Raw genomic sequence first — 72,089 nt, 5'->3', positions numbered from 1 at the left:
ACGAACTGATCTAAATACTGATGAAAGACTCTGTTCATCAAATTCATAAATACAGTAGGAGCATTTGTCAGTTCGAATGGCATGCCCAAAAATTCATAATGGCCATACCGAACTCGGAACGCTGTCTTAGAGATGTCCTCTGCCTTGACTTTTACCTGATGGTACCTAGAGTGTAGATCAATCTTTGAATAAACCTGTGTACCCTGAAGCTGATCAAATAAATCATCTATACGAGGTAGAGGATACTGATTCTTAACTACACTTTGTTTATCTCCTTGTGATCTATTCACATCCTCATAGTCTCATCTTTCTTTTCCACAAATAAGACTGGAGCTCCCCACGACGATACATTAGGTTTGATAAACCCTTTATTCAATAAATCCTACAACTGATCCTTTAATTCTCTCAATTCTGCTGGAGCCATTTGATAAGGGGCTTTAGAGATCGGTGTTGTCCCTGGAAGTAAATCAATAACAAAATCTACCTCACGTTTGGGAGGCAACCTGGGTAGTTCCTCTAGAAAAACATCTAGAAATTCCTTCACCACTGGTGTACTGACAAGCTTCAATTCATTTTCTGTTACCTCCTTTACATAGACTATAAACCCCTGACATCCATCTAGGAGTAATCTTCGCACTTGAATGGCTGACACTAACAAAGGCAAGGAATACACCCAAGACCCCACAAATCTGAATTCCTGCTTTCTTGGTGGTCTGAATATCACCTCTTTCAGATGACAATTGTTACTAGCATAGTTAGCTTCCTATCAGCCCATACCCAGTATTACATCGAATCCATGCATGTCTAGCACAATTAGGTCAGCTGGTAATATTTTTCCCTGAATATCTACTGGATAGCCTCTGAGCATCCTACGACACCTCACCACTAACCCTGTTAGTGTAGCTACTGACAATTCAACATCTAATATCTATGTCTCAACACCAGACAGTTTAACGTATCCCGCAGACATTAAAGAGTGGGTGGCACCTGAATCAATTAAAATAATAGCTTAACATGATAAAGTAGTAAGGGTACCTGTCACGACGTTGCTTGCGCTCTCACCGTCTCCCAGCGTCAATGTGTAAACCCTCGCTGAGGCTACATTCCTTTGTTGGCCTCCATGGGGCGCTTGATAACCTCCTCGGTAAGGTTTGGGAGCAAGAGCGGTACTAGGTGGTGTAGGGAAATCTCGTGCTAAATGTCCCGGTTAACCACAACAATAGCATATGCCTCTCTCTGCTTGGCACTCTCCTAGATATTTCTTTTCACATGTCTGATAGACTGGGTAGATCTGCATACCCTGAGCCTCACAGCCCCTCATCTCCTGCCTCTCTCCCCTGCCATAATTACCTCTCCTCCACGGGCCACGGCTAGATCCCTACTAAAAACCTGAAGGTGTGGACCTCTTCTTTTGTCCCTGCTCCTCTGCACCCCTCCGCTCACTGGTCTCTGCCACAGCTGCTCTATCTACCAACTCAGCAAAGTCCTGCACTTTCAATACCATTACCTGTTTATATATTTCATGCCTCAAACCTCTTTCAAATTGTCTCGCTTTCTTTACCTCATAGGGAATGATATACGAGGTGAAGTGAGACAACTCTATAAACCTTGTCGTGTACTGCTAGACTGTTTGCTGTTCCTACTTCAAATTCAAGAATTCCTCTACTTTGGCCTCCCTGGTAGGGGTCAGAAAGTATCTGTCAAAGAACAACACTCTAAACCAGCACCAGGTCATAGCTATAGGTAATGCCCTCTGTTCCTCCAATAGTTTTACCACAGTCCACCATTTATCGACCTCTCTTGTCAACTTATAAGTGGAAAATAAGACCCTCTGCTCTTCCGTGCGTTGCAGCACCGCCAATACTTTCTAAATTTCTTGCATCCAGTTTTCAACGACTGCAGGATCAACTCCTCCTAAAAATTTTGGAGGATTCATCTTGGTGAATTTCTTTATCGTACACCCGAGACCTACAAATAGATCTCCCTGTTCCCTCGAATTTCGTGCAATCTCAGCCATGACCTGCTGAGCTACACTGCATAATACTGTATTTGAATCAGCCCCACCTACACCTGAGGGCCCTGCACCCTCACTACCTCTCAAATGAGCATTACCACCAAGGTCCATCCTGAAAAAGACAATAAACATGGCTTAGGGACCCATCCTTAAAATTTACGTATCAATTACTATCTTAACATCCTTAACTTAATTCAAGATTCAGTCCTACACTTTAGAAACACAACCCAACAATAGTTTACTATGGCTTTCCTGAAATTATCACCCTAGGAAAGACACAAAAACCACTATGGAAGTCCTGCCTTCACACTGCAGAACAAAACCTTGAATCGTTTTTTCCTATATTTTGGTATTGTTTCTGCTGCACTCTAAATTCTACAGAACCTAGCAACTAAGGCTTTGATATCAAACTGTAACAACTTGCCTATTTTAGTACATAAATTTTTTTCAATAGAACCACATACATAATAACTCTGATATCCTGCTAAACTGATATAGTCATGATCAACTCGGACCTATGGGTGCTGAGGATATACCTGTCATACATCTCTGATACCTAAGCAGTGGGAAACATAAACTACATATATGTCATACAACATCGGACACAATAGCAAAATTCTACTGAACCTGTCATATATATACAATCATCCACAAAATGACCAAAAAGTACCCTACGGTCACAATCCCCAAAAATCAATCTGACCCTAACTCAACTACTTACCTTTCTGATAGGGTAGTTCCGTCAATCTCTACTGCTACGAAGCTCTAACCGCCCTTCTATCTGGATTTCTTGAAATGTTTGTAATGTTGGGATGAGACACCTCTCACTAAGGGAGATAAACTAATATCAGTGTGTGGCAATATAAGTATTATTGTGCTAAAATATAAACTATACATAATATGCATATCGGATGAAAATTGGTTGTATAAACTTTGAGCAAAACATGATTCATCATCTCATCATAAATTTTATAATAAATATCGTACTAATTTCTGTAATCATGTAAAACATCTTCTATAACTGTACAATACTGAAATAATATCCAGGATGGATAGTTAGCTGGTGTCATGTCTCGCCCCCACATGGTAAGGTTATGCGGCCCAAAGGCGGGACCTAGCAATGGCTGGCCGACCACGCTAAGTCAACATAAGTCTGTAAGTATGATGGGATTGTCCCACCTATTCCAAACTACCAGGGGAACATCTACACTACACTAAAGCCACATTGACTGCCATATCCCACAATCTATATGAGATGTGTGGTAGCACTAACGTAAACTTGAACTTATACGTATAGCTACGGTACCGTGCTCTGAAATCCTAAACTAAATCATCCTGGTTCTGATAACATATAGTACAATTCATATTTCTGATACATAATTGTTTCGTATTTCTGAGTAATATCTGACATGATCATAATTTCATGGATTCTAGCATATCATACATAATTACGACATCTATGCCAACCATATCATAACATATAAATCACGACATCTATGCCGACCATATCATAACTTACTGAACATAAATTTTCTGCTCTATTTAACATAATATTTTAAACCATAATTTCTGAACTGCTTTTATGGTTTTTCTTAAAACTATTATAACATGAAAACTATTATAACATGCTTATTCTAGAAAATCATAATATTCTGGTATAACATAATTTTCATGGAAATCTATACCCATGCCACACAAATATGAATAATATTCTAAACATGAAATCTGATGTGAAACCATATTTTCTGATAAAATGTATTAAATCTATTTTCCTATTCAACAGTAGTATTTTCGAACCCTATACTATACATATATAATTTCTGAAAATAAATGTTGTATGTTCATAAATAATTTCACTAAAAATTCTGATTTAGTTTATCCCCTTACCTAGTTTACTGAGAAGCCCACAAATCTAAATAAACCTACTCCTGTGTGTGTTCCCAGCTCAACACCCTGAATTACACATTTCCCAACAATTCAACATATACTAGTATAACACCTTCCAACACATTCCTGTTAGTCTAGAAATACCCGATAACTTATAAAACTTAAAATAACCAACTTACCCAAATTTTGGGATGGTGCCCAAATACTCCAAATCGAAATTCTAATCCGGCAGTATTGTGGAGAATCTTCCCTAGAGCAATGTGGCGGCTTTTGATCGTCGAACTGGAGAGAATTGAAGCCAGAAACCTACAGAGAAGTCAAAGGGGTGAATTTTAGAGAGATAAAGTAAGGTTGCAAGTGATTTTCTCGTTGAACCCCGATTTTAGGATATTTATAAAGTGCGGCCTTGTCGATGAGACACGTCACGTCATCGACGAATCTAAGAAGGGAGTTCGTCGAAGAACTCGTAACCTTCATCGATGAACTTCAGGATCTGATATAACCCCTCTAGGTTTCTCTTCGTTGATGAGACATGTGTCCTCATTGACGTTCCCAAGAGACCTTCATTGACGAATATTCCGTGCTCGTCGACAAGTCCTTGTTGAGCCCCCTTGGAAAAATTATTTTTCTGTATTTTCCTTTATATTGCTATAATTCTCAAGGTCTCTACACGGGTAATCACTTGAATCCTTAGGAACTCTCTTTTTATTAAAATACACTGCATGTATGTGAGTAGGGATAGAGAATGTTTTCATAACTATGGTATGTGTTGACTTTTTTGTCAGATCCCTATTTTGATTATAACAAACCACAACATCTCATTTTGTGTGCTTTGAGTATTTGAGCAGGTTTATGTTTTAGTTAGCACAAATGATGATGCAATGTGGAAGCCGTAAGAGCACCTGAACGAGCATATCCTGACGTATTCCATGGAATTGCAAAGGAGCCGCACATGAAAATTGATTTATATTTCAAGTTGTATTATATTTTTATATTTATCATTTTGGGTCTATAATCTTACATGGTCGATAATAATTAATGCATTGCATGCATGATAGGACTAATAAGCTCAAATGACCATAGAGATCCGAATGACCTTAGGGCACCCTTTGGTCGGCCGATGCCAAATTTTTGGGATTATCTCTCAAAGACCATAGATTAACTTTAGGACCCCAAAATATCACGTGAAAAGTCCCCTATAACTTAGAAATGAGAATTATGTGAAAAGGGGTGACTTTACATAGAAATCAGAACTTAAATGCACTGTTTTTGTATGTCCGATCGACCGAACCAAAACATACAGAACATCTTCGGTCGACCGAACCTCGCCAGGGTTGACTGTTGACCACTTGGTCGAATGATCCAAAACACGCATAGATCTTCGGTCAACCAAACCTCCCTAGGGTCAACAAGTTGACTCTTCGGTCGACCAACCAGAAATGAGCTACACTCTGGTCGACTGAACCACCTTGGGGGATGTCCCAATGCTCTGGTCGACCGAACCTCTAAGTTCAGAATGACTTGGTCGACCAAAGTAGATCAAGTTCAATCAACTAAGTCTGGTTGACCGAACCTCAGAGGGTTGATAATCATCGACCATCTTCTCAATTCGAAATTGTCCTGGTCGACTGAATTGAGCACCACAGTCTGAACCATGAAATTGGTCGACTGATCCTCTCAGGTTGTCAAAATTTAACGAGGTTAAAAATGCTATTAATATTATTAACCTCACTTAAACTTTTTCAAAAATGACATATATGTCCTGAACGGTTATAATTTTGGGGAATTCTATATATACCCCATCATTTGCAAAAATTAGCATGAGATTAGTAAACATAATTAGCAAATACTCTCTGAATCTCAAAAAGTCTATTTCTCATATTCAAGCTTCCTACACTCATTCTTACTCATTCCCATTGGTTAAAATCATCTAGTAAGAGTGTTCTTGTAACTTTCTCATTAAGCATATGCTCTCACTTGTTCTTGTTGATTGAGATAATTTTTATTTGAGAGCAAGCTTCAAGTTTTTCTAGGAGCCTTTGTTGATAAGTATTCCATAGGAAAACTTCTTAGAGCTCGTGCGTTTTGCATCTTCATTGCAATACTCAAGAGTTTATATTGCATTTTGTTTGTGAAATAATTTTACAAACCAATTCCAAATATCTCTTCTGCCTATTTTTTTGAGAAATATATTTTGAGATGTTTGCTTGTGTGATGAAGATCTTTGTTGTTGTATCTTTTGGTTGTTATTATCATCTTGACACAAAGATTAAATAATTTTTACAAACCGATTTTGAATATATTTTGTGGTTTATTTTGCGAAAAATATTTGTTAAGATATCTAAAGTGTGCTCGAGATCTTTGTTACTGCACTTTGCGGTTGGCATTATTTTTTTTAACGCAAAGATCCTAACTCATATGCTCTCATGTACTAATTGGTATACTTGGATACATTTTTGAGAGTAGATATTATGACAACATTGAGCTTATCATTTCCTGTCATACTATAGTATGTTGATTATAGTCGTACATTCCAACTTGTGTAAGAAGTATTTGTTTGTACAAAAAATTTCATATTTGTTGTATTCCAAGCGTGAGCCTGAAGAGGGAGACTAGCCTTGTTGAATAGTCCCAAATTGGCTTAGACCCGGTTAGAAAAGTTAGGTGCACCATCATGGTAAGATGTAGGTTGAGCTCAGCCCCGCCAATTGACCTGGTTGTAAACAGTGTCGCTCCACCCGTTAAGTGAGCCGTAGTGGAATCCTTGTGTTGGAAAGTCAAGGCAGGGACGTAGGCACTTTGGCCGAACCCCGATAACATTTCTTGTATGTGCTTTTAATTTTCGCATTTCAAATTCTAGCACATGAATGTTTATATTTTACTATTGTGAATGATTGGGTTTATAATTGCATAAACAGACCCTAAGTTGAGTAATACTGCTGTTAGATTATTTAAACTTAGGACAAAATTTTAAATACCTAATTGACCCCCCTCTTGGGAATACATCAATTCCAATAGTATGCTTATAAATGATGATTATATATATTTGTACACAAACCTCATGATAACCACACACTGGTGCTAATCTATTCCAACTTACTAAGAGTGTCTCACCCGAAATGGAATTTTTTTTTTTCAGTACCTTCGCGTGATCAAGCTTAGTGAGCTCAGGGCTGGTGTAGCATTTTTAAAAGAGAGCGAGGGCAAAAAATTTGGTTATAATTTTTAGGGTTATAATATATTTATGTTTTCAAAGTTGTAAATGTTGTGAATACTAGATGTTGGGTTATGTTTTTGAGATATATATATATATATAGATGTAGAAACTCTGGTATATTATTGAAGAGTTGTTAATATTTCCACTGCATAACTGATATAGAGTTAGGTACGGGTAATTGAACACGTGGCACCCGGACCCCACTTGGCAGGTTCAAGGTGTCACAAGGCAGTATCAGAGATTTATTTCAAATAACACTTGGGACCCTAGTTTTGAGTTTGGGGCGTTACAATAAGACTATTACTGACGGTTTTTCTTTTCAAGCATTCTACTTAAGGAAATGCTTTTCTTGTTGTATTTATCTTCAATTCATCCATATTCTCATTTTGTGGTGTCAGGCAGACTTGTTAGGTTAGCTGCAACATTATTTCTATCATGTTTTGCTTCTTGGACAATATCAACAATTGTTTTTATCTGTCAACTGCTACGAAGATAGTCTCCGACTGGCCGACCCTTCTGAATTGTAATCATCTTCACGAGCAACCCACCTATGCATAGATATTTGAACCAAGCTGTGACTTTTGTGCATCCCGACCATTTCTTTTTACTGTGATCAGTAGCTTCAAAAGATCTCTCAAACTCTATTGTATTTAAAAAACCGGTCCAATCATTGCAGAACTTCACCACAGCTTCCCTAATTTGTGCATACGCGGTCATTCCGCCAAAAGGTGTGAACTTCAAGACGTTTAAATTTAGAAAATCTTTTCAACCAATATTCACTATCAATGACAACTCTTCCATCTTTTTTGTCCACAATGTTAAGAACAATCCCAATCCATGGCTAGACATATAGATCATTTTGATCTGGAGTTTAAGAGATGGGTGTTGGTTCAACATGGCGAGGTGTTTGGTCTGATTCATCAATTAGGTCAGTTTGTAGGTATTTTGCGAACGTAAGGTCATTTTTATGTTTGCGTTTGCTCATTGCACTTGATGGCCATTTTCATTGCTCCATTACAAGTCTTTAATTTGTGAATAAGTCTTTGCAAATGGTGGCCATTGCATTTGAAGCACACTATCCAAGTAATTAGAAAACCTTCACTAATAGTTTTGACATTTTTCCCTGTCAACAAATGCATGATTAGTGATGGTTTATGAGAACCGTCACTAGCTAATATAAGACCATTACTGACGATTTTTCTCTTCAAGTATTCTACTTAAGAACATGCTTTTCTCGTTGTATTTTATCTTCAATTCATCCAAATTCTCATTTTTGGTGCAAGACAAACTGGTTAGGTTAGCCACAACATTATTTCTATCATGTTTTGCTTCTTGAACAATATCAACAACTGTTTTTATCTGTCCATAACTACGAAGATAGTCTCGCCGACCCTTCTAAATTGTAATCATCATATCTTCACGAGCAACCCACCCATGCATATATATATTTGAACCAAATTGTTTCTTTTATACATTCCATTCCTTTTTACTATGATTAATAGTTTCAAAAGATCTCTCAAACTCTATTGCATTTAAAATATCACTGAAATTTTAATTACATACTATTAGTGATGGTTCTAAAAAGCGTCACTAATATTCTTGACCTTTTTCCCAATCAATAAATGCATTATTAGTGACGGTTTTTAGAATCGCCATTAATACAATACTATTAGTGACAATTTATGAAAACTATCACTAATATTGTTGACCTTTTTCCCAATTAACAAAAGCATTATTAGTCACGGTTTTATAAACCGTCAATAATACAAGACTATTAGCGATGGTTTTTGAGAATCGTTATTAGTGACGATTTAATAGAACCGTCACTACTATTCTTGTGCATTATTAGTGACGGTTTTAACCGTCACTAATAAATGAAGTGACGCTTTAGAGTCGTCACTAATACCCCAAGAAACGTCACTAATATTTTCTCGCGATAGTTTAAGCACGAAAAGTGGTTTCCGTGATAGTTTGAGCAGGAAAAGTGGTTTTTAGTGATGAAAGTATTAGTAACGTTTTGAATTTCGTCACTAAAAGTGCAATATTAGTGACTGTTTTTAAAATCATCACTAATACTGCACCTTTAGTGACGAAATTCGAAACGTTACCAATAATTTCGTCACTAAAAACTAGTTTTTTTTTTTTTTGCATTGATCTGATATCTACAATAGCAGTTTAGTCTTTTACTAGAAAATGCAGATGCCGAGACGGTAGCATGCTACGCACGAGCCCACTTTTTGCAATTGATACATGAGATGCTATTTGCAACCTGTCGGGCAATTACGCCCATATGATGTTCCTTCCATTGTTAGCTGACCTCGCACAGGTTCGCTCGTTCTCATTCAACATCATTATATGAGTAATCTCCTTGTCCACTTCATATGGATAATGATGATGCAATACCTCAGGGAAGAGATGATAGACATTCAAGATGACAACGGGGCTGGAGACCGGATGAAGATAGCTAGGAAGGAGAGGGCAGACGTAGATGACAGCCAGCCTGAGACCTGAAACCACCTCCATGTGGCACTTGAGTAGCCATTTGATGTATATGTACTTATATTGTGTTGTATAGTAACTGATTCTTTTGATTTCATTTGTTTAGCATCGATTCTTTTGATTTCATTTGTATAGCCTCATTACATTTTTTTTTTTTTTGTATAATTGGGGATGCTAGTTTGTTATTCCCTAATATGTATATGTGAATGAAAGTTATGTATAAAAACATACCGGTATCGATTGTGGATGAAAATTTTTTTCTCTAAACAGGTGCATGAATGGATATACTAGATTCTAAGAGGAGAATCTACCGAAATTTTTATAGTTATTCGATGTACTATGAATATGTATGAAAGTTGCAAAATACTATTATCGTTGTAATGACCCAAAAAATAATGGAATTTAAATATTAAAGGAGAGAGGAAAATGGAAATTTTAAAAGAGGGACAGCAGGCTTCGTCGATGAACGCTTTGCGTTTGTCAACGACGTTGTATATAGGGCTCTTCGACGAGGGTGCATCTCGTCGACAAGAAAATACCGAGAGGCCATTTTGTAAAGCTTTAAATTTCATTGACGAAGGGGAGCACTCGTCGACGAAGTTCCTTCTTGACCTCATCGACGAGGTGACGTGACTCGTTGATGAAGGCCAGTGTATAAATGGGTAAAAACCTCATTTTTGGCCAAATTCTTGCACAAACACTCCTCTCTCTCTCTCTCTCTCTCTCTCTGTCTCTCCCTCCCTCCTACCTTCTCTCTACGATCTCGAGCCAGATTTACGTCAGTTCGACGATCTGAAGCCACTACGACGCTCTTAGAGAAGTTCTCTGCATATCTACCAAAGCGTATCGTTGGTGGGTTTGAGTTGAAGTTCATCTCTAGTTTAAGGTAAGACATTTTATTCAGAATTTGGGTTTTCCAAAGTTATAGGAAATGTTATACATGGAAAAATACTAAATTTTAGTTCTGAGAGTTGTTATTTTCAGGGTGTTGATTGGGGAACCTTGCGGGTGCAGGACGAGCGTATTTAGGGGGTTTCTTTTCAGTATCAGGTAAGGGAATAAACTAAAACAGTTATTTTTCCATTCAAATTAGCATTATTTATCAGCAAATTAATTTTCAGAAAAGCATGTATTATACTTGATTATTATTAAGAAACCGCATATTTGGGAAAATACTGATGTTATACAAGAAATACAATTTTAGAATGAAATGTATGATTTTACTCAACACTGTGTGGCATGAATATTATTTTACCAAATAAGTATTATGATATGACAAATTTATGAATAAAGTATGTTTTTCAGAAGTTATGAAATAATGCAGTATGTTATGATTTTTGAAATACATGATAAATGAATTATTAATTCAGAATGATATTTATGAAATGTTTGACACAAGGTCATGATTGATAGTCGGCGCGAGGCTGTGTACATGTATGATTTTGGCGCAAGGCCACAGATATGAAAGTAAACGGCACAAGGCCATATGTATTTACGTTGTTATAGAAAATACTATCAATCTATTTATGCTAAACTATGTACTATCATGTATTATGTATTATCAGAGCTCGAATGATAGTTTGGTTCAGTTATAGGAGCACGATACCGTAGCTATACATATCAGATTACTATGTTTAGATTTATGCTAACCGCCCCACGAGGGGGTGGGAGATGGATAGTCGATGTGACTTTCAGCGTAGAGTTATAGACGTCCACCTGGCAGTCCGGACCAATGTGTGGCAGGCCTATTGTACTTACCGACATTCTTGACTTGGCAATGGTCGACCAGCCATTGTTGGGTCCCGCCTTCGGGCTGCACAACCTGTCATGGAGGGTAATACATGACCTTAGCTAGCTATACATCCTGGGTGAAATTTTCAGTATTATCAGTTAAATCAGATATTTCATGATCAGTATAAACTATTAGAAATTATGAAAGTTATGTTTATTCAGATATGTTATGATGAATGTTTTCAGGTATATGAAATGTACTGTATATGTATAATTGCATCAAATATTCATGTTGCCACATAGCTGTATTTAGTTTATTTTCCCTTACTGAGAAGTGTCTCACCCCCGAACTTAATAAATTTTCAGGAAACCCAAAAAGACTGGCGGACTAGGACTGTCGTTGAGTCTATTGAGTGAGTTAAGCTACCTTTCTAGGAGGGTAAGTTTGGACTAGGATTAGAGGTTTTTTATGTGGGATCCTAGAGATTATTTTTGTATAATTTTTGTGAGATGTATATAAATACAATGTGTTGGTTTATAGTTAACTCTAATATTATATATATTTTGCGGGTATCAGAATGATGATTTATATTTACTGCTGCTTAGGTTTCCGCTGTGAATGTCATATGTGTCCCCATTACCCACAAGTTTGGGTTGACTTTATTATTATTTATATTTTATTATATGATAAAATAAACAGGTCGTTATAGTTTGGTATCAAAGCCTAGGATACTAGGTTCTGTAGACTCTAGAATGCAGTAATAATTGTAACAACTCGAAGAATAATGGTATTTAAATAATAAAAGAAAGGGGTAATGGAAACACGAACCAAAGGAGGCAGCCAACTTCGTAGACAAACACTTTGCGTTAATCGATGACATTACATTTTGGATAGGATAACCCCAAGAAATTCTTCAGGCTTCGTCGATGAACACAGGGGATTCATCGACGAGGGTATAAAAGGAGCTCGTCGACGTGGACAGAATTCATCAACGATAAAATACCGAGCAAGGGTTTAAGGGATTCTAAATTTCATCAATGAGGAGAGATTTCGTCAATGAGTATTCTTCATGATCTCTTCGACGAGATGACGTGGCTCGTCGACGAAGGCCACAGTATAAATAGGCCTAAAATTCATTTTTGGCCGAAAACCTACTTAAATTTTCCTCCTTCTCTCTCCTCTATGCCCCTCCTACCTTCTCTCTATGATCTCAAGCCGAATTCTCGCCAGTTTGACAATCTAAAGCCACCACGACACTCCTGGGAAAGTTCTCTACAAGTCTGCCGAAGAGGATCGTTGGTGGGGCTGAGTTGGAAAGCGTCCAAAATCCAAGGAAAGACTTTCTACTCAGTAGTTATTTGAAAGTTGTAGAAAGTGTTGTACGCGAAGAAATACTGAACTTTTGTTCTAGGGAATGTTGTTTCCAAGGTGTTGAGTAGGGAACCCTGCAGGTGCGGGACATATTTTCTTAGGGGCTTTTCAGGACTCAGGTAAGGGGATAAACTAAGCTAATATTTTAATAGAAAGTATGTATAATATTATAACAATTGATTTCAGGGAAATAAATATATTTAAATATGATTTATATTTGGAAAATACTGCTGAAATGATGGTATGTTAAATATATGAAAAACCTGTTTAGTGTGGCATGAGTAGAAATTGTTATAAAATACTGTTTTCTGGGAATATGATTATGATACGGATTTTTATAATAAAATCGGCATACGGGCCGAGATTTTTATATATGTTCACTGGCGTACGGGCTGAGCTATGTGTATGATTTGTTGGCATATGTTCCGAACTATGGAAATGATTTGCCAGCGTATAATTCGAGCTATAGATGTTATTTGCTAGCGTACGGGCTAAGCTATGGATATGATTAGCCGGCGTACGGGCCGAGCTATGGTAAAATGTGAAATACCAGCATACGGGCCAATGATTTTCATGATATACGTATATATGCAAAATGATATGATTGATTTGATAATTAATGATATGAGATATCTATGTATCACAGTTTCAGTATATGTTATATGATATCAGAACTTGATTGGCTTGGTCTAGGCTAGCACTTGCACAGTATTGTTGCTATGTGTCCATGGTCATCATGATCATGATATTTGTGTTAACGCTACTATACAGAGTGGTGTGAGATTGGATGGTCGATGTGATTTTTAAGAAGTGTGTGAGCGCCCATGGTGTACGGACCAAGTTTGGCAGACCCATCAGACTTACAGACTGTAATCCTGACTTAGTAATGGTCGGCCAACCATTATTAGGTCCCGCCTTCGAGCCACACAACCCAGTCATATGGGGATAATACATGACAACAACTAGTTAACCTTATTATTTATATGAGATGAATTATGCTATGGAAACCATTATGTTCTACCATGTTTGATTACACATGTTTTCCCAAAAATGATGTATATATAGTTTTACTGGTTATGTTTATGATTATATGTATATCACAGAAATGCTCATGTTGCCACACACTAGTGTTAGTTTATTTCCCTTACTGAGAGGAGTCTCACCCCAAAATTCTATAAACATTTTAGGAGCCCCTGATAGGAGAGCGGGTAAAGCCTCACTGATCTAGTACGATTGATTTGCCCTTCCAGAAGGGTAAGTGTTTTGATAGGGTCGGATATATTTTGTGAGATGGCCCTAATATATCTTTTGGGTTGTGTACTGTGTGTATATAAATACAGTGGTTGTGGTAACTCTAGTATTGTGATATATGATATAATGAGATGTGTATGATTGTATGTTTCCTGCTGCTTAGGCTTCTACATTGTGTTTTTTATGTATCCTCGGTACCCATGAGTCCAGCTGGATTATGATCTACTAAGTTTTGTGATATTTATTTTATTAAAAAAAAATGTGAAAATTAAGCAGGTCGTCATAGTAATAATACCAGAGTATAGGATAAAGGGATTTGAGGTCTGGTTTTGTAGTCTAGATGCAGAACTTCCGTTGTGATTTGTGTGATTTTTCTAGGGTGACGATTTCAGGAAAGTCATGGTAAACTATCATCGGGTTAGGTATCTAGGTTGCAGGATTGAACCTTGAATTAAGATTAGGAGGGATGAATTAGTTAAGAGTAAATATTATATTGGTTGGATGATATGTATAGTGAAGGGGTTCTAAGTTAAGTTATTTGGTTCTCAGGGTGGGCCTTGGTGGTAGTAGTGCCTATGCCAGTGGAAATGAGGGCGCTGGGCCCTTGGGCACTGCGGGTGGTGATTCAAATGCAGTCTTACGCAGCGTGGCATAACAGGTTATGGCAGAAATTGCCAGGGATTCTAGGGAGCTAGGTGGCTTGTCTGTAGGCCACGACAGCTTGATAGAGAAATTCATTAAGATGAATCTTCCAGCTTTCTCGAGAGGAACTGATCCTACAGTCGATGAAAATTGGGTGTAGGAGATAGAGAAAATATTTGCAGTGTTGTAGTGTTTAGAGGAGTAGAGGGTGTTGTTTGCTACCTATATATTGACTGGAGAGGCTGAGAGATGGTGGTCGGCGATGAAACTCTTAGAGTAGCAGAGGACAGTACCTGTGGAGATGACAAGGGAGCGGTTTAAGGAGATATTCTTCAATAGGTATTTTCCAGCCTCGTCTAAGGAAGCTAAGATTGAGGGGTTCTTGAATTTGAAGTAAGGACAGTAGACCGTGCAGTAGTATGCGGTGAAGCTCATTGAACTATCTCGTTTCGCCCCGTACATTATACTAGATGAGATGAAAAAGGTACGACAGTTTGAAAGAGGCTCTATGAGAGAAATACATAAGCAGATGTCAATACTGAAGTTACAAGATTTTACTAAATTGGTGGATAGAGCCACTATAGCAGAGGTTGGGGAGCGGATGGAGGCTGAGGAGAAGAGACAGAAGAAGAGATCCACACCTTCTAGTTCCTAGTAGGGAGTCAGCCGTGGTTCGTGGAAGAGAGGTAGCTATTATAGAGATCAGAGGCAGGAGACCGGGAATCGCGATTTTCAGGGTGTGCAGCCATCTCCAGCTTGCCCGACTTACGGGAAGAGACACTTGGGGGAGTGTCATGTCGGGCGAGGTGTCTGCTATTGGCGTGGGGAGCCAGGGCATATGATGAGGGATTGTTAGACTTAAATTGATGCTGCTCCTACTCCTAGACCTGCTCGAGGAGGCTACTAGGCACCATGTGGAGGCCAGCAGAGGAATATGGCTCCAGCTAGGGTCTTCGCTTTAATGCCGGGTGATGCTGAGACAGCCGGTGACGTGGTGACAGGTATGGTTAATATTTTTTTATTTAAAGTTATTGCACTTTTTGACTTCGGAGCCACACACTCGTTTGTATCTGTGAGATGTGTTATATTGTGTGGGGTTGAAACCTAATCACTAGATGTTGAATTATTAGTGGCTACACCGACCGGGTCAGTAGTGAGATGTAGTAGGATGCTCCGTGGTTGTCCAGTTGATGTTCAGGGGATAATTTTATCTGCTAACTTAGTGGTGCTAGATATGCATGGGTTTGATATCATCTTTGGCATAGATTGGCTAGCATCTAATTTAGCCATTATAGATTGTCACGCGAGAAAAGTGATATTCAGACCTCTAGGAAAATTAAAATTCAAATTTACAGGGTCACGAGTGCAATCTCTACCTCAAATGGTTTCAGCTATTCAGGTGAGAAAACTACTCTTACGTGGTTGTCAGGGATTTGTGGCCTTCATGAAGGAAACGAAAGGGAATGAAGTGAAGCTCACCAGTACGCCAGTAGTAAAAAAGTTTACCCATGTGTTTTCAGATGAATTATCAGGTCTGTCACTTCATCTTAAGGTAGATTTTCCTATTGATCTACTTCTAGGTACAACGCTGATCTCTAAAGCACAGTATTGAATGGTGCCGGCAGAGTTGGCAGAATTAAAAGATTAGTTGCAGGATTTACTTGATAAGTGTTTCATACAACCCAGTGTATCTCCATGGTGAGCTCCAGTACTATTTGTGAGAAGGACGAGTCTATGAGGATGTGCATAGATTACAAGGAGATTAATAAAGTGACAACCAAGAACAAGTATCCTCTACCCCATATAGATGATCTATTTGACCAGCTCCAAGGTACATGAGTATATTCTAAAATTGACCTCAGATCAAGCTACCATCAGGTAAAGGTAAGAGCAGAAGATGTATCGAAGACGACCTTCAGGACCAGGTATGGGCATTACGAGTTCCTTTTTATGCCATTTGGTCTAACGAATGCTCCTGCTATATTTATGGATATGATGAATAGGATTTTTCATCCATATTTTAATCAGTTTGTTGTTGTTTTTATTGATGATGTACTGGTTTATTCGATGAACAATGAGGAGTACGAGATACATTTGAGGCAGGTTTTACAGATGCTCAGAGAGAAGAAGTTGTATGCTAAGTTTAGTAAATGTGATTTTTAGCTCGAGAAAGTTGTATTTTTGGGGCATGTTATCTTAGGAGACGGAATCTCTGTGGATCCCAGTAAGATTGAAGCGATAATGAATTGGGTTAGACTGAGGAACATCCAGGAGATCAAGAGTTTCTTAGGGTTAGCTGGTTATTACCATCGTTTCATTAAGGGATTCTCAACTTTATCAAGGCCTCTGACACAACTGACCAGGAAGAATGCCAGATTTGAATGGGATGACAACTATGAGCAGAGTTTCAAGAATTGAAGCAAAGACTTGTCACAGTGCCAGTATTGATCATTCCATCAGGGGGTGAGGGTAACGTCATTTACAGTGATGCGTCCTTGAAGGGACTTGACTGTGTATTAATGCAGCATGACAAGGTGGTGGCATATGCGTCCTGACAATTGAAAGAATATGAGAAGAACTACCCTACTTATGATCTTGAATTGGTTGCAGTGGTACATGCATTGAATATTTGGAGGCATTACCTGTACGATGAGCAGTGTGAGATTTTCTCTGACCATAAGAGTTTAAAGTATTTCTTCACTCAGAAGGAACTGAATATGAGACAAAGAAGGTGGTTAGAATTAATTAAAGATTTTGACTGTACTATTAGTTACCACCTAGGGAAAACAAATGTGGTAGCTGATGCACTGAGCATGAAGTTTGGGCAATCAGTGTTGATGGCTATGGGGATCCAGCATCCGATTATGATGGATCTAGAGAGACTTGGCATTGAATTGGTCAAGAGTGATCCTCAAGCATGTATCGCTAGTTTAGTAGTGCAGCCTATGCTGCAAGAAAGAATAAAAGTTGCTCAGAAGGTAGATCTAGAATTAGAAGAGGTGATAGATAGAGTACAGACTGGTCAGGGAGAGGAATTCTGCATTTCAGATGATGGAACTTTACGGTTCCGTTCCATATTGTGTGTTCCTGCTAATATTGACATCATAAAGACTATTTTCGAAGAGGCTCACAAATCTCTGTACACAGTTCATCCCGGAAGTATGAAAATGTACAGGGATCTGCGAAAGTTTTACTAGTGGAGTGGCATGAAAAAGGAAATCGCCGAATATGTAGCCCAGTGTTTGACATGCCAACAGGTAAAAGATGAGCACCAAAGGTTGGCAGGTCAGTTGCAGCCGCTATTTATCCCAGAGTGGAAGTGAGACCATATATTTATGGATTTTGTCTCAGGGTTGCCATCGATATCGCATGGCTAGAATGTGATTTGGGAGATTGTAGATCGGTTGACCAAGACCGCCCATTTTCTCCCTATCAAGATCGGCTATTCCCTCAGCCGGTTAGTGGAGATTTACATTTAGGAGATAGTTTGTTCTCACGGAGTGCCTGTGTCCATAGTGTCAGATCGAGTCCCACATTTCACATCATGGTTCTGGAGAAGCTTGCAGGAAACTTTAGGGTCTCAGTTATCGTTTAGCACGACATTCCATTCTCAGTCAAACGGACACACTGAGAGGACGATATAGATACTAGAGGATATGCTCCGAGCATGTGTATTAGATTTTGGGGGTAGTTGGACTCAGTTCATGCCGCTGGTAGAATTTGCATATAATAATAGTTATCAAACTAGCATTGGCATGACACCGTTTTAGGCTTTGTATGGTAGGAGATGTCGATCTCTTTTGTATTGGGACGAGATGGGTGAGTGGCGAGTTGTGGGACCAGAGCTTGTGCAATAGGTGTACGATAAAGTTCGGCTTATTAGGGATAGAATTAGTACAACTCAGAGCCGACAGAAAAATTATATCGATAATCACTGTAGGCATTTATAATTTGATACTGGTGATCATGTATTTTTGAAGATAACTCCATTAAAGGGAGTTATGAGGTTTGGAAGGAAGGGTAAACTTAGCCCTAGGTTCATCGGTCCATTTGAGATTTTAGAGAAGGTGGGACCGGTTGCCTACAGGTTAGCTTTATCACTTATGCTATCCAAGATGCACGAAGTATTCCACGTTTCTATGTTGAGGAAATAAGTCCCAGACCTTTCTCATATTATCAATTATGGTGAGTTAGAGCTTAACAATTCACTGGTTTATGAGGAGATACCAATACAGATACTGGATAGAAGAGAACAGGAATTGTGTAACAAGAAGATTTCTCTGGTAAAAGTTCTATAGAGGAATCATGCAATAGAAGAGGCTTCATGGGAGCTTGAGGAACAAATCAAACAGAAATACTCGGGATTGTTCTAAGAAGTTCAGATGTAATTAGAAGATGTAAGTAAATATGTAGTAATTCTTTTGCAGGTACATGTAATACTTTAGTTAGTAAATGATATTTTAATTTTGGAGGAAATTTTCTTTTGATATATGTAATTTCCTAGGACTTGAAATGTAACTACGCTATTCCTCCGCCATAAGTGAGGGTAAGTAATAAAATAAGTAGACCATTTTGCCTTAAGGGATGATGAATAATATGAATAGTAAATTTCGAGGACGAAATTTTATAAGAAGGGGAGAATGTAATGACTCGAAAAATAATGGTGTTTAAATATTAAAAGAGAGGAAAATTGAAATTTTAAAAGGGGGACAGCAGGCTTCGTTGATGAGAAAATACCGAGAGGCCATTTTGTACAACTTTGAATTTCGTCGACGAAGGGGAGCACTCATCGATGAAGTTCCTTCTTGACCTCGTCGACGTTGTGACGTGACTTGTCGACGAAGGCCAGTGTGTAAATGGGTAAAAACCTCATTTTTGGCCGAATTCTTGCGCAAACACTCCTCTCTCTCTCTCTCTCTCTCTCTCTCTCTCTCTCTCTCTCTCTCTCTCTCCTCTATGTCCCTCCTACCTTCTCTCTACGATTTCGGGCCGAATTTACTCCGTTTCGATGATCTGAAGCCATTACGACTCTCATAGAAAAGTTCTCTGCATATTTGCAGGAGTGGAACGTTGGTGGGTTTGAGTTGAAGTTCATCCCTGGTTTAAGGTAAGGAATTTTATTCAGAATTTGCGTTTTGCCATAGTTATAGGAAATATTATATACGGAAAAATACTGAAGTTTAGTTTTGGGAGTTGTTATATTCAGGGTGTTGAACAGGGAACCCTGCGAGTGTAGGACGAGCGTATTTAGGGGGTTTCTTTTCAGTATCAGGTAAGGGAATAAACTAAAATAGCTATTTTTTCATACAAATTATTATTATTTATCAACAAATTAATTTTCAGAAAAGCATGTATTATATTTTATTATTATTGAGAAAACGCATATTTGGGAAAATATTGATGTTATAAAGGAAATACGATTTTAGAATGAAATGTATGATTTTACTTAGCACTGTGTGGCATGAATATTATTTTACTTCATAAGTATTATGATATGACAAATTTATGAATAAAATATGTTTTTCAGAAGTTATAAAATAATGCAGTATATTATGGTTTTGAAATACATGATAAATGAATTATTTATTTAGAATGATATTTATGAAATGTTCGGCACAAGGCCGTGATTGATAGCCGACGCGAGGCCGTGTATATGTATGATTTTAGCGCAAGGGCACAGATATGAAAGTAAACGGCACAAAGCCGTATGTATTTACGTCATTACAGAAAATGTTATCAATCTATTTATGCTAAACTATGTACTATCATGTATTATGTATTATCAGAGCCCGGATGATAGTTTGATTCAGTTACGAGAGCACAGTACCGTAGCTATGCAGATCAGATTACTATATTCAGATTTGTGCTAACCACCCCACGAGGGGGTGGGAGATAGATAGTCGATGTGGCTTTTAGTGTAGAGTTGTAGACGTCCACCTGATAGTCCGGACCAGGGTGTGGCGTGTCTATCGTACTTACAGACATTTTTGACTCGACAGTGGTCGGCCAACCATTGTCGGGTCCTACCTTCGGGCTGCACAACCCGTCATAGGGGGTAATACTTGACATTAGATAGTTATACATCCTTGGTGAAATTTTCAGTATTATCAGTTATATCAGACATTTCATGATCAGTATAAATTATTAGAAATTATGAAAGTTATGTTTATTCAGATATGTTATGATAAATGTTTTCAGGTATATGAAATGTACTGTATGTGTATAATTGCATCAAATATTCATGTTGTCACACAACTGTATTTAGTTTATTTTCACTTACTGAGAAGTGTCTCACCCCTGAACTTAATAAATTTTCAGGAAACCCAGAAAGACCGGCGGATCGGGACCGTCATTGAGTCTGTTGAGTGAGTTGAGCTACCCTGCTAGGAGGGTAAGTTTGGACTAAGATCAGAGGTTTTTGATGTGGGATCCTAGAGATTACTTTTGTATTATTTTTGGGAGACGTATATAAATACAATGTTTTGGTTTATAGTTAACTCTGATATTATATATATTTTGTGGGTATTAGAATGATGATTTATATTTACTGCTGCTTAGGTTTTTGCTGTAAATGTCAGATGTGTTCCCGTTACCCACGGGTTCGGATTGACTTTATCATTATTTATGTTTTATTATATGATAAGATAAACAGGTTATTACATTCGCTTGTCGGCATTAATACATTAATTGAACGTAGTGTGAATGTCAACATTGGTGTATGAAAATTGTGAACATACTGGTATAGATTGCTGATGAAAAATGTATTCTTTGAACAAGTGCATTGATAGATATACTCAATTTTAAGAGAAGACTCTGCCGAAATTTTTATAATAATTCGATGTATTGTGAATATGTATGAAAGTTGTGAAATAAAAAATAACATTTATTGCAATTATTTAAAGTCCTAATTGAAATACAAAACTTATTCAAGTGCAATACTTTTTAATAATATGTTGGTAAGTAATTATTATTGCATTTTTTTTTATTTTAACATATTAAGGTAAAGGAATATGCACATTCTTAATGAAGTTTTTTTTTTTTTAAAGAACATTTTGATATTTTTTCCAATTTTGTGTAGTAAAAGGGATAATGACAATGGGCAGTAATTTTATTTGTTGAACATAAATTTTTTTTTTAGAAAAAAATTATATTTTGAAGAAGGTAGTGTAAAACTCGTTGGACCATTCAAAGAGTTTTGACTGTCACGCGTCAATTAGCGGCAGCTCTTGTCATGTAAAACTTGTTGGATGGTCCAGCGAGTTTTCCTTAAAAATTTGCGGGACCATCCAGCGAGTTTTGAGACACATAAAATTAGGAAAAAAAGTCCAACAAAATCGTTATTTAATATTTTGTTATAAGAAAAATTAAAAAAGGGGAATCAACTCAAATTTCCCTCCCTATACAGTGTCGGTGCAACACGGGGCAATATTGCACTAAAAGCACAACTTATTTTTGCGGAAGGGTAAACTCGAGTCGGGAAGCGGAAAACTGTCCTTTTCACTTCAACACATACTACAAACATATCATAAAGTAGGGTCCCACACAATCTCATTCCGGCTTCACTCTAGCACGCTCGCTAGATGATCATCCGCATCAAAAACAGAAAAACTAAAATCAAAACTGCTCGTCTCCTTCTACTCCTTCCACCTGTCTCTACCCATTTATGAATATGACCGCCTCCCGATCTGTAAATGAAGAAACCCTCGTCGGGACTGCGACAATTGGCTTTCCAGCGAAGGCGATCATCGGCTACAATGCTTCTCTCCTCCGCTGCTGGTGACCTCGCCGACAACGACATGCTCTCGGAAACTGCCTCCGCGGCCCTTCTCCGCAGGACCCTCGTCGTTGTTCTCTTTTTCACTGTCGCAACTCTCTCTTGCGTCGTCTTATACAGGGCCGTCGACTCACTTCCCTTCTTCATTCGCTCTTCCGCAGACCCTTCCGCCGCTCTGCACTACATTTTCCCCTCCGCCGCCGATGTTTCTCCTTCGGTCAGCTCCAATTTCGACGATTCTCCTTCGGTGAGCTCCTTTTTGTTTGTTCCAGTTCTTGCTCTTCTGCCGCTTTCTCGATTTCAGCATACGTTTGATATGCCAGACACTTGAGTAAGAAGAGAGTGAATTTTAATTAGAATCTTCAAAATGAGGAAAGCAGAGACGTTTCAGTAAAACCGTTGTATGATAGGGTTAGTTGTCTGCTAGGTTTTTAATTTCGGTTTAGACTAATTTTTTTAGGTCTGGAAAATGTAAAAATTTTGATGTCAATTTCCATTTGAATTTTAACTAATGATAGTAATTAGTTGTAAAATATGGACATGCTTTAAAATAAAACGTTAGAAACAGTTAGTAACTATGCACTCAGTGGACAAGGCTCTCATCAGGGGATCAGGGAGGGTAAGATGTATGCGGCCTTCCCACTATGCGTGGTTTGAACTCGTCACTTGAGGTTGGATATAAAACCCTTACCATTGAGTCAAGGTCTGCCCTCTAAGATTTAAACTAAAATATCATAATAAAATGAATATTAATTAATATAACAAGTATATGGTGCTTTCTTTTGTACTAAGATTACTTTAGACACGAGAGGTTGTATAAAATGTAGTTAATAACTAAGTTTAATTTTGCATAAACTCTGTAAAGGTTTAAATCTATCATTCTTATCCTTCTTGTAACAATCTTTGTTTAGAAAAAAGGGAAGAAATTTTATTAAGAAGTCACTTGGTAATAAATTGGAATGTTAGACCATGACAAAATGCTGTACAATAATCTGTCAATATAGCACATCTTTTGTTATTAGTTTATTATTATGATGCAATTTTGTTCTTGAGATAAAAAATGTCGAAATAATATAATAAATCAATATATTTGGTCTAGGATTATAAATTCTTTATAATTATTTTTTTTTGAAAAGAACATGTATAAATACTTAATGATATAAATGTGATAAATGAAAAAAAATTGGTAAAGGAATATATGTATGCACAAATTATTAGTAGAAGATGAAGCTATAACTCAATATTGATTAGGTGTTTGTTTTTTGATCAGCAAAGATTGTTTTCATTAAAGGTCAATAACAATGTCAAAAAGGAAATTACCTGTAATAAAGGGTGTCAAGCAAGTCCAGAATTGTATGGCTTTCTGTTATATACCAGCCAGTATACCAACTAGTTGGGGTGGTAGTCCATCTGTCAAGATAGAGCTGATCCTTTGAAGGCTCTTCTATTTCTTTCCCTCCACAGCTCCACATAATCCAAAAGATGATAAGGGGAATAAGAGTCCAATCTTTCATACTTTCCTTACTTGAGTGAATGCCTTTCAGTGCCCATACCTCTCCCTCCACTGTTATAGTAGTAACCCGCTGCTGTCTCATCAGTGCCATGGCCAAGTCCCAAAGATTTCTCATCCAAGAACAGTGTAAGGGGAGATTGTCAGTTGTCTTGGCATTCTTCATGCACAAAAGCACCTGTTGACAAGAGCTAGTCCCATTTTATGTAGGTTGTCAGTCATGAGAATCTTCCAAGAGTTGCGTCCCATGCAAAAAAAGCAACCTTTGTTAGGGCATGGGTTTTCCAATAGGCTTCCAGGGATCTTTCTGCTGGTTATTATGGGAGAAGTGAGTTTCCTGTAGTATGAGTTGACTGTGCAGCTGCCATTATTGTCCAAGGTCAACTTTGGTTCATTTGAGGATTTTCAAAGGGAACTTTGCATAGGCTGCCAAAGAAGTCCACAAGGTTTTCAACCTCCCAATCATGAGCATTCCTAACAAAGGTAATGCCCTAGGTAATTCCATTGGCTGAAAGTTGGAGGTGACCTCTAATTTGAGCATCTTTATCACAGGCCAAGCTGAAAATATAACCAAATTTCATGCTCAACACTTTAAGATTCTCTACCTTCTTTAGAAGCTTAACAGGTGAGATTAGTGCCATATTTTGAAAAAATGATTTTTATCGAGAAATGGTCTTTCTCCTTTATGAACCTCCAAAGCCATTTCCCAAGGAGGGCTTTGTTGAAAGTAGAAAGGGTCTTTAGCCTACGCTTCTGCTTCGAATTGGTTGCTTAACAGCCCCCCTTTTGACAAGATGCTATTTGAAATGTTCTCCCATGCTTCCCCAAAAGGGATTTTTTTGAATGTCCTCCAAGCTTTTGGATGCTGAGCAAGAAATGGGGAAGAGGGACATATAATAGGCTGGTAGGTTTAAGAGACTGCTGTTTATGAGGGAGCAAGTCTTCCTCATTTTGAAATATGAACTCTTATCCTTCCTGCAAGTTTCTTCTCAAATCTTTTGATAGTAGGATCCCAAACTCCTTTGTCTTTAAGTTTAGCTCCAATAGGGGGATTAAGGTAGGTTCAGGGGAAAGCCCACAATTTTCAGCCTAAAACCTCTACATGGAAAGCCTTCTCAGTGCTGTACCCCATTGGAAAGCTTTTTCCCTATTTAACTTTCAGACCTAAGACTACTCAAAGCAGAGAAGAATGCACCTTAAACTGAGAATATGTTGAGGATCTGCCTCACAGAAAACAATTGGCAAAGAGAAGGTGCGAGACTTCCAGTTCTATACCATGCCTGTTGATGCTAAGACCTTTGAAAACATCTCATTTGGTGATTTCTGCAGCAGGAGACTCAACTTCCATCACCGTGTGAGTTGTGATTTTCCCCTCAGCATTGCCATTCTTTTGAGAATGCAGAGGAGAAAATCACAACTCACGTGGCCAAGAGCTTTTTCCATGTCATGCTTGCAAAGCACCCCATATTTCCTTGCCTTGGAGTGGGCATCTACAACTTCAGATGCAATAAGGGCTGCATCCATGAGCTTTCTACCGGCTATGAAGGCAATTTGGTGCTGTTCGATGACTTCTAATTGCGCTGTTGAGCATTGTGATGAATACCTTGGATAAGATTTTATAGATACTTAGCCCAAGGCTGATAGGTCAGAAATCCTTGGCTAAAGGCCCCTGTTTCAGGGCAACACATGTTGAATCAAGGTTGCCCACTGATCTTATTTTTGTAACAAAAAACCTGATAATGTCCTGCTTGAGGTCCTAGTTTGCTTGAGTGAAAGGCAAAGTGAAGCCATCAAGACTATTACCTTGTCCCCATTGCAATCATTGAAGGCTTGAAGAATTTTCTTCTCATAAAAGGCCTTTCTAGCCACTTGTGGTGCGTGGTTTCAAGATGCTGAAAGTGATACCTTCAAATTTTGGTTGCCAAATGTAGATTCAGAGTAAAGATTCTCATAGAAGTCATGAATGCTATTTTTGATGTTCTCTTAGTCTACCAAAATCTCTCCCTTGATTTCAATATTGGTCAAGGTGTTGAACCTTCAGTGAATAAGTGGGGATTTTTTGGTGGACAAAGCTAGTTTTTATGATCCCCCTCTTTAAGCCATGAGGCTTGGATATTTGTCTCCAAGTTATTCTTCCATGTTAATGACATCAGCCAGCTCTTTTCGGGGCATAAGCCTTCTTGCTTTATTTTAAGCATTGAGGCCTTGAGCTATTTCTTTGTCATCAAGCTTCTTGAGGCTGCTAAGGATGGTATCCTTTTTCAAGTAAATTTTTTTGGAAGTGTTATTTAATATTCCATTTCAACTTCTGTTTCTGTCCCTTAAGTTTTGAGACAGCCACAAAGCTTGCTTTCCCTTCAAAACTAAGTGAAGGCCACTAAACTTAACTTGGTTATAGAAGCCCTCATGTTTGAGCCACACATTTTTAAATCGGAAAGGAGTTGAGGTCCATTTAATTCCTCTTTTATCAAGAACGACAGGGAAGTGATCTGAGTTAGGCCTTGGGAGAGAAGTTTCTGCATTACCTAATTACCTTAGGGAAATCTTCTTCCTAATCTGAATGGATTAGAAGCTTGTCAATCCTCAAGTAGGAGGGGGACACTAGTTAGACCATGTGAAAGAGCTACCAAGGAGGAAAGATCAATGGGGCATTCACATTAATAAATTCTAGGAACTCCTCCACACTTATGATTCCCAAAGTTCCTCCACTTCTTTCATGAGGATACAAAACAGTGTTGACTGCCTCAATGATCCAAGGGGCATCTCATTTGGCTTTGATCTCAAAGAGCTCATTCCACTGAAGCAGCCTGGAGGGTCCTTGACCTGGACTGTAAATGCCAATGAAAATCCATTTGAAGTTATCCTCCAAGTTCTTGAAAAGGCAAGTAACCAAGAGAGAATTTATTATGTGATTCAACATTTCCAGTACATCATCCGTCCATTAAAACAAGAAGACCTCTGGTATTTCTTGTAGCTCCAATGTAGATCCACTTTCAGTTATTGTGCTCCCATAGGCTGTTGATCATAAGCGTATCCACAGTCTCAGTTTTATTTTCCTGTAAGCATTTTATGTCATGTTGCCATTCTTTGAGAAAACATTCAATCAATGCCCCTTTTGATCTGTCATTTTTAAGCCCTAACTTCTTAGATGTCAATTTTATGAACATAATTTCACCAAATATCCCCAGAGGGTGCCACCTGCCTGTCTCCTTTGAGTCCAAAACTCTTCCATTATCATTCAAAATGCCAGTTGTTTAATCTATTAGCATCTTTCTACATGCTGCTGCCCTGTGGTTTTTGATAATAAGCTTTCCTTCTTATTGTCATTTTTTCTCTATTTTTCCAAAGAGGCTCATAGTCCTTTTCTGTGAAGCCTTTGAAAGATGCTCGAAAAGTTTTGCTAACCATCTTCATCCTACAGAGGACCCAATTGAAAGCCTGCTCCTTAAAGCAGACACTGTCAATACCAGTTCTTATAGCCCCTCAATTTGTGGGGAAGAGGACTTTCTTGAGTGTCATCCCAAGCATTCATTAAAGTCTGGGATTAACACCAGGCATCCTTCTCAATACAGGGTCCTTAGAGTTCATCTTGCAAGGTTGCTTTTTGTGGCTGCATGAACTGCCCCTGCATAAGTGGCAGTTTCAAGAGTGAACAAGAGGGATTCTGAAAGGAAATTGAGGCGTTGTGGGCTTGACCAGGGTTTGGGCCCTCTTTGGATCATAAAGGATTGAAGGGGTTGGGCCATTGGGTGGGGGGGTGTTCCATTGGGAATGGCCTGGGAGAGGGTGAACGGGCCAAATAATTGTCCTCTGGTTCTTGAATTTTTAGAACTCAAATCGCGGTTGACCCAAAGCTCAGCAAAGCACTTAAAAGACTTTGTGCCAGTGGGAGCCTGACCCACATATCAGTTCATTAGGGGTAAGCTGTATTACGAAGTCTGATCTCTGCTTCATGATGCATGCGGAAGAGCACATGTCGCCACTTATCTTCTCCAACAGAATGGTTTGGAAGTCCCTTTAGGCGCATGAGTCTTCTATGCATTGCTTAGGGTAAAGTTGATAAAGTGTGTTTTGATGGGTGCAAAAACAGAGCCCAAAAGGGTCAGGGGGAGTTAACCAATTTGAAGTGTGAGGTGAATTATGACGGAAAGGGATTGAAGAGGGAATTTCTTGGTTTATTGTTAATTTTTATTATTTTTACTTTTATTTTGCATTTTTTGGGGGCGGATTCCTTGTCCCCTATCGTTGTATCTTCTCTTTCTCCATCTAATAAACCTTTTTTTAATATGATAAAAAAAAGAGGTCAAGTTGATGGAGTGGCTGCAATGAGTGCAGGGGCACGCTGCCTCTGAAGGATTTGTTCCCTTCGTTCTTCCAAGGGATGGAAATGCTTTGACGTCTCAGGTGGGGTGAGGCAACCTAGAACTCTAATATAAAGTAGGACCTTGGGCTTTTCTCTTAGGGCTATGAAGAATTCTAGCGGCTCAACTGTGGCTTTACAGATCTTGGGTGATCCTGGAGTCAAAACCTTCTTGGAAAGAAATAAACCTCCAAATCCAACCTCCTGCATTAATCTATGTTATGGCTAAAACTGATTCCTATTGAGTTGGTCCATAAGGAGTTGTCTTTCCTTCTCTCATTCTATGAAACCAGGAAGAAGCTTTGCCCCAGACCAAAACTCTTCTTGGATGGTGAGGAGTAAATCAATCTTCTCCACTTCCAAGAAAATATAAACCCTTCTGGCCCTCCGGCATTCCATGATTTTGAGAAAGGCAACATGTTCTCCATTGAGGACCAGGTCAAACAGCATCCTTTCAATAGCCACCTCCTTCTTGCGTTGCCTCACATAGAGAGAGGGCTTTGCGTTTTAGATGGCTTATAATATAGTTGAAGATTTTTCAAAATGATCAATGCTCTCTTTGAACTGTAAACATTTAAAATTATGATTATTTATTATAAAAGAAGAGATTTCGTTAAGAAAGAAGGGAATATACAAAAAGTTGGAGGATGAGATATAGCCTCCCAAGATTGTGCAGATTGGCGGAAAAGGATTCATGTTGCCAGCTGCACTAGTTGCTTAAGGCTTAGTTGTGGTTTTTTGTTTTTGGAGGATAATAATTCTCCTAGGAATAAAATCGAAGGCACAAGGAAAGAAAAAGAAAGAGCTGAATACATCTGTAAAACCTCTAATCGTCCTGGAGATTTGAAAAAACATGCCTTAAAAACATCAAAAGCCCGAGAAGCCATAAACATGATCCTATCCAAAGCAATAATAATATCAATCCCTTTCTTGTGAAAATACAAAAATCCTTTCGAATTGATTCCCCTACTAGTTGCTTAAGGCTTGGTTGTGGTTTTTTGTTTTTGGAGGATAAGAATTCTCCTAGGAATAAAATCGAAGGCACAAGGAAAGAAAAAGAAAGAGCTGAATACATCCGTAAAGCCTTTAATCGTCCTGGAGATTTGAAAACACATGCCTTAAAAACATTAAAAACCTGAGAATCCAAAAACATGATCCTATCCAAAGTAATAATAATATCAATCCCTTTCTCGTGAAAATACAAAAATCCTTTCCAACTGTATTTCCTACAAAATAGCAAAATTTGCACCTCCACAATCCACTAGCATCTTTACTCCTACCAAAGCATCTAAAAGAAGCAGGCAAAAATCTTCTAATGTCTCTAGACAAACCCAATTCTCTCCAAACAAACAATCTAGTTCACGAAGCCCAAGCAAATGTAGTAGAACAGCAATGGGAATTTGTGTCTTAGAATGCCTCCTACTCTGTAGCAAATTGGCAGTTTTGACACAAATTCCCATTGCTGTTGTACTACATTTGCTTGGGCTTCGTCAATTTGCTACATTTGCTTTAGGGATAGTGCCTTGGAACGCCTCCTACTCTATAGCAAATTGTTGGTGTTTACTCTATTAAGAACTACTAACCAAGTGAATGCCTCAATATTAGAGGAAATTTCTGTCTTCCAAATATTGGGGTGAAGAGTAAAAGATAAAGACGAGCAAATTAAATGATCTAAGAACCTCGCTCCTATTAGAAGGGCCGAAGGGCAATGAACTTCAAAGAAAGAAAGCCATGAAGAGTAATCCTCAACCTCATGATCATTAAAATTTGTAGGAAAAAATAGAATTTCCAAGAAATTGTATCACCATCAATTAACATAAAAGAAGAACTAGAGGCATTACAAATTGTTGAAAGGCATGAAACGAGCAAAAATAATAGATCAAGAAATGTCTCCCACCAACATATCATCCCAAAACGAATACAAGAGCCATCACCCAATTTATAAATGATAAAACAAGAAGAAGAAGTCAATTTTCTTTTATAAATGATAAAAGAAAATAACAAAAATATATGTGTGAAATAAACCTTCAAGGTCTGTCAAGAGTACTTTTGATGCCCATGTTAGCATCCCAGCGATTCTAGTGCAAGCCAATTCACTTTGAACTTCTTTGTGCCAACGGGAGTTCACCTCCTAGGGAAACTGTCATAACCGTTTACCCATTGGAAACGTGTGTTTGGATACCAACTTTCCATGACCCAAACACCCCTCAACATTAGACCTAAAAGAACCTCCCAACTAACCCAATGATTTGTCTTCTGTCTGATCACCTAGATCTCATAAAGGCCCTTTCTACGCATTAAGACTAACACTCTAGCCTTCACCATGACCCAAAAAGCTGAATAGCTACAATTAGCGAAGGGAACTCCTAAATAGGTCAAAGGCTAGTCTAAGACACCATAATCATCTAAATATGCGAAATCTAAAGGTCCATCAAAATTAAAATTGATAGCAGCAATACCACTTTTAGGCATATTCATTTTCAAACCAGACATCCTCTAAAAAATTCTGAAATAGTGAAAACATTCATGAGTGACTCTATGATCAGATAAGAAAAGGATATTGTCATCTGCAAACTATAAATAAGAAACAATTACCCTTACTTTTCCCACAGGAATCCCTTTCACTAAACCTCTATCTTAGGAAGCACCAATACCAACTTGAGACATGGATACAGCATGATACCGACGCAGCGATATGAAGATTTTGAAAAAATAAGGCTACAACATGGCAAGGATACAGTAATTAATTAATATAAAAAAACATATATAGGTTTGTTTTTCCTTTTAGATGAAAAATATTGTGGTATTTTTGATTTAGAATGAAAGATAAGCATTATTTATGCAAAATTATCAATTACACATTCACACACTACACCTATACAATCATCAATCTCATTCATATTATAAATTATTGGTCCAACAACAAAAAAGCAACTTAAGGGCATTGCTGGTACTGGGCAATGGGCCTAGCTCATTAAGATTCTTTTTTATTTTTTTATTTTTAAGAAACAGATCAAAGAGTGGCAAACTGGCAATAGTCTTAAAATTTAGAGCTGGGAGGGGGAGGGAGTTTTGGTGGGAGTTCCAATGCTGCTTTATAGGGCTAGTGCAGTGGCACTAGGGCTCCAAAACCCAACAACTCTATTACGAAAGAATCTCTAGACTCGTAGTTTCTCGACTTCTCCTTTTTGTTTTTTTGGTTCTATATACAGAATTAAAGGGAGCAACAAAACTCTGTATTTTGATACAAGAAATATCCTGGAGGTGTTTGCACTGTGTCAGGAAGTGTCATAAAGTGTCTCAGTCGTGTCTAAAAATAAAAAACAAATTAATTATTTTCCGACACATGTTGGGGAGTCTCGAGCAGGTGTCAGTATCCAATACGTGTCAGATGCTGACACTTCAGGCTTCCAAAAGTGTTGGAGTTTCCTAGCCTCTATTCATGGTTTTATCTACCGGCCTATTAAGAAGATCAACAAGTACAAATAAAAAATAAGACACTGGATCCCTGTTTGGCACCCTTCTATGTTGTAATCCATGACTTAGGTTTCCCATTTATAATAATTGAGGAGGCTGCAGAAAACAGCCCCCTTGACCATGACCTCCAGCTATCACTAGATTCCTTAGCTAAAACTGCGTCCAAAAAATTCCAAGTAACCCAATCATAAACCTCCTCAAAACCCTACTAAAAAAAATCCCTTATCTATGAACATCCTCCCCATCATTAGCTTCCAAGATAGCATCCAAAATAAAAGCATTATGTGCGTGAGAGAAATGGTATTACTTAAAACCAAAAACTCAACCCATCCATGAGGTCCTTCGCTATAATCTTCCACACACTAGTTTTCTTATCCAAAAAAGAAAAAAGCTAGTTGCTAAACTCATACATCTTAAATCCAACACTTTAATAGATCTTATTCTCTAAGGCACCAAGGTGATAAACATGGAATCAATACTCTTATCAATAACCCATTCAAATAAAAACTCGTGAAATATCTTTGAACAAATCATCTCTTAACACATCCCAACAATATTGGAAAAAACCATATTAAACAATTTGGACTAGGGGCAAGAGGATGCTGCAGCAAAGGTTTACAATGGTGATGGTGTTTTGGGTAGGATATCTAATGCCTTAGACCTTAAGGCAAAGGGATCCAAGGGTCCCAAGGTTTATACTTGTAGGAAGATTGCACAGATGGGTGCGGATATGGAAAAATTGTTTGAAGGAAAAAGAGAGCACTTTGGTGAGGTAGTGCCAAAGATTTTAAAGAGGAATTTACCTAACTTGAAGATGGTCTCTCCCTCCATTTATAATACAAATCAAATACATTCTAATGACAATAATACCCTTATTAACTCTCTCTAATTAACATACTAACAAACTTAATAATAATATTAAAAGACATAAATAACTTCTAACACTTCCCCTCAAGTTGGAGCATAAATATCATATGCTCCTAGCTTGTTACAAATAAATTTAACATAAGCACCCCCCAAAGCTTTTGTAAACAAATTAGCAAACTGCATATTAGACTTCATATAAGTAGTAGTAATGAGCTTCTGCACAAGTTTCTCTTGAACAAAATGACAATCAACTTCAATGTGTTTCGTCTGCTTATGAAAGACTGGGTTGGAGGCAATATGAAGAGCAACTTGATCATAACACATCAACTTCATAGGCTGAGAATGTGAAAAACCCAATTCTTCCAACATGTTCTTCAACTAGACAAGTTCACAAGTAGTGTGAGCCATAGCTCTATATTTTGATTCAACACTTGCAACCATCGTTTGTTTCTTACTCTTCCATGAAACCAAATTACCACCAACCAAGATATAGTACCCGGTTGTGAATCTTTTGTCGAAAGGCAACCCAACCCAATATCCATGAATATAAGTGTGACCTTGGTCATGATATAAAAGACCTCTCCTAGGTGTACTTTTGAGATATATCAAGATGTGAATTGCTGCATCCCAATGAATTGTCCTCGGAGAATCTAGAAATTGACTCACAACACTTGTTGCAAAAGATATATCCGACTGAGTGATTATGAGATAATTCAACTTTTCAACAAGTGTCCGGTATTGTCTAGGATTAGGCAACAAATCACCCATGTTTGACACTAACTTGTTGTTAGGATCCATGGGTGTATCAACCGGTTTGGGTCCTAACAATCTAGTTTCATCCAACTATGGTCTTAAATTTCCACGAAATTGTCGAAATTTTGTCGAAATTTTTGGTTTCCGTCACTCTCGAAATCAAAATGGGAGTCGATTTTCATTTTACATAATTTCAATCAAAATTTTAACGAATCATTTGACATTTATCAAATTCTCCAAACTTAGCAAAACTTGCCGAAATTTTAATTGTAGAATGAAATTTCCTTGGAATTCAAATGAGAGATTTAGGAGCGAAGTGAAGTTTCTCTCTTATTTTGTTTTATTTTTTTGTTGAAACAAAAAGATTAATTCTAGGGATTTTGAAATTATATGAAAAAATAAACTTACAACAACATTTTTTATTCACGTCTAAATTATCATTATTTGTATAATAAATAATATTTAAATGATTTAGGATTTTCATTTGTATTAATTGAATATTTTTAATGCACATTATCTTATACACAAATTATATTACAACTTTTCCACTTTATGCACAACATAGATGCATTTAATTTGTAATATATTAGTCCTAAACAAGGTCTTAATTTTCGATTTCGACTCAAATTTCGAAGCTCCAAAAGTACGGAAATTTCAATTTCAATTTGGGAAAAAAAAAACGGAAATCAGTATTAAAACATGGAATTCTTTGTGAAACTTTAGAAATGGTTAACAAACATAATAATGTAAGTTTTAAGACTACTATATTGCAAGTTGAATACATCTATGTTGTGTATGAGGTGGAAAAGTTGTAATATAGTATGTGTATCAAACATATTTGTAAGATGATGTACATTAAGCATATTTAGCTAATAGAAATGAAATACATAAACTATTTAAATATTATTTATTATACAAATAATGATAATTTAGACATGAACGGTTAAATAAAATGCTGCTATATAAGTTTATTTTTTCATATAATTTCAAAACATTTGTAATAATCTTTTGTTTCGATAAAAACAAATAAAATAAATTAATAGAGAAATTTCGCTTGACTCCTAAATCTCTTATTTGAATTCGAAGAAATTTCATTGTATAGTTAAAATTTCGACTAGTTTTGCTAAAATTTCGAGATTTTGATAAATTTCGGGATGATTCTTTGAGATTTCGACGGAAATTATGCAAGATGGAAATCGATTGCCATTTTTGATTTCGAGGATGACGGAAACAGGAAATTTCGACGAAAATTTCGACAATTTCGTGGAAATTTAAGACCATGGTCCTAAAACTTATGTTATGCGTCTATTAACCATTTCTAAAATTTCATGAAAGAATTCCATTATTTACTATTGATTTCCATTATTTTTTCAAATCGAAATCAAACTTGACATTGAAATTGAAAATTATATCAAAATTTTCATACTTTTGGAGCTTCGAAATTTGAGTCGAAATTGAAATTTAAGACCTTGCATCCAACATATCAAGAACATACTTTCCCTGTCACAAAACAATTCCCATACGAGATCTAGATACTTCTATACTCAAGAAGTATTTTTCATCTTTGGCCTAAAACTTAGTTTGCAGTAAAAGTTTAGGACTTTGAATACCTTTATCATCATCACTTGTAATAACAGTATCATCCATATACACAACAAGAAGGATCTTACCTAATGAAGTATGACGATAAAACACATAATGATCCACTGCACATAGTCGAAAATCAACCTCAACTACTACAATATTGAAATGACCAAATCATGCTTTAGGAGACTGTTTTAAACCATATAGTGCCTTTTTGAGCCGACACGCTAAGCCCAACTCTGCTTGAGCAACAAATTGAGGTGGTTGCTCCATATAAGACCTCCTCCTCAAGATCACCATGCAAGAAGGCATTCTTCACATCTAATTGATGCAATTGCCAGTGACAGGTGGTAGCCAAGGAGATGAACATATGTATTGATGTAAGTTTGGCAAGTGGAGAAATAGTGTCAAAATAATCCAAACCATACTCTTGAGTATACACCTTAGCAACAAGACGAGCCTTTAGACGAGCCACAAAATCATCTGGGTTGACTTTCGCAGTTTAGACCCGGTGACAACCAACTACAGACTTGTCAGGAGGAGGAGATACCAAGTCCCAAGTGCCTTTGTCTTGTAAAGAATTTATCGCTTCAACCATAGAATTCCTTCACCCAGGGTGGGCTAGGGCTTTCGAATTAGGGAGGATAGTATATGACAGAGCAGTAACAAAACAATAATAGGAGGGTGATAAGAAGTCATAGCAAACATAGTTGGAAATGGCATGTTGGGTGCATGTGCATTTACCTTTCTGAACAGTAATGGGAGGATCAACATCATGGGAAATATGATCATCACATGAGGAAACCAATGGTGCGATTGTAGAATCTAGAGGGGACTCTCTTCCTTGGAGCTGCTGTCGTGAATACACTTGCAAATTAGGATGATCGAGGCGATGAGAAGGGCTCGAAGTACATGGAGACTCAAATGATTGATTGGCCAAGGACAATAAAATAGAATTTGGAAAATTAGGCAGAGGAAGAGACTCATTGTGCTTAGAAGCACTCACGGACTGAGTATAGTAAGGTGTAGGCTCAAAGAAGGTAACATTTGCAGAAACAAAGAAGTGATGCGGCACAGGACTAACAACAATATTCCTTTTGAGTATATGAGTAGCCCAAGAACACATATTTTATAGCACGAGGATCTAACTTATCCGCCCCAGGAGTTAGTTGATGAGCAAACGACACACACCCGAACATATAGGGGAGAGAGAATAAAGGTGAATTAGTAGGGAATTCTACAACTAAGAACAAAGGATGACCAGATAGCAAGTAGTAAGTACACCATCACTCTGAAACACTTTAGGTACATGCATTTGATAAAGTAAAGTGTGAGTGATTTCAAGGATATGTCTATTTTTCCTCTTTGCGACCCCATTTTGTTGAGGAGTGTGGGCACATGATGATAGATGGATAATAAGTAGTGAATTGTGAACTAAAATGCTCTTTTGCATTATCAATTCAAAGTATTCAAACTAGCAAACCAAGTTGAGTTTTTATTTTAGAATAAAAGGCACAAAATATATGAAATAACTCGGAATGATCTTTTATTAAATATAGCCAAGTCATTCTTGAAAAATCATTACAAAGATTACAAAGTAAACTTGGACACAAATCTACTAGGACCCCAAACATCAGAATGGACTAACATGAGAAGGCTTGCAACCTGTTTATTGACTTGGGAAGCGAAAGGGACACGATGCTTTCCCAATTTGCAAGACTCACAATCAAGACTAAACACAAAACTTTAATTAGGGACAAGACATTTCAACTTTTCCAGTGAAGGATGACCGAGGGGGACAATGAATTTGGAGAGGAGTGGCAGCAGCAATGCAGGCGGTAGAAGGAGATAGTGGCTCAAAGTGATACAGTCCACCAGCTTCACACCCTCTGCCAATTGTGTTCCTTGTCTTCAAATCATGAATGACCACAAAATCAGGGAAGAATGTTACTGAATAATTCATGGATTTAGTAATCTTGCTAACAAACATGAGATTGAAAGGAAACTTGGGAATATACAAAACCGAAGGAAGAGAAATAGAAGAAGCAGGGTTTAAAATCCTACTTCCCTTGATGGCAGTGGTAGATCCATTAGCAAGAGTAACACGAGGTAAATTTGTAGGATATTGAAAAATAGAGAAGAAATTAGGTATACCTGCGATATTATCAGTGGCAGCGGAGTCTATGGCCCAAGGACTAGGATGAGAAGTACTGGATGACAGGCATACTATGGGATTACTTGTTTGGGCAAGAGATGCAATGGGAAGAGAAGCTTGTTGTGACGCTTGATACTGCTAAAACTTGGAACACTCTTCCGTTGACATGGATACAGTATGTTGCCCGCCACTTGGCCCTAAAGGTGTGGAGTCGGTGGTGGCTGCATTGGCTGCCCCCAAAGGTGTGAAGTCGGTGGTGGCTGCATTGGCAACACGTGAAGGTCTATTGTGGAGATCCCAACACTAGTCAATAGATTGACTACCTTGACCACAATGAGTGCACTTGTGAGGAGTGCCTCTACCTTGCCCATCTCTACCACCATGACCACTTGAACCACCTCGATAACTTTTGCAGTTGTTTGGTGGAGTACTAGAATCACGCTGTGTAGCAAAGGCTGTCTTCTTAGAGCCAGATACGAGAGTAGGAGAATGTGTGTTAAAGGAAGCACGAGGACATGAGAATAAACATCGACAAATGAAGGCAACTCTACACTACTAAGTGTCTGGGACTGGACTGCCTCAAACTCAGGTCTCAAGCCCGCTAGAACCCGAAGAATTGTCATCTCTCCCTCTGCTTTCGCATCTCACAAACGTCGGAGGTTGTAGGTTGCATGACATTAAGTTTTTCATGAATATGTTTTATCTCTCCAAAATAATCTGCAATGCTCCTATCTCCTTGTTGTAACTGTAAGTACTCTTGGGATGAATTATATACACGTGTAATGTTACTAGAGTATAGAAGCTTGGCATAATCCCAAATCTCCTTGCACGTATCTAGATGCATGCACATCCGTGCAATTTGTGGCTCCATCGAATTCCACGAGAGAGAAACAATCAAGGCATCTTCTTGAATCCACACTTTTTTTCTCTTCTCATTAGAAAAGGATCAGATTGGGGCAAGTGGTCAAATTTTCCTAATCTTGCTCAATAAACCCAAACAACTTTATACCATTGAACATAATTCTTTCCATCCAACTTTTGAGTTGTTGTCTGTGGTAGCGATGAAGGAAACACGTTTTTGGGATTCATAGGCTCCATCCCACATCCCAACACTCACAAACTAGCAGCCACACCAATGTCAAACAAAAAGAACAATCAAAACTAATTGGGACAATCACAAACGATGTGAATCACTGACACAACCACGGATGAGGTAAATGACTTACCAACTGATATAGCACTGCCACAGCCTCACAACTTAACTTACGAACACTGCCATTGCTCCAAGAAATTCATAAAAAAGCCTTTACGAACATTGAAAAAAACTAGAAATTCATAAAGAAGCCTTTACGAAAAAAGAAAAAAACTAACACGAACATCGAAAAAAACTAATGGATTAACATGTGTGCATGGTCGAAAAAGGTTGGATTTTGAGAAAAAAACATGACCAACAAGTTGATAATTTGGTATAGAGAATGAATCAGAACATTGCAGAGGGGGAAAAAAAAGGAAAAGAAAGAGGTGGTTCGATACTCTCTCATGCGCTGACGTGTGGGGTTGGCACTGTCGGTAGTTGGCCGGCGCGGGGTGACTCATGGGGCTGTTGCTGGAAATGGGGTTTTGGGGACTTATCATATGTACACCCTTCCCCTTTGGAAGGATTGGAAGAGGTCTCTATATTTGAAAATGATGATTTGGTTAATGAGGTACAACTTAAGGATGGTATTTTACCAACACCACTGGAGGAGATTTTGGAAGGATTTTGAAGTTCAAGATCTCATGGATAAATTGGATTTAAAGTTTTGTGATCCTGGGGGAAATGAAGTGCTCCTTAATGGATGTAAAAACAGTGCTAAAAAGGGTCAAAGGGAGTTAGCTAACTTGAATAATTTGGTTAACTATGAAGGAAAAGGATCGAAGATAGGGTTCCTTGTTTAATTTTTATTTTTCCTTTTTATTTTTTATTTTATTTTATTTTATTTTTATTTTTGTGGTGTGGACTTCTCGTCCTCTTTCATTGTAATTTCTCTTTCTCTATATAATATACCTTTTATTATAAAAAAATAAAACAACAATTTGGACTGGGGGCCTTATCCCTCTTCAACCCAAACATATTTGCCTTCACTTCCTATCAAAAGGCCATTCAAACCATAGTTACCTGGGTCGCTGCCCACTCCTTGGAATTGCGATCCGGTTCGCACGTACTGATTTGCAGGTCAATAGCATCCTAAATTGATAGGGTTGAGATCCAATTCCCCAAAAGCAGAGACCCAGATATGTTAACCATTTTCAAATAAAAAAAATATATGAAAATTTTAAAAAATTTCAAAAATCATGCAAAAATATTCACCACTGCTGCAAAGCTTGCTAGGGAGAGAGAGAGAAGCCTGCGCCGAGAGAGAGAAAGGGCTTCTCGCTGCTGTAAGGCCTTCTACGAGAGAGAAGAGGGCTTCCTGCTGCATGAAGCCTGTGACGGAGAGAGCTGGTAATTATTCCATCCAAAGTAAGTAATTCAAAACAAACTGCGATCCAACATAGCATATTGACTAATTGACCCAAATAAGTGGTTCATGTGTACCATGATCTGAAATGGCGTATCCCAAGATTGCGTAGCTGTTTAGTATTTTACCCCATTCCCTTACCCGTGTGTCAAGGGCTGAACACTTCACACCTTGTGAAGGGCTGTGCACCACTAGCTAAAATACTCTTGCTTAACTAGTCAACCGATCTGAAAGTATAGTGTAGTTTACCACAAGAACACATTCACAACCATTGAATGCAAAGTAGGCGAAAGCATTTTGTAAATTTTTTTTTTGATAATAAAAGAAGTTATTAATAGAATAAGAATGTAAAGCTAGGAGAATAAGACATCTTCTTAACAAAGTCTGGAAAATCCAAATGAAAAAACACAAAGAAACAACCTACAGATTATTAAAAAACAAAAGAGAAAAACTAGCATCAACTAACACTCCAACACATAATGCCAATTGCGCTGAATATCAGAAAAGCTCACCCCCTTAAAATTTCCTAGTCCCACACACCAAAGAGAAGCCAAATAATGTATCTTTTCCCAAACCATCAACTAAGACAACTTATTCCCTAGAAAAATTCGCGCATTACGCTCCATCCGCAACCCCCAAGAGACTGCCAAAAAAAAGCACATTTGTAAAGCGCTGCCCTTTCCTTTTTCCTGCCAAATCCAGCAAAAGACACTGCCAAAAAGTCCTCCACTGTCTTAGAACTCACCCAATATTCGCCTAAAAGTGCCAGTAACTTAATCCAAACACTCCAAACATAGTCACAATGAATGAATGAGTGAGATGATGATTCTGAACAATCAAAGCAGAGAATTCATGTCTGGAGATATAGCCTTCAAATGTCTCCTGACCTGCAGCAAGTTATTGGTATCAAGGTCTTAAATTTCGATTTTGACTTAGATTTCGAAGCTCCAAAAGTACTGAAATTTCGATCTTGATTTGAAAAAAATAATGGAAATTAGTAGTAAATCATAAAATTCTTTTATGAAACTTTAGAAATGGTTAATAGACGTAATTACATAAGTTTTAGGACTAATATATTACAAATTAAATACATCTATGCTGTGTATGAGGTGGAAAAGTTTTAATATAATTTGTGTATAAGATAATGTGCATTATAATTATTCTGTTAATACAAATGAAATTTCTAAATCATTTAAATATTATTTATTATACAATTAATGATAATTTAGACATGAATGCTTAGATATAAAATGTTGTTGCGAGTTTATTTTTTCATATAATTTCAAAATCCCTTGTAACAATCTTTTTATTTCAATAAAAAAATAACATAAATTAAGAGAGAAATTTCACTTTGCTCCTAAATATCTCATTTGAATTTTGAGGAAATTTTGTTCTATAGTTAAAATTTCGACAAGTTTTGCAAAAAAAAAATTGAGATTTCAATCAATTTCGAATGATTTATTGAAATTTCAACAGAAATTATGTAAAATAGAAATCGACTATCATTTCGATTTCGAGGGTGATGGAAATTGGAAATTTCAGCGAAAATTTTGACCTATTCGTGGAAATTTAAGACCATGATTGGTATTAATTCTATGAAGTGCAACCAACTAGATAAAAGCCTTAATTTTAAAAGGACTTTGGCCTTCCAAATAGAGAGGAAAAGATAAATTAGACCTATTAAAAAATCACAAAAAAATTTCATGAATAAACCCTTGAAGGATCTAGAGACCAAGACCGCTTATCTTCCTCCAAAGAAAAATGATAGTTATTCAACAAGACTAGCAAAGAGAACAGCTCTACCATCTCCTTATCATTTAACGATCTATGAAAGTGGAAGTTCCAAGAAGGCAAAGTACCACCTGGGTCAACAACAAAAGAAGAAATTGACCCATCTTGTGTTGAGCTTAGGCGAAAAAGGCGTGGAAAAGAGGTGGACAAGCATTTCACAATTGTATAAGCAAATGAGAATCACCTGGTATATTGTAAAGCAATGTAGTTCATTACTAACACCTCCATAGGTAATGTGTGTTTAGTGAGGGAGGAAAGTAGGCTAAACATGTTTACAAAATCTGGTAAGTTTTACAATGATTGATAAACATTCACCCTCCCCTAAAGAGCTTTCTATGCTAATCTAGCTTAGACACTAGAAAACACAAAACTGACCGAGGAGTCATACTCTTATTATACACCAATGCATGAACACAATCAATGAATAAAACTTATATTATTATTTACATGATTGTTACCCATCTCATGTACACAAGACAAGCAGTCACATGCAATCATAATGCCTTGAACAAGTTGGGCTTGTGACACCGTGCCATGACCCAAAACGCACTGTGCTCCAGGTAACTATGATTCAAACCGAGACACTTGATGATTAGAAATATCAACTCCAAACCATTAAGACCTTAATCATATCTCCAAAGCAATTTTAGAATACAAATAGAAAAGAAAAAAAGGTCGCTTCAATAGTTGAGCATTTCTAATAACCTCACACCACTCTGTCCCCCACACCCCCCCTTGCGGGGAAAAAAGGAAAAATAAAAAAAACTAGACTCGAATTACCTAATTGAAGAGAATTATTTAACGAAATTATTTTCAAATTTTATATGTTAAAAATATTCATGCAAATTTTACAAAAATGGGACCATATTGAGTTTTAATATTGAAGTGCTTTAAATCTCAAATATCAATTTGAAGGTAATTTTGTATCATAGCTATGAAAAAATTTGTTAGAATTCAATATTTTGATTAATTTAATATGATTTGTGGAAATTTTGGTAAGTTTGGAATTTATCGTTTCAATTTTAAAGGTGGTGGAAAGTGGTATTTGATGTAAAGTTCGACAATCTTGTTGAAATTTAAGAAATATCTGTATGTTTTTGTTTTCGTTTATATTCCCATAGGGTAAAAGTTTAGGGCAAAAGAACAGAGCAAATTCGTGATTAAGATTGTGCTTTTTGCTGTTGAGATAAGCTATTGGAACAATTAGGTTATATTTGATTCACAAAATGTCTATTTCTAATAATAGACCTGTCATAATATAAAGATTTGTTAACTTACAAAGGAAGATGTGTTGTCATCATAAAGCAAACGGCAATAACCTAAGCTTGGAGTGACTTTTTTATTACATAATTTATATTCCCGATTTATTCCATTCTATTGCTAATAAGATATTCCATGAATCAAACCTAAGCTTGGAGTGTGCACGTTTTCATTTCTTTATTTCTACCTTTTGGCTTTTGTAGAAGAGAGGAAAGTCTTTGTGTAATATCTTATATACTATTATTATAATCTAACTGCTGAATGTGTTAATCTTGTGAATTTCCAAGAATACAAGCATCAATAAAATGGAAGATTTTTTACAAACAAAAATTTCTACAAGAGTTCATGTAGAGTGATTTGGAGCCTGTTCTAGCCCAAGGCCTTTTTGTTGTTTGTAAGAATAGGGTCATTTGCAATGGCAGCTGTTGCATCTCTTTACTTATTAAACCTATGGAACTAGGCCTTTTGAACTTGTTGCTCTGGTGACGATCAATGATTTTCTTTTTTTTTTTCTTGGATAAAGAAGATTCTTTTTTGTTCACGTTGATGGTAGTCTCCCCCATAAGCAATTTGGTTGAGTTAGAAAACTAAGAAGAAATAAATAAGCCCTCACAAAGGGTGTTTCATACTTTGAAAATGGAAATCCAAGATCATGTTTAGATCAATCCATTTTTTTTTTATATAGAAAAAGAAGAAGATTTATTGAAGAAGAAAGAATATACAAACAAAGGAGCATAAGTGATCCTCCTTATAAGACAACAAAATTAGAAAGAAAAAAAAAATATCAAAACAAAACTGCCATGTTGAAGATCTGAAAAAGATATCCCTTTAAAGCAACCAGTTATAGTAACCCACAAAGTACCATATTCTGAATCTTATCCCAGAGCTAGAGCATGACATCTTCCCTGTGAAGTTATGAGCATCAAGCATAGATCACTAAATGTTGTAAAAGTATTTAATTGCTTTTGTTTGGTTTGATTGTTTGTGTCATTTACTACGTCTATAGATCACTACATGTTGTAAAAGTATTTGATTGCTTTTGTTTGGTTTGATTGTTTGTGTCATTTACTACGCCTACCCATCCCCCCCACCACTAAAATCAACTAAAAAATTAAAAAAAAAATAGAAAGGAAAACCTGAAAGGAAAGAAAACACCATTTGCATTACATAAGAAAATAAATGAGACATTCGAAATTGTAATAACTATTGTGAAATTAAACTTATGAGTCATATAATGAAACTGTGGAAAGGGTAGTTCAACAAAGACTAAGATTAGAAACGGGGCTCTTTAAAAATCAATTTTGTTTTATGCTTGGGAGATCTATTACGGAAGCTATATATCTTTGAGAAGATTGATGGAAAAGTTTAGGAAAAAGAAGAGATACTTGTATATGGTTTTCATTGACACAGAGAAAGCGTATGATAGGATACCTAGGGAAATTCCATGGTGGGTTGTAGAAGAAAAGGGCACATGTAGTCGGTATATTTGATGTCATTAAGGATATGTATGAGGTAGTAGTGACTAGCATTAGGACTACGTGTGGAGAGGCTAGGAAATTTTTATTGACAATAGGTATACATCAAGGATGTGCTTAGGGCCCTGATCTCTTTTGCTCTGTTGATGGATGATCTTACTAGGAGTATCCAAAATGAGGCTCCATGGTCTATGTTGTTTGCAGATAATATTGTCTTGATCAATGAAACTATGGGTGGAGTAAAATCTAAGTTACAACTATTGAAAGAAGCTTTAGAATCTTGATGTTTTAGGATAAGAAGATACAAGATAGAATACAACAAACAAACAAACAAAATCAAGCCTTAGTCCCACTATGTGGGGTCAGCTATATGAATCTTTTTCCGCTAATTTATGCGATCATGGACCGTTTCTTTTGATAGATTCAAGGATATTAAATCCTTACTCACTATCTCCTCCTAAGTTATTTTAGGTCTACCACTACCCCTTCTACTGCTCCCCACAGTAATTAAGTCACTCTTCTTCAGGTGCACTATAAGACCTACGTCGCAAGTGTCCATACCATCTGAGTCGTCCCTCCCTTATCTTATCTTCTATAAGAGTTACACCTAACTTACCACGAATATGTTCATTCCTTAATTTATCTTTCAATGTTATACTACTCATTCATCTAAGCATTCTCATCTTGGCAACTTTTACTTTTTGGATATTATGTTTCTTCGTCGCCCAACATTCTGATCCATATAGCATAGTTGGTCTTATAGCTGTCCTATAAAACTTTCCTTTCAATTTTAAGGATATTCTACGATCACATAGCACACTTGAAGCACTTCTCCATTTTACCCAACCTACTTTAACTCTATGCATTACATCATCTTCAATTTCTCCTTCAGCTTGCATAATAGATCCAAGGTATTGAAATCTACAAATGCTATTTATTTCTTCATCATCAATTTTAACTTTGTCTCCAATATTCCTCCTATCATTACTAAAATTACATTTTATATATTATATTTTATTTCTATTTATCTTAAAGCCTCTAGATTCCAAAGTTTCTCTCCATAATTCTAACTCAGCCTCTATTCCGTCCCTAGTTTCGTCAATTAATACAATATCATCTGCAAACAACATACACCTTGGAACCTCCTTTCAAATACTCTTAGTCAATTTGGTCCATCACTAAAGCAAAAAGATGGACTCAAAGCAAATCCTTGATGTACACCTATGGTAATTGGAAATTCTCTAGTTTCTCCATCTATACTCCTTACACTAGTCATTATTCCATCGTACACATGGTCTTTAATTTCCATGAAACTATCGAAATTTCTGTCAAAATTTTCGATTTCCGTCACCTTCAAAATCGAAATTGCGGTTGATTTCCGTCTTGCATAATTTATGTAGAAATCTCAACGAATCATCCTAAATTTATCGAAATCTCAAAATTTTAGCGAAATTTGTCAAAATTTATCGAAACCTCGAGAGTGAAGTGAAATTTCTCTTTTAATTTATTTTATTGAAACAAAAGGTTATCACAAGTGCTTTTGAAATTATATGAAAAAATAAACTTATAGTAATATTTTATTTAACCATTCATGTCTAAATTATCAATATTTGTATAATAAATAATATTTAAATGATTTATGAATTTCATTTGCATTAACTGAATAAGTTTAATGTATATTATCTTACAAACATGTTTGATACACATACTATTTTACAACTTTTCCACCTCATACAAAATATAGATGTATTTAATTTGTAATATATTAGTCTTAAAACTTATATTTTTATGTTTGTTAACTATTTCTAAAGTTTCATAAAGAATTCCATGCTTTACTACTAGTTTCCGTTATTTTTTCAAATCGACATCGAAATCGAAATTTCCGTCGAAATTTCCATACTTTTGGAGCTTTGAAATTTGAGTTGAAATCGAAATTTCAGACCTTGATCATACATATCCTTAATTACATTGGTATACCTACAATATACACCCTTTTTTTCTAAAACCTACCATAGAACTTCCCTAGGTATCCTATCATATGCTTTCTCAAGGTCAATAAATATCATATGCAAGTCTCTCTTCTTTTCCCTAAACTTTTCCATTAATCTTTTTAAAAGATAAATAGCTTCTGTTGTAGATCTCCCAGGCAAAAAACCAAATTGATTTTCTGAGATCTTCGTTTCTAACCTTAATCTTTGTTCAACTACCCTTTCCCATAGTTTCATCGTATGACTCATAAGTTTAATTCCACGATAGTTATTACAATTTTGAATATCTCCTTTATTTTTGTATATAGGTATTAAAGTGCTTTTCCTCCATTTATCTGCCATTTTCTTAGTTTTTACAATTATATTAAATAAATTAGTTAACCATATAATTCTGTTATCACCCAAGCATTTCTAAACTTCAATTGGGATGTTATCTGGTCCCATAGCATTCCCATTATTCATCTTTTTTAGTGCCAACTTAACTTCGTTAACTCTAATTTTGTGAATAAATCTTATATTTTTAGTCTTTTCCTCATTTGACAATTCTAAGTTTAAGCCTCCTATTTGGTTTTCGTTTAACAACTTACTAAAGTAACTTCGCCATCTTTCTTTAATATCTTCGTCCTTAACCAAGACAATATCATCCTCACTTTTTATACATTTTACATTTCTTAAGTCCTTGCTCTTCCTTTCTTTAGCTTTAGCAAGTTTAAATATATCTCTTTTCCCTTCTTTTGTACCTAATCTATCATACAAACTATTAAATGATCTATATTTAGCTTCACTAACGGCCCTTTTTGCATCTTTTCTTGTCTCCTTATATTTTTCAAAGTTATCTCTGTTTCTACATTTTTGCCACGTTTTATACCAAATTATTTTTGCCTTTATGATTTTTCGTACATCTTTATCCCACTACCAACTCTCTTTGCTATTCGAGAATCTTTCCCTTGATTCACCTAAAATCTCTTTTGCTATCTTTTTAATAGAGCTAGTTAATCTATTCCAAAGAGTATTTGTATCTATCCCATCCTCTAAGGTCCAGTCCCCATCTTTGATCATTTTATTTTTAAATTTTATTATAAGATAGAATATATGAAATGTAATCTTAGTTATAATAGGACTATTGGTGAAAAGGTTAAAATTGATGGTCAAGAAATCAATAGCACTGCTAGATTTCGATACCTTGGATCTATTATGCAAGTTGGAGGAGAAATTGAAGAAGATGTAATGCATATAGTTAGAGTAGGTTGGGTAAAATGGAGAAGTCCTTCGAGCATGCTGTGTGATTTTAGAATACCCTTAAAATTAAAGGGGAAGTTTTATAGGACGACCATATGACCAAGTATGTTATATGTATTAGAATGTTGGGCAACTAAGGAACAATATCCACAAAGTAAAAGTTGTTGAGATGAGAATGCTAAGGTGGATGAGTGGTATAACGTTAAATATAAATTAAGGAATAAACATATTCGTGGTAAGTTGGTGTAGTTCCTGTAGAAGATAAGATAAAGGAGGGGAAACTCAAATGGTATGGACATTTGTAATGTAGGTCAAATAGTGCGCTAGTGAGGAGTAGTGAGCTAGTTACTATGAGGGCCAGTAGAAAGGGTAAGGGTAGACCTAAAATAACTTCGAATGGGATAGTGAGTAAAGATTTTAATAGCCCTGAATTTGTTAGAGGAAATTGCCCACGATCGTGTAAATTGGCAGAAAAGGATACATGTGGCCAACCCCAGCTAGTGGGACTTAAGGCTTGTTTTGTTGTTGTATTTTCAGATAGAGAATAAGAAAGTTATTGCTGCCGTCTTTATCAAATTTTAATATGTATCCTTGCACAAGTTCTTCTTTGGTGGAAAAGTAAAATCAAAATGACTCCATCGTAATTGGAAACTTTTTGTTTTAATTTGGTATGGTGCAATAATGAATTTCTTATTTTATTTTCTGCTTGTTTAAAACATTTGCTGCTATTGTAGGATTGTGAGGAGTTTAGGCTTGAAAGAGTTTTGAAGGATGCTGCCATGGAAGACAAAACTGTTATTTTAACAACTTTAAATGAAGCATGGGCAGCTCCAAATTCAGTAATTGATCTTTTCCTTGAGAGCTTCAGGATTGGAGATCACACGCGCAAACTTTTAAGCCATCTGGTGATTATTGCTTTGGATCAGAAGGCATTTTCTCGTTGTTTGGTCTTACACAACCATTGCTTTGCTTTAGTCACTGAAGGAGTGGATTTCTCCAGGGAAGCGTATTTTATGAGCCCTGATTACTTGAAGATGATGTGGAGAAGGATTGATTTCTTACGTTCTGTGCTTGAGATGGGGTACAACTTTGTTTTCACGGTACTCTCTCTCTCTCCCCCCCCCCCCCCAATTACTTTTGTGCATGCACATAAGCGCTCTTTGTGAACGTTGCTTATTTTGTTTATTTATTTTCTGTCAATATGAAAATTCCTTTTCTAATACATCTAAATCTTGACCAGTAAGCATTGACTCACATAATTGGTATTGGCATTTGAATAGATAACCTTAGTAGTAGTGTTCAATATACGAACAATAAACCAACTTTCGAGTTTAGATATGGTATGGTAGCTTAATGGCATTTCAAAATGATATCTAGATTGATTAAGAAAATGTAGAGATACATATTGTACTCTATTCTACTTAGCAAAGCCTTATTTGCAGCAAGTCTGCTTCAGGACTCCTTTTTGTTGATTTTGTGTAAGTTATATTATGGGCCTTGTCTGTTAAATTGTCATCATTTGTACATTTGCTCAAGCCCATCATTCTACTACTTTAAAAGGCATGGCATGTTATTGGAGGGTGATTATGTGGATTATAAGGATGACAATTTAATGAGTCATATCCCATCAGTTACTAATGTTGGTAGATATTTTGGTGTCAGTTCAGCCATAGTGTGTATTTTTTTGATTGAAGAAGATATTTTATTATGGAGAGCAAAAAGTACAACTACTCTTCTAAGTTGTATTTTTTCTCTTCTCCTTAATAAATTTCCTCTAAGAAAGGAAATCGCCCTTAAAAGATATAATAACAAAAAAACATAAAAGGAAAAAGAAAAGTACAGCCTGCCAATCACACCCGTAAATCAGAACAAGAAAGCCCTTTGAAACATGTTTCTGCAAAAGCCCAACAAGGAGGCCAGATGCTGAATTCTATCTCAAAGCATAATCAAAGGCATCCTCTTTGCCATAAAAATTGAGCATTCCACTCCAACCAGATCCCCAACAAAAACTGCAAAAATCCCACATTCTCACAGTGCCAATCTTTACACCTCCCAAAACCTGAAAATGATATAGCCAGAAACATCCTCCATTGGCTGTGGGTAAATCCAACTCTCTCCAAAATAAGTCAAGAACGTTATTCCACACCCTCCATGAAAAGGAGCAATGAAGGAACAGGTGAGAAACACATGGGGGCTTGAGAAAATAAGCTAAAAAAAGAGAAAACAATTGTTGATGGGTTTGCATTTTCCCTTCATCCATTTCACCTTAATGTCATCAAAGTAGGTTTTAAAGTGGGAAGAAGACACATGTTCAGATATTTAAATAATTCAATTACCAAACAATTGGGAACAATTTTGTGTTTATATTCGGATTCTGTTTTTTTTATTTTTATTTTAAAATCTGGTTCATTAGTTCAGAACTTGGTTCACTATTTCAAAATTAAAACTTATTTTTATCAAATGACCCATGACCATTCTAGTCAATGATTCAATTTACGGGGACAACCTTTCTGAATGTGGAGTTAAGGCTGTGCATATTATGCCCATTCCCAATATAATGTGGGAGCCTTGTGCACTGGGTGTTACATTTGGCCCCTGACCCTTAATGAGAGACTCTAATAGCTCTCCAAATCTAGCTAGATAAATGGTTTCCAAACTATTTAAATGTTTGATGCTGATAATATAGAATTGGGTGTTATTAATGCTTTGATTGGTAGAGCTATAAATCAAGGACTGGTATATGGAGTTTGGTGATTATCTAGTTGAATCCATCATTTCAGGGTTTGAGGAGTTGTGGAATCATTATGAAAATGATCCATTAATTTTACCTTAATTGTTGCTGAATAATGTGGGGCATAACTTGCATGATGATTGTTAATTTAAAGGTATTGAAGAGTTCAATTGATAATTTTTGGAAGTTTTGGGATATTGCGGTATCTGGGTTTTGGAGGACATTCTTCTCTTTTTGTCTTGGCCAATGTTTTAAAAGATATCAATTCTGGAATGACCAGCAGACTCTTCTGATTAATTTCTTTTTGCTTTCGTTTTCTTCTGTTTTCTGTTTCTGTTTCTGTTTCTATTGAGATATATATCCATTTGGGTTACTGTCTGGAGGATTCTGGTTCTGTTATATTAGGTACAAGAGTGACTCTAGACAGTGAATAACTTCCTGAAACCTGTTTTCATGGCTCAATCTAATTGATTGCTTAGATCTCATCTTCCTTGTGTGACCGCTCATTCCTTCTCTTGTTCAAGTGTTTGTGTGGATGCAACTATATTGGTTGCATGCTATGTACTGTTTCAAGTACTGTTTCAGAAGTGTTGCCCTTCTTGTCATCATGTAAGAACAAGTGCTGTACGGTACGGTGCTTGATAGTAACTGGAGCACCGTGTAGTGATTTCTTCATGCAGTTTTTCTGCAAGTTGACTCTGGATTTGACTCATAATGCTCACATCTGAACTCCTTTTTAGCATGACAGGCTGCTGCTGACAGTTGTTCTTCTCTGTCTTTATTATAAAGTGACATATGCTGCTCCTTCTGGTGATCTATAATTTTGAAGTCACCCTTTGTGCTGTTGCTCATGTTCTCTTTTAGCTTTGTGAAGGGCTGTTGTAATTGTTTCTTCCCTTGGCTTCTTAGTGGAAAAGGTTGAAGTACTGTTACATGTTACATGGATGTGGGATAGATATCGGGTTAGATCATTTAATCTCCAAATCTTAGGATATGAGAATATAAACTGAACTTTTCATGGTGTCAATTATTTGTCTAGTGGTGAATGGCTTATGGATAATTTTAGGCAATCATATCCTGCTCAAATATTTAGAAACTAGGGATTTTGGTTTAATTTGGGAAATATGGATGTTTTATGATTATTATTATTTTTTTAAATTTTAGGTGTTATTCTGGATATTTTAAGTTACTTTGGGATTATTTCGCAATGTTTTTGATTGTTTATGTTTAGATTTTTTTAGTTTCCTATAAATATTGGCTTATGGATATAATGGATTATTGGAGTGTTTTAAAAGATGGTGTAACTGTGTAAGGCAAGGCTTCTTAACAAGTGAGGCATAAGCCTTCGGGCTTTGAGGTGCAAGCCTCAAGGCTTTGAGGCATTAGCTTTTTGAGAATTTTATTTCCAGGTAAAAATATATAAAGAAATTACTTTAAAAAATAAAGAAAAAAAGAAATTACAAATAAAATATAAAAAAGAAAAAGTCATGTTAGTTGTGAACTACTTGTTGGCCATTTAAAAAAAAGAAAAACTAGAATTCATTAATAAATCTTACCAAAAGATAGGTATAAGTATAACATTACAAAGGTCAATTTTTTTCAAGATCTAAGATGCAACTCTCAATTATTTTGGAGAGGTTGAGGTTCAAGTGTTTTAGAGACAACTCATATTATATATTACTACATTCCTTTCGTATAAACACAATTAAAGTTTTCTAGTTAATTCTAATTTGAGTTCATGGCCCCCAAAATGCATAAGCCTCAACTGAAAAGGTGAAAAAGGCATGCCTCAGTTTTTAGTTGTTGACTTTTTTGAGATTTGATCATCGGACTAAGCCTCAAGCATTTTAGGCATGCCTTGTCTTGAGGTAAGCTTCAAGGTGAGCCTCGATTGAGCCTTTTAAAGCCTTGGATTATTTAATTGGATGTAGTTGGAACTTCTGCCTAAGCTTTTATCTGTGTCTAAGATTCTAATTCTCTTCCTCTATGTCAACTCCATCTCTGTCTCTTGGCATCACTGTCTTTCTTTCATCCTTCTTTCTATTTTACCTCTCAATCCTCCTCCTCCTCTCTCTCTCCCTCTCTCTCTCCTTTGTCCACTATCCATACACCCTGCCATCAACTTTACCTTAGCTGTTCAGTCGCTGCCTTCCATTCCAGCCATCACTATTGCACCAAAATCCATTCAATTCAAACACAGGCCACAATCCAATGTTCAGGTCAGAGACACCAAAAACAAGAAAACAAGTGGATTTGTTGCTGCAACGAGGAAGAACATCAGATGCGCTGAACCAGAAAAGAAAATTCATTGTTGCTATGACAGAGAAGACAGCAGCACGTGCATGCTTATTAAAAACCCAAGGAAAAAGAAAAAGAAAGATAAAATCCTGCTGCCAGTGAAGAAAGAGCCACAAAAAGAAGGGTTGCTGCTTTGAAGTTTATAGCTGGAAAGGAGCTTCTGCTCTGCTAGAACTTTGCCAGGAAGCTTTGTCAAAATCAATCCTCAGTTTTTCACCATGACGAATCTATCATTGAAGGCCTTCGACTTTGAAGCCTTCTGATCATCACAGCTTTTGCACTGTCCTCTGCCATCTCCATCATCAAGTCTGTTTGCATCATCGCCACTGCTCCCACTCCACCCAGCCCTGTGCCTCCACAACTCGGTCCATATGAATATCCCATTCAGTTCCCTAATTTTTCAATCCTTATTTATTCCATGAAAAAAGTGGGATACTTCAAAGCATTTGGTTATTAAGAAGTTGGCAATTCTCAATGAGGAACTGAACCTATTCGTCCCTTGGATTTGATGGTTGTTTAGACCCTTAATTTTTCTTAGATTGGCTAATCAACATAAGGAGCTATTTTGAAAGGAATTTCTGATTGACAAATCATCCAATTTGATTGATCAAGACTATTTGGAATGGAAAATGATAAAGGAGGAAACTTTTTCGGCTTTGTGATGATCACCAAGACTGGCGAAACACTTAATGGGCAGTCTGAATGGAGATGACGACTTAATGGGTCTGCTCGAAAAAATAATTTTGTGAGGACAATGAAAAGGAAATGCGAGGGAATTCACTTTGTTTGGTTAGCAACTATTAGAGGTTATTTATGTCTTTTAGTATTATTATTATTATTAAATGTGTTAGTATGTCAATTAGTGAGAGTTAGTAAGGGTATTATTGTCATTAGAATGTATTTAATTTGTATTTTAAATAGAGGGAGATGCCTATCTGCAAGTTAGGTCATTCATTTAGTGAAAATCTCAACATTGTATCAGAGCATGATCCAACCTAAACCCTATCATATTCAACCATTGCTGGAAAAACACATTCCCGTCACTGCCCTTCTCAGATCCACCTCCATCCTTCATTATTTCACAAAACCAACCATATAGCCAAAAACAGAACCCTCCGAACCCTACCCCAGAAAAACCCCATCGCTGGAAACAGCTCCATGCACCCCCATGGGCAGCCAACTGTCGGCAGTGCTGACCCTATGCACTGGCGCATGAGAGAGGCTTCCGGCCACCTTTTTTTTTTTTCCCTCTGCCATGTTCTAATTCCCTCTCTAGACAATATTATCAAGCTGTTAGACATGTTTTTTGTCCAAAGATCCATCCTTTTTCGACCACGCACTTGTGGTAATATGTTAGTTTTTGTTCGGTGCTTGTAAAGGATTCTTTGTTGGTTTCTTGGAGCAATGACAGTGTTTGCAAGTTAAGATTGTGAGGCTGTGGCAGTGCTATCTCAGTTGGTAAGTCATTCACCTTGTCGTGGTTGTGTCGGTGCTTCACATAGTTTGTGATTGCCCCAATTAGTTTTGATTGTTTGACATTGGTGTGGCTGCAAGTTTGTGAGTGTTGGGATGGGGTCTATGAGTCCCAAAAATATGTTTCCTTTCATCACTGCCATAGATAACGACTCAAAAGTTGGATGAAAAGAATCATGTTCAGTGGTCTAAAGCTGTTTGGGTTTATTTAGTAAGATTAGGAAAATCTAACCACTTGCTCCAATCTGATCCTTCTAATGAGAAGAGAAAAGAAGTGTGAATTCAAGAAGATGGCTTGATTGTTTCTCTCTTGTGGAATTTGATGGATCTACAAATTGCACAGATGTGTGTGCATTTAGATACGTGCAAGGAGATTTGGGATTATGCCTAGCTTTCATACTCCAGTAACATTACATGTATTCATGATTTATCTCAAGAGTACTTTTAGTTACAACAAGAAGATAGGAACATTGCAGATTATTTTAGAGTGACGAAGCGTATTCATGTGGAGCTTAATGTCGTGCAACCTATAACCACTGACATTCGTGAGATGCAGAAGCAGAGGGAGCGGATGACAATTCTTCGGGTTTTAGTGGGCTCAAGACCCGAGTTTAAGGCAGTCCAGTCCTAGATAGTAGTGCAAAGTTTTTGTCATTTGTTGATGTTTATTCTCACGTCCTTCGTGCTTTCTTTAGCATGCACTCTCCTGATTTTGCATTTGGCTCGGAAAGGACAACCTTTGCTACATAGGGTGATTCTAGTTCTCTACCAAACAACTGTAGAAGTTATTGAGGTGGTTAGAGTGGTTGTGGTGGTAAAGATGGACGAGGTAAAGGCACTCCTTGCAAGTGCACTCATTGTGGACAAAGTAATCATACTATTGAGTAGTGTTTGGATCTCCACGATAGAACTTTATGTGTTGCCAATGCAGCCACCACCGACTTCACACCTTTGGGGGCAGCGGCCACCACCAACTCCACACCTTTGGGTTGAGTGGGGGGCAATGTAATGTATCCATGTTAGAGGAAGAATATTCCAAGTTCCAGCAGTATCAAGCGTCACAACAAGCTTCTCTTCCCACATCTCTTGCCTAAACAGGTAATCTCACAATATGCCTACCATCTAATACTTCTCGCCCTCGTCCTTGGGTCATGGGCTCTGTTGCCATTGATCATATTACAAGTATACCTAATTTCTTCTCCACTCTTTAATATCTTGTAAAGTTACCTTGTGCTACTCTCGTTGATGGATCCACCACTGTTGTTGAGGGAATTGGGACTATAAATCCCACTTCGTCTATTTCTCTTCCTTTGGTTTTGTATATCCCTAAATTTCCTTTCAATTTCATGTTTGTTAGGAAGATTACTAAATCCATGAATTGTTTTGTGACATTCTTCCCTCATTGTAGCATAAAGAATCAAAAGGAAAAAGGGACTAAACAGGAAGAGGAAGAAATCTTGTTACATTACATTACAAAACATTAATAATTTTCCCTCTTTTGGGGAGGTTCCCAGTCTTCTCCTCTTCTTGCATCCTCCACAACCCAATCGAAACATTGCAAACTAATTCTCCTTTAATTATCTTTATTCACCTTTATTCTCTCTTTCTTCTCGTCTATTCAGGTGTGTGTCCTTTGTTCATCAACTAACTCTTGGGGTGCATAAGTTGGATCCTCGTGCTATAAAATGTGTCTTTTTGGGCTACTCATATACTTAAAAGGGATATTGTTTTTATAGTCCTGTGCTGCATTGTTTCTTTGTTTTTTCCAATGTTACCTTCTTTGAGTCTACACCTTACTACACCCAGTCCCTGAGTGCTTTTAAGCTAAATGAGTCTCTTCCTATACCTAATCTTTTAGACTCTACCTTGCTAGCCTTGCCCAACCAACCATCTGAGTCTCTATGTAGTTCGAGTCTTTCTCATCGTCTTGATTATCTTAATTTGTAGGTGTATTCATGATGGTAGCTCCAAGGAAGAAAGTTCCCTCTAGCTTCTATTACCATGCCTTTGGTTTCCTAGTTTGATGATCATATTTCCCATGATGTTGATCCTCCCATTGCTGTTTGGAAAGGTCAACTCACATGTACTCAACATCCCATTTCCAACTATGTTATGACTTTTTATCACCCTCCTATTATTGCTTTGTTATTGCTCTATCATCTACAACCCTTCCTAAATTTGTTTCGGAAGCCTTAGCCCACTCTGGGTGGAGGAATGCTATGGTTGAAGAGATGAATGCTTTATAGGACAATGACACTTGGGACTTGGTATCTGTTCTTCCTAACAAGTTTGTGGCTGGTTGTCGCTGGGTTTACACTGTGAAAGTCAACCCTAATGGTTTTATGACTTGTCTAAAGGCTTGTCTTGTTTCTAAAAGGTATACTAAGGTGTTTGGTTTGGATTATTTTGACGCTTTTTCGCCGGTTGTCAAAACTTGCATCAGTACATTTGTTCACTCCTTGGCTACTATTTGTCCCTGACCTTTGCATCAGTTAGATCTGAAAAATGCTCTCTTGCATGGTGACTTTGAGGAGGTCTATATGGAGCAACCACTTGGGTTTGTTGCTTAGGGGGAGTTAAGCTTAGTATGTTGGCTCAAGAAGGCACTGTATGATTTAAAACAATTTCCTAGAGCATGGTTTGGTTGTTTCAATGTTATAATCCTTAGAGTTTGGTCTTTGATAGTGTGCAGTGGATCATTCTGTGTTTTATCGTCATACTTCATTGGGTAGGATCCTTCTTGTTTTATATGTGGATGATATATTATTATAGGAGATGATGATAAAGGTATTCAAAGTCTCAAACTTTCTCTATAGACTAAGTTTCAAACCAAAGATTTGGGACCTTTGAAATACTTCTTGGATATAAAGTATCTAGATCTTGTATGGGAACTATTTTGTCATAGAGGAAGTGTGTTCTTGATTTGTTGGTTTAAACTGGATTGTTGGGATCTAAACCAGTTGATACACTCCTGGATCCTAGCAGCAAGTTAGTGTCGGATTTGAGCGATTTGCTGTATAATCCTGGACAATATTGGAGACTTTGTTGGAAAGTTGAATTATCTGGCAGTCACTTGGCTAGATATATCTTTTGCAACAAGTGTTGTAAGTCAATTTTTAGATTCTCTTAGGACAAGTCATTGGGATGCAGTAATTCGCAATTTTGAGATATCTCAAAGGTGTACTTGGGAAAGGCCTTTTATATCGTGATCAGGATCACACTTATATCTATGGATATATGGATGCAAATTGGGTTGGGTTGCCTTCGGACTGGAGATCCACAATCAAGTACTATATCTTGGTTGGTGATAATTTGGTTTCTTGGAAGAGTAAAAAACAAACTGTAGTGGTCAGGTCAAGACGTCAAGTGCTGCATCATAATATAGAGCTATGACCCATACTACTTGTGAACTTGTCTGGTTGAAGAACATGTTAGAAGAATTGGGTTTTTTACATTCGCAGCCGATAAAGTTGATGTGCGATAATCAAGCTGCTCTTCACATAGCCTCCATCCTGGTCTTTCGTGAGCGGACTAAGCATATTGAAGTTGGTTGCCACTTTGTATAGGAGAAACTTGTGTAGAAGCTCATTACTACTGCTTATGTGAAGTCTGATGTGCAGCTTGTTGATTTGTTTGCCAAAGCTTTGAGCAATGCTCATGTTAAATTTATTTGTAACAAGCTAGGAGCATTTGACATTTTGCTCCAGCTTGAGGGGGAGTGCTAGAGGTTATTTGTGTCTTTTAGTATTATTATTATTATTATTATTATTATTATTATTAAGTGTTAATATGTTTATTAGTGAGAGTAAGGGTATTATTGTCATTAGAATGTATTTAATTTGTACTATAAATAGAGGGAGAGACCTATCTTCAAGTTAGGTAATTCATTTAATCAAAATCTCAACGGCAAAAGAACAAGAAAATATATATATATATGATATAGTAATGAGCAAAATTTGATTTTATACATCACCTAATTTTCATTTATGTTTCGATAAATTCTCTGTGCCAGTATCACCTAGAGAAGGAAATGCATAGAATATAATTTTCTTTCTTGTTTTCTTTTCTTTTCCTTTTTCCTCATAAAATCTTTTATCTAATTAGAGCAGCCCAAGTTTCCCTTTGGTGCTGATTTGAGCCTGCAGTTTGGTGGCATTTGACACTTTCGCATGCATCATATGCTACTGCTGTCTCCAATTGTAGAATTTTTAGTTTTTATTGCCAAAATTTTTCATTATAGCGCCAAATTTGTGCGCGTAATAGTTTTCATGTTTTTCGTAATAACTGCCGTTGTGGTTGGTTTTCCTCCCCCAGGATGCTGATGTCATGTGGTTCAGGGACCCATTTCCACGCTTTGATTTGGATGCAGATTTCCAGATTGCATGTGATCATTACTTTGGCACATCGAATGATGTTGAAAACACACCCAATGGCGGGTTCAACTATGTGAAGTCCAATAACCGGTCAATAGAATTTTACAAGTTCTGGCACGCCTCGAGCAAAATTCACCCAGGATACCATGATCAAGATGTCCTCAATATGATCAAACATGATCCTTTTATCACAGAAATTGGACTGAAAATGAGATTTTTGGATACCGCCTACTTTGGTGGGCTTTGTGAGCCTAGCAAAGATTTGAGTCAAGTCTGTACAATGCATGCGAACTGTTGTCTCGGTCTGGATAGCAAGCTTCATGATCTCAGAATTATGCTTCAGGATTGGAAGCAATTTATGACCTTGCCACCAAATATGAAGAGATCTTCAACCATGTCTTGGAGGGTTCCACAGAACTGCAGGTAAGCCTTCTTCAGCGTGTGATGTCTAGATTTGTGGAATGAGTATGTGCAATATAGTCATGGATCATTAATTCCCTTTTTTGAGAATTTTCTGATGAATATTTATATTTTTAAATTTTTTTGCAGTCTTGATGCTCTCCGCCATTATGATTCCCCCCAAATACCAGGAATGGGAAAATTGATTTGAATTCGATAGCAATGTATGTATCCTTATTAGCATCTTTTCCATGGAGGTCGACATGTGAATTTTCAGGTTTATAGCAATGTGTAGAATGAATTTCATTGATTTTGATTTTTTTTTTTTTTTAATGAATCCCACATGATACGTAGCTCAATATGAATATCCATTTGTATATATAAATTTTGGCATTGTTGAGTTAAAAATTTTGGTCATAATGAATTTCAGCGCTGTTCCTTGGTGGGAAGCCTATGTTTTGCCCTGCGGATGACCACGTACATGTACTTGTACCAAGAATAAAGAAGTTTGGCCTGCTTTTGTGTCCAATAATTCAATACTAATTTGAAAAATTTATTAACTCATGAAAAACATTTATTTTTTCAATAAAATTATTTATTAGTATTTATTATTATTATTATTATTATTAAAAAGAAGGTTTTGGAATGAAAAACTCCAGTCCTATTTATTAGAGGGAGGATCTTTATGAGTATTGTCCGAAATTGTAAAGAGTGGAAGCCACTGGACTGTCGGGTGAGAAAGGGGACTATATGCCTGAACTGAATTCTTGCGGGAACTGGAAGAATAGGACATGTATTTGCAGTGCTTTTTAGGATGAAATATTAAAAATCAATTGTTCTTTTAATCTAGTTAATCTACTGCAAATTCACAATGTGATATAAAAAAATCAATTATTCTTTTAATCTAGTGAATCTCCTTCTCCTTCTTGTTCTCCTTTATTTGTTTCCTTCTTCTTTTGGCCGACAAGGATGTACTTTGCGGCATTTATGAAAGAATAAAGTCCATTTTTATTATATGGTTGTTCTTATTGTGTTAATCCTATTCTTTTAAAAATGGTACCTTTATGATATGCTTGCAAAAGTCCATGTATTTCTCTTCTTTTTTTTTTTGTTGATTTTACATGCCTTTTGTTTTGGGAAAAGAGCATGCTTATAATTGTCTGAACTGTTTGTAAAAGCTTATTTATGGCAAGTTAAATAATCCTTACAAAAAGATAATGGCAATAGCTTTAATTATTCTATATGCATCCATTATCCAAATCTAACCGTTACAATCACAACCTTCAAATTAATCTACGGTAAAAAGCAACAAGAAGCTTTTGATAGAGTGATTCGGAGCTTTTTGAATTAAGTGTTTGTGAACAAGGGTTTTGGTGAGCATTGGCACAAGTGAATAAGGGGTTGTCTAATGTGTGGTTCTTAGTTATTGTGAATAGTGAACCCAAAACTTGATTTCTTTCTTAGAGAGAAATTAGATAAGGAGGTCAATTATCTCCCTTTTTGTCTTTGTAGTTGATATCTTCAATAGGATGTTGGATAGGGCAGTAGGTAGGAGTTTGTGAAAGGATTAAGTGTGGGGAATGAGGGGGTGACGATTTACCATTTTATTCCTTGATGATCATAGCCCTTTGTTTAGGAGAGTTTTGGGTATATATTTTTAAGTTTTGAATGAATTTTTAGCCTCAAAATTAATATAGGAAAGAGTGGGTTAAATGCCTTAAATGTACCTTGATTGGGTAGCAAACATGGGGTGTGGTTTATAAATTGACACTTGACTTAGGGGTTCTTTTGGGAGGAGTGACGAGTTTTTGGAATCCTAGTGGTAAGAGTGACAAAGAGATTAAATTATTATAAGGGGCCATTTTTTTTTTCACTTAGGGGTAAAATTACACTTATCTTTCTAGCATTCCGTTGTATTTCTCGTCTATTTTTAAGATTCTAGTGGGGATCACTAGCAAGCTTGAGAAAATCATGAGATTTCTAGTGATCTAGTGGAGGGAGTTGTAGGGATCATTTAGTGAGTCGGGTGGGGGTTTTTAGGACTAGAAAGGAAGGAGAGGGGGGGGGGGGGGGGGAGAGAGGTTGGGTCTTAGTAATTTGATGTTTGAAAAACACCATTCTTGTAGCTAAATGGATATGACACTTCCCCTTACAAGGAAATTTCTTGTGGCATAGAGCTATATGAAGTAAGTTTAGGTTGGATGAGAATTGTTGAGATACTAATGCTTGTTTGAGATTTTCTTTTGGGAGTTCGCAAAGGTCTATTTCCCAAATTTATTCTCTATTAACTCTTCACACTAAATTTGAGGCTGGGAGGGGTTTGAAGATCCGTTTTAGGAAAGATTCATGGCTTGGGAATGTTTCTGTCTCCACTTCTTTTCCTTTGTCTTTTAAGATTGTGCTCTAAGTTGAATAGAGTTTTTTCTTTCATTTTTTGTTGACAATTTGAGTAGCTATTTTTTTCTCCTTAGAATCTCCATTTTGAAGAGACCTTTAAACGATAAGGAGATGGTGGAGTTGTCATCCTTCTTGTTCTTATTGAATAATTGTAACCTATCTTTGGGAAGAGATTTTCATTCTTGGTCTTGGATTGATTAGGGGCGTTTGCTTGCAAATCATTTAATGAATTCTTGATCGACTCGAATTCTTCTTTTCCTCTCTATCCTATTATTTGGAAGGTCAAAAGTCTCCTTAAAATAAAAACCTTTTACTTGGTATGGCATGCTTAACAAAATTAACAACAATAGATTGTTGCAAATTAGGAGACCTTTGAAGACTCTCTCTCAAAATGTTTCCATGCTTTGTTATAGGAATTTAGAGATACCATCCTATCTCCTTTTGCATTATGATTTTGTATCGATGATATGGAGCAAATTGTTTGGTATTATGGAAGAGAGTTAGGTATGCCCTTATTCCATGGAAAACTTGTCAACCATCTCATTCGTTGGATTAGGAAAAAAGGAAGGAAATGGAAACTCTAAAGAAGAGTGGCATCTTTGTAGTCTAATGGGGGTCTATGGCTAAAGCATAATGCATGGGAATTTTTTGGGAAGAAGTTAAAATGGCCACTGTTATGGGAAATGATTTAGCATATGGCTTCTTTATGGTGTATTGGGTTTGAAATTTTTAGGGAAGTTAGTTTTTCAGATTTATATGGGGATTGAAGGAATTGGTTGGTTTGATGTCTCTCTCTATTTTTTTGTTGTTATAGTTTTCTCTAGTTTGTACTAGAATTTTTATCTTATTCTTCGTCCTTGTAAATCATTTCCCTATTAATGAAATTTATTTTGCTGTTAAAAAAAACAACAATAAGTAAAATAATTTCTTTCATTAGAGGTCCATTGAGCTTGAAGCATGCAGTGGGAGATAACCCACCTTATACCCATATCCGTTCTTCTCAAGATTATAATTTAAGACCTTAATTAGATCTCAAACTTTAATTGTTACGATATTCCTTCACCCAAGACTATTGGTTAGTCCTTATGAGGATAGTAGGTAATGGTTCTAATCTTTGTAATTACTGCGGCTTGGACTTTGCACAAAATCTTTAATCTTAGGCCACAAGCTTAACATCGCCAAGTCCTTGATAGGGTTTGAGTCAAGTTAGATGATCAAGCCTTTGATAGGGTTTGAGTCAAGTCATGACTTCTCCTTAAATTGCTTAGGTCTCTCTAGAAAAGCTCATTCATTATGACCCTTAACCTTTTAGCTTATTTATCCAGGCTCTCATTCTTATTGTGTATGTTTGTGTGTATGGTTCTTATAATCACATTTAGTATCATGATGAACGTAGAGAGATCTTACATAAGATAAATTATATTTACCCTAATATGATACAAAGCAATCATGAAACCTAATAAGTCAAGATGAATAATATCTCACTAGAGTTGGATTGAGATTGTGATATTCAATATTGAGATTATCTTAGAAAATAACCTTGCAAGAGGGTCTTGTAAGGAGGTGCAAATCTTTCTAAAACGAGTTTCTAGGATAAGATGGAGGAACTTGCCTTGATTAAATATTAGGTCAATGCTAAGGAGGTTTTGGCTTTGAAAGGAGGGATTAAGTCTTAATCCTGTGAGATGTCTTCTGTAGGGAAAAAAAAATGAGGTCCAATAAATCAAAGAAAATAATATCTTTCTAGAATTAGGCTGAGATAATTACACCCTAAAAAGGCTGTCATGAATTCATTGACTCCTAAAATTGGTAAATTGTATACATTTCTCACAAAGTCTTCAATATTTGCACCTACCTTTTTTAAGGTTTTAAAAAAATGAACTCACCTTGATTTTAGTGCTAGATTACATAATTATATTAATGATAACAATTGAAACTCCACAATTTCATTTATATTTATTTTCAGTTAAACTATTAGCATTTTCTCTAGGAAATAAACAAAGAACCAAAGTTGTAGGATCCAAAATGTGTCACTCACACTGCCAAAAGTTTTTCCTTTCCCCTTTGGCGACACTAAGTCCACCTATCCTCAATGAAGGTGGGAGAGCACTTTAGGGACCTAGGCGAGCTCCTGCCAAGCAAACAACAAGGCTCCTAGGCCTTGAATATCTTGATTAAGGCTAGGTAGAAGATGAGTTTTCACATACAGGTTGTGTGCTCTATATAGAAACTAAGGTGTTCCTTTTGCCCATGTGCGTGCCTTGGAAATCTGAGCATATAGCATTTGTATAGGATATCTCAAAACCTCGATTGCAAGATCGATCAAAGCAGACACATAATGTACATGAGGGTGAATGACTAGTAGCACGAATAAATTGAGAAGGGTAATTATCACCTAGGTAAACCTTGAAGATGAATTTGTTCGAGTTAAGTGACCAAAATAATTGATAGATGACCCAAAACCTTAGGGAAGTAGGGGATTTTGGCTCTAGAAAACTAGAAAAAAATCACAGTTTTTTATCACTTTTCATTAATCCCCATATCTACTTGCACCTAGTCCATTTAGTGGATGCAATCCTTTAACATGGTTGACTATGAGCGAAGGGCGTATTTATTCCTCTAGGCTGACATATCTCGAGGTAGCTTATTTATGAAGGTGGTGTGTTGTAGTAGCGAGGATGTACCTCTCAATGCGAGAGGTAGGGAGCTATATGAAGAAACAACTAGGGCTAAGTGATTGACCTAACTTGAATAATGGGCAAGACTCAGCATAGATATATGATCCAAGGTTTATGTAGCTCGGATAAAGTCGAATAAATAATAAGATAATATCATAGGATTGATAATTTGGCCACTTGGTAGGGCCCCATTCACTTGTGAGATCATTTAAGAAACCTCTTCTTCTTGGGTTTAATATGCCTAGTCACAACCTCTTAAGGAGTTTGTCTTGCCTAAGACATTTTGACAACTGTCAAATTTCAAGGTAGTGCTTAGATAGCTTGTAGTGAGTTATCCTTGGCAGAAATGTTTGTTATACATGGTTAGGATGCAGCACATGGTACTTAGATGCCTTGATGGATTTTTGAGAATGATCAAGCTTGGACAAGGATTATTCCATGGTCCTTGACCAACTTATCGATCAGTTAGTTTTTGATCTTAAGGAATGATGTTCTAGACAATGGCATGGGTTGGATGAGTATTGGATTATGGTCATTGTTGTGGATCTAAATTTAACATGATTGCATGGTAGCAAGTGTGCCTGCAGTGTACTATGTAGTTAAGGATGTTAATTTTAGACCCTAGATAGTTAAGTCTAATAATTGTTGGTCTAAAGCTATATATAGACCTTGGATATGCTGAGACATTGGTGAGTCTATCTTTTTTTTTTTTCCCCCTTTTTTTGTTTTGTTTTTGCATATTTGGGTGAAATATTTTCCCTTTCCTTGTGAAATATAAGGGTTTGAAGGTGCTGCTCCACTTGTACCTTGATCATAGTGTGTGGCAACGCCAAGTTGAGAGCTTTGGTGCCATCATAGAGTGAAAATTCATATGTAATTTATGCCTTGTGGTAGTTGGAATTAAAGCCTAGCTTGTCCATGGTGAATGCAAAATGGTAGGATAAAGTGGATTTATTGTGGTTTCCATGAAATAAAAATATCTTCTTTATTGAGTAATATCACAATCTTGTGAGAATCTGTAGATAAAAGATTTCATTTGACTAATGGGGCATTTGTGTGTTAAATGTGCAACATTGGTAGGGTTTGGTTGGGGATCAGGTCTCTTGTTGGGATTAGATTTTGATGATTAGCAAAACATGAATTAAAATATGATTTTAATGATTGACAAAAGTGAGATGTTGAAATCATGTGCTTAAAATTGAGATAATTATCAAAATATGTTTGTGATGTATTGAAATCCTTCATTGTTTAAGAAGCTGTCATAGAAGCTTTAATATAAGTTTTGATAGAAACTTTGAGAAAAATATGGATAGAAGCTTTGACAAAAGATGTGATGCAAGGTTTGATATAATCTTTTATAGAAGATGTTATAGAAAAATTGATGGAAGATTTGATAGAAGTTGCGATTGAAGCTTGAATGGATGTATCACTTAGCTTCATATGTCATCTAGTGAGCTATTTCATTGAGATGCTTTCTCAATTGACAATAAATATTTTGTTGGCCCAAGTAGAAACTCTAGAGGAGGGGGGCGGGGGGGGGGGGGGGGGATTGGGTTAAAAAAATGCTTGATACATAAAAGCAATTTAAAAAAGGAGAAGATAAATTGCAAACTCCTTTTGTAGTGGTTCGACTATCCCTACCTACGTCTTCTCTCAAACCCAATCGCCTTGATGTTCTACTATTCCCCTTGATTTAATGAAGACCAAGGAAACTAATTACACCCTTTGTTTTTCGAAAACAATGCAACCAATTTACAATCCTCGCCTTTCCACGAAGATAAGGCAACCAAAACTACAAAGTTTTACAAGAAAGAATTCTTCACAAGGAAGGATATACAATTAGAGATCACAAAAAAAAAAAAAAAAAAACTCTTGAAGAATTATATAACTTAAGACTAAAGGGTTTTCTCTCAACTATGATCAATTTAGAGAACAAAAAGAGAATAAGAGATAATTTAAGGTTAGAACAGTTTGTAATTCAGTATGGATCAATTATCTAATGTTCTCTATGCTTTAAAGTGCATATATATATATATAGATTGGAGAAGAACTAGCCATTTTCTGCCTATTGGAGCCTTTTTTATGGTTAGGTTGGTTAGTCGCTTATTGATCTTAGTCGACTGCTTACTAGCTGTTAGAGGTAAAGAAATGATTGTTGCAGACAAAGTTGTCAAATGGGTTGATATATATATAGATTGGAGAAGAACTAGCCATTTTTTTGCCTATTGGAGCCTTTTTTATGGTTAGGTTGGTTAGTCGCTTATTGATCTTAGTCGACTGCTTACTAGCTGTTAGAGGTAAAGAAATGATTGTTGCTGACAAAAGTTGTCAAATCGATCGACTGACCCCTATGGCCAATCGACTGTCTTTGGTGGCTCCAAGGCTAGGTTTGATTATCCTTTTGTTCCAATTCTCCATTTTAAGTTCATTTGTGCTATGCCTTATAGAGTCTTAGATTTACAAGTTAAAGCACATCACATTTGAGAGAATAGCAATACATATAAATGAAAGGCACCTTTGGACTTTGCCTAGGCCGCCAAACTGTCCCTATGGTGAGTCAACTGCCTCTGGCTCCAAGGCCAGGTTTGATAATCCTTTTGTTCCAATTTTCCATTTTAATTCCATTTGTGCTATGCCTTATAGTCTTAGCTGTTTACAAGTTAAAGCACATTACATTTTGAATAACAATACAAATAAATGAAAATTTAACTTTTCAAATCTTCTCTCAATTCTTCAGCTTCAATGGTGTAATCTTGTAGAAAACAACTAAAGTACAAAGCCATTAGTTCACAATAGTTTGTTATCATCAAAACTAAGTTAATGAAACCTTGAAACTAACAATCTCACCCTTTTTTGATAATGACAAACTATTCACAAAAAATAGGAACAAATATAAAACATTTAGAATCACATAGAAGTTCCTACTTTGATATCTCTCCCCCTTTGACATCATAAAAACTGCAATATGAGGGGTGAGGCTAGCATTTTTATACATTTAAGCACAAAGTTTCAATTTTACAACATGTTCATAAAAAAATATACTAGTATGCTCCTCATAAAATTTTTTTTAGCTTGGTAAAAATTGGGACAATATATGATACCAAACTAATGCATGGTCATACATAATTAAAAAAAAAAATGATATCAATTGTTGCCAATCATAAGCTGCTTCAAAAAGAATTGATACCAAATAACTTAAAAGTTTCCATGCTTGAAAAATTTCTCCCCCTTTGTCAATATCAAAAAGAAAGGATTGTGGTGTGAATTTTGTAAAGTAGTCCACAATTTTATAATCATGTTTGAACCGAAATGTTCAAGTTTCAAAAAGTGCATTCACTCATGATTTTAAAAAATTATATCATATTTTCATTATTCAACAAAGACCATGATTTTCAAAATGTAGCAAGACCATGATTTTCAAAATGTAGCAATTTTCACATTGTCATATCATTCAAGGTTTGCAATCATTTTTCAAAAGTATTCACAATCATGCTCATGTCCTCAAAAAGTTTTTTCTTTACGCAAGCCCCCTTTTATCAATATCAAAATTTTATTAAAAAAATTTCATTTATGCTTGCTCCCCTTTGGTAATTGTCAAAAGTTTTTTAGGAGGTAAGAAAAAATGTCTCACAAAAAATTCATAAAACCATTCACAATAATATGTCAACATGCTCTAATTCATAATAAGTTCAATATGTTGAAATTTTCTCAACCACAAGATATTCAATCAATCAATTTCAAAAATAAGATGCTCACTTTCACATTAGCTTCAATATCCACAACAAAAGATTCAATACCCTCAACTCATCATTATATATATCCAATATGATCAAGGTATTCAATATTATCAAAATAATCATCATTCAAATGTTTGCAATATTACTAAAAAAATATTCAATATTCACAACTTATTATGCTCAATTTTATAAATTGATCAACAAGAAATTCAAATGATCATCAATCACAAAATTAAAATGTTCAAAGACATGATATTCAATTTGAGCATGCTCTCTCTAAACCAATACATTCATAAGGTGTAGCAAGGTTTAGCAAAAGTCATTTCAACATAAGATATTTTCAAATTTTCATCAACATGCTCAACATTCAAATTTTTTTTTTTCATTTATCCTTGAACATCAAAATAAATAAATATATTACAAAATTTTCATCACATTTCAAAAAAATAGCAAGATATTTATACAAAATGTCATATAAACAAGTATATCAAACATTTTAAAGGAAACAAAAAAACAAAAGTTTAAAATACATTTTGATCTCTTATTTAAGATGAAACTTTGGGTAAAAATAATTTATTTTGAAAACTACTAATAGATTTGAAAACAACTAATAGATTTAAAAAAGCCCAAGTTTCATTTTTCAAAGAAAGTCATTTTCAACTAAGTCACAAATTTAAGGGTATTAAGCAAGTCATCTTGAAAATTTTTATTTAAGGAGAAGGAGCTTACTTAATCTTTGTTGTAATACCCCGTGGAAGAAAGACTTAAAGGAATTGGATGTTACTACCCATATCAACAAGATGCACATTTTTTTTCGGGAGCCTTCCCATAAGAACTCCACGGTTAAGCGTGCTTGACTTGAAGTAATCTTAAGATAAGTGATCTTCTGGGAAGTTTTCTCAGGAAGTGTGTGAGTGATGACGAAACACACTGAAAAAGACATGTATTGGTTTGTGAGGTCAGTCATTAGTCTGATAAGGCCCCCTGTTGTCTGGTCCAGGTGGATGAGGAGAGACACAGTGCTCCCTAGTATACCTAGGTTGGGGTGTTACAAAATGATATCAGAGTAATTACCCAGTCGGAAGTGTGATGAGATTCACATCGCCTGGGTTTGGAAATGTGGGTTTGCAATGAGGATGCTGCGTTCTATAAGTGGGGGAGAATTCGATACTTTGTGGAAAAAAGACTTAAAATGATTAGATGTTACTACCCATATCAAATAAGGTGCACATTTCTTTTTGGGAGCCTTCTTATAAGAACTCCACGGTTAAGCGTGCTTGGCTTGGAGTAATCTTGGGATGGGTGACCTTCTGGGAAGTTTTCTCAAGAAGTGTGTAAGTGAGGACAAAATACATTGAAAAGGACACGTGTTGCTTTGTGGGGCCAGTCATTAGTCTGATAAGACCCGCCCCTTATTGTCTAGTCTAGGTAGAAGAGGAAAGATGCAGTGCTCCTTGACAGTGTTGCTTTGTGGGGCCAGTCATTAGTCTGATAAGACCCGCCCCTTATTGTCTAGTCTAGGTAGAAGAGGAGAGATGCAGTGCTCCCTGACAGACTCAGGTTAGAGCGTTACATTTGTCCTCAATAGTCATAGGGTAAAAATTTACCGTCTCTTTGTCGGAGTCTAAGTCGAAGTTGCTATCTTTCCAAATGACATTGAAAACCTTCTTCTTGAATCTTCTTTTTTTTCCTTTTTAAGATATCACATTCAATTCAAAGGTGCCTTGACTTCTTGCACTGATAGAAAGTGATCATTTCTTCTTTTTTTACTTCTTCAATTTCATCTTTCTTCTTTTTGAGGAATCTTTTAAACTTTTTGGTGATGAATACAATCTCTTTATCACTATCTTCTTCTTTCTCCTTTTCTTTTGCTGAGGCGAGTGCTAATGTTTTATTCTTGTCTCTTGGGCCCATTCTCTTTTTTGCTTCCATTTCATGTGCAAGAAGAGACCCAAGCAATTCCTTAAGTAAAAATTCTTTTAGGTCCTTTGATTCCATAATTGCAGTCTTCTTGGCCTCACACTCTTTTGGCAAGTGCCTAAGTATTCTTTGTACAAGTTAAAATTAGTATAATTAATGCCAAGAGATTTTAAAACATTAATGATATTAGTAAATTGTGTAGACATATAATAAATTTTCTCATTTTGATGCCTTTTAAACATTTCATATTTTGTGACAAGTATATTTTTCTTAGACAATTTTATCCTAGAGATTCCCTTATGGGTCACATGAAATATGTGCCAAATTTGATTAGCAGAGGTACATCCAATGATGTGATTCAATTCTCTGTGGTCTTGTGCACAATGCAAAATTTTAGAATTTATTTGATGCATATGTTTTTCGTTGTCATTTTACGAGTTTCTAGGTTTTGGTTAAGTCTCACCATTCTCCACAACTGTTTTTTTTTTTTTTTGGGGGGGGTGGGGGGGAGTGTATCCATCTTGGATAAAATCCCAAATTTGAAGTCAGTGGAGTTTAGAAAAATGGAGGTCCAATAGTGGAGAATCTCTCAATTTTCCATGGATCACTTAATGAAGATTACGTCACATTTTTTTCTTTTAAAAAGAAGAGCCTTTGCTCTGATACCAATTGTTGGCCTAAGTGGCAACCTAAGGGGGGTTAATTGGGTTTAATACAAATTAAATGCTTGATACAAGATTTAAAGCAAATTAAACAAACCAAGCAAAACACACAATATCAAAGCAATTTAAAGAGAGAAGGGAAGAGAAATTGCAATCTCCTTATATAGTTGTTTGACTATCCCCACCTACATCCACTCTCTCAAGGTTACCCATCTTAATGTTCCATTATTCACTTTGTTTTAATAGAGACCAAGGAAACCAATTACACGCCTTACTTTTCAGAGACAAGGCAACCAAATTACAATCATTTTTTCCTATGGAGACAAGGCAACCCAATTAAAATCCTTATTTTTCTATAGAGACAAGGCAACCAAAACAAAAAGCCTTTATTAGAGAGAATTCCTCCATAGGAAGGATATACATTTAAAGCTCACAAAAGAAACTCTCAAAGAATTATGCAAATTAAGGTTCAAGAGTTTTCTCTCAAAGATGAGCAATTTAGAGAGCAAAGAAAGAATAAGAGAAAATTTAAGATTAGAACACTTGGTAGTTCAATGTGGATCAGTTATCTAATGTTCTCTAGGCTTTGGAGGGCATATATATAGAGACTGGAGAAGTACTAGTCGTTTTTTGACTGTTGGAGCCTTTTTGCTGGTTAGGTCAGTTGACTATTTGTTGATCCTGGTTAACCACTTACTATTCGTTAGAGATGAAGAAATGATCGTTGCAAGAAAAAGTTGCCAGACTAGCCGACCACCTCTAGCCTTTGCTTGGGCCACCCCCTAGGCTCCAAGGCTAGGTTCAGTCATCCTTTTGTTTCAATTCTCCATTTTAATTTCATTTGCGCTATGCCTTATATTTTCTTAAATATTTACAAGTTAAAGCATATGTTGACTCTATGAGTCCTATCTTGTTTTGATAATGACAAATCACTGTATTTCTTACTTGTGCACTTAGCTCTTGAACAGGATTACATTTGGCACGCACGGATGGTAAGGAGGTGATGGAAGCCATGATAGATATCAAAGCATATATACACGTAACATTTGAAGAGCAAAAGGGAATGAAGACCATTTATCATCGATCGTAATTGAATTTTATTTGTTGGGTCTGTAATAATTAAATGGTCTGTAATAATTGCATCTCATGCATGATAGGGATTGGATGCTCAAAATACAAAAGACCATAGACTGACCATTAGGACTCAAAACCCTTAGTACAAAATGCTATAACTTATTCACACATGGTTGAATAAGTTCAAGGACAAAAACAGGGCATAATGTGCACTTTGAAAGGGCCACGGTCGACCGAACCTTTGAAGTTCAAACTCTCTTGGCCGACCAAAGTTATTTATTGAATATTTTTTAAGGGCACTCGGGTGACCGTCCTATAAAGCACACATCTTCCTCAGCAGCCCAAACCAGAACTCTAACTTGGCTCAGTGCCCTCGGCAAACTGACCCTAAAGGTTTAAAATGAGATCGGCTGACCGAAATGGTCCATTCAGGCTACCAAACTAGAGTGTGGCCTACTGAACCTACGAAGGGTTCAGATTGCCCTCATCTCAGTTGACCGACACTATGTTCAGTCAACCGAACCCTCAAAATTTTTGAAAAATGCTATGTCTGTTCAGGCAATCGACCCATAGCTCCGACCGACCGAACCTCTTAGGTTTGCGAGTTTTTACCGCATTATTAAACTTTTTCAAAATTCCTTCTGTGTCCCCTATAGTCCAAAATTTCAGGAATTCTATATATAACCTGTTATATGTCAAGATTAGAGTGAGATTAGCAATTTGATTAAGAAAAAATCCTTTGAAATATTTTGAACCCTCATTGCTTATACTCCATTCATTCAAACATATTATCCTCACTCTCTCATATTCTTGCTTGCTAACATTTTTTAAAGAAGAGAGTGTTACTTCCTTATACTCCTCACTTTCAAATTAATTGCAAGGTGAAGGGAGTTTGATTTTTATTACTGTGTGCATTTTCATAAATCATTGTTAAGCTTAAACTCTCACATTTTCATATTTATTTGCAAAAACTTTATTGAGAGTTAGCTCGGTGATTTTT

At 36.5% G+C, this 72,089-nt stretch overlaps 1 protein-coding gene across 1 annotated transcript; it reads left to right on the top strand.

Annotated features, from left to right (window-relative positions):
- Window positions 1–22,095: 22,095 nt before the first annotated feature.
- Window positions 22,096–59,085, top strand: LOC131154024 (uncharacterized protein At4g15970-like). Its single transcript, XM_058106482.1, has 4 exons — window positions 22,096–22,634; window positions 48,082–48,447; window positions 58,164–58,645; window positions 58,772–59,085. The coding sequence occupies exons 1-4, from the start codon at window positions 22,305–22,307 to the stop codon at window positions 58,830–58,832; spliced, it is 1,239 nt and encodes a 412-aa protein (XP_057962465.1). The 5' UTR covers window positions 22,096–22,304; the 3' UTR covers window positions 58,833–59,085.
- Window positions 59,086–72,089: the final 13,004 nt, after the last annotated feature.

The sequence above is a fragment of the Malania oleifera genome, chromosome 4 (assembly GCF_029873635.1).
Source record: "Malania oleifera isolate guangnan ecotype guangnan chromosome 4, ASM2987363v1, whole genome shotgun sequence".
NCBI lineage: Eukaryota > Viridiplantae > Streptophyta > Magnoliopsida > Santalales > Ximeniaceae > Malania > Malania oleifera.
Note: the sequence above shows the minus strand (reverse complement) of the source record. Positions and strands in the feature narration are given on the sequence as shown.

Excerpts from the sequence above, each read along its gene's own strand:
- LOC131154024 (XM_058106482.1), top strand. The coding sequence starts at position 22,305 with ATGAAGAAACCCTCGTCGGGACTGCGACAATTGGCTTTCCAGCGAAGG. Across the intron at positions 22,635-48,081 it reads ATTTCGACGATTCTCCTTCG|GATTGTGAGGAGTTTAGGCT; the intron begins GTGAGCTCCTTT and ends CTGCTATTGTAG. Across the intron at positions 58,646-58,771 it reads AGGGTTCCACAGAACTGCAG|TCTTGATGCTCTCCGCCATT; the intron begins GTAAGCCTTCTT and ends ATTTTTTTGCAG.